We start from the raw sequence: 67,111 nt of genomic DNA, 5'->3' as shown, positions 1-67,111 counted from the left end.
TGAATATTAAATAGTTACTAATGTGGATGTCAAGATTAGATCAGATGTCACACAACTGTTTGTTTTAAATAAAACTTCAGCAATAATAGATGAACAGATGTGATGATTGACAAATTAAACTTGGATGGTTTTGTGATATTTCTATTTTAACTAATTTTGATTGAAAAACGTCAAATTGGGCCTAACATTCCACAAGATTTTTACTTTCTGTGTCCTTAACACAAAGGGCCTAAAGCAATATGTACAATAATATCCTTACAATAAGATGACAAAATTATATGGGCTTAATAGTATTGCCAGTCCATTAAGGAAACCATTATTAAGGCCCAATTAGCAATTTGCGTTGGCCATCACATTTATTTTTCATTTGAAAAACGAAGTTATTAATTTTGGCGCAGCAAAAATGTGTTCTCAAATGAGTTCTTTTTGGGAGAGTATTGTTTTAGACGAGTTAAGATTCAAATTTGAACTTATATATTCAATTGTCTATTCATAATTTCAAAATTACAAAGAGTAGTTTTGTGTGACACCAGTCAAAACATCGAATGATATATATAGCAAAGGTTCAATTGAGATTTCTAAATATTTGTAGAATTAAGATTAGATCTCATCCATCTATTTTATGTAATCTAATGGCTATCAATTTCGCTGAAATTTTTTAATGAACATATATATAATTTTGATGAACGCGATATATTTTATTTAATATATTCATTCTAGGATTCAAACTCGTGTTCATCCAAATTATTAACATGTTCATCACAATTATTGATTTGTTCAATGTTTCGCAATTTTACAAAATATTTAGAAATCTCAATTGAACTAATCCTCTCTCTCTCTCTCTCTCTCTCTATATATATATATATATATATATACATTGGTTAAGAAGATGAGAAGATTGATATTTGTATTCTAATCTTTCACCATTTTAAACGAGATGAATATCATTAAACTATAAGGCTCGAGGTGTTGAATAATATATTTTATAACTACAATTACAAATAAGTTAGAAATATATCTTTAAATATAAATTTAAATCTGGATCTTGACCTATTTCACAACAAGACAATCTTCACAATTTTTTTTGTGAATTATAAAATATAACATGAAATATGGATTTTGACGAAATCTTGACTAATCTCATAATGATAATGGTCTTGTACAAATAGTAATGTTTCTTCTTGTTTATGATAGGAAAAGGAAAATTGTTTTTTTTTTTTAAAGGAAGCATGAATTTATAAGACCATTTCCACTTTTCACTCGGTTCAATATTTGACTCAAAAACCAGTGTGATGCAAATACATTTAACCAAGTCAAATCCAAGAAGACAAAAACAGATTTATAAACTATTTCATTCATTTTCTGCAGTCTTTGTTTGGACAACCTAGTTTCCTAGTAATTCTTGCTCAAACACACACTTCAAGACTTATGTTTTGGTGTTGACTCCGGTTTGAATACTTTCTCTTTGAATCAGCCAAAGAGAGAGAGTTTTTCAGAAGGGCAACAAACAAGAAGAAGAAAAGTCAAGCCCAGAAAATAAAAACAGTTAAAACAAAACATAGAAAAATAAGCCAAAAAAGGAGAAACACAGCCCCCTAAAACAACACAATCAATAATAGCAAATCTTTGATGTATAATGTATGATGCTTTGTCCTAGATAAGGTAACATGGGAAAAGTAAGAGACAGCCACTGATGAAAAACTGAGAAAAAGAAAAGAAGCAAAAACCAAATGATCACTCACATGCCTGCATAAAAACAATGTATTTTTGTAGTTGGGTTTTTTTGCTTCATTATTGATACATGTCCTTGCAAGAAAGCAAGGAAATTGCCCCAAATTCATCATCATAAACTTTACCTTAAAATCAGCAAATTAGCAACAGTTTAAGATGTGGCATCAAAGCATATATAGCAAAAACAACATGGAATATATGATTTTTTCCGGCCGTGGATAATGTTGATTTAGTACTAAAAAAGATAAGGATTCCAAGTGAAGAAAAAAGAGTATATGCACCCAAATTTTTCTCCCTTTTGCCCTAGTATCTATCCATACAAAGACATGTAAATGTAAATTATTGAATGCAATAAACTCAATTAGCCATGAAAAGATTTGCCATAATGGAAAAATAGCTTCTTTTCGCAAATGCAAAAGCAAGAACATGGAAATGAGTATATGATAATAGCAATTCAATAAATCCCAGAACAAGAAATAAAGACAACATGCTTCTTCTTAAAATGCAAGGGAAAGAACATGGAAATGATTATGATAATAGCATTCAATTAAATCCCAAAATAAGAAAATAAAGAAAAATGGCTTCTTTTTCCAAAAGAAAAAATAGGAAAAACTTTGTTGCAAGTGATTTTTGATGATAGAATTCATTCACTTTTCTCCTTGTTGTACATGATATCATCATTCTCCCTCCTAAAACATCAAATTAATCCACAAAAACTACCATTTTTAGACTAAAATTTTTAAGCTTTTCGAGAAAGAAAAAAAAACAACAAACAAAAATAAACCTCCAATCAAGCCGAGGAGTAATGCTGGCGCGGGGGCGGCGGCAGCAGCTGGTGCGCCGCCGCCTGGTGATGTGCCACGCCGCCCCCGGGCGAGGAGGCGTGCTGAACGATGAAGGGGTGCTTGAGCAGCTGCGCCGCCGAGAGCCGCTTCGCCGGGTCCCTTTGCAGGCAGCAGGAGACGAAATCCCTAAATTCGCGGCTGGCGGAGGGCGGCGCCTCCGGCGGCTGCGCCAAACAGATCGCGCACATTAGGCTCGCCCAATCCCCCTGCCTGCCCACGGCGAAGGGGAATTTCCCCAAATAGAATTCCAAAATGCTGACGCCTAAGCTCCAGATGTCGCCGGCGTAGCCGTCGTACTGGCCGTGGTTCAAATCGGTGTTGATCCGCTCCGGGCTCATGTAGGCAATTGTGCCGACGGATGAATTGCAGGGGTCCATCGTCTGCGCGAGGACGCGAGAGACGCCGAAATCGGCGATTTTGACGAGGCGGCGCGAGTTAATTAGGAGATTCGAGGGTTTGATGTCGCGGTGGACGATTTTGCGGCGGTGGAGGTAGGCCAATCCGGAGAGGACTTGTTGAGCGAGATCGGAGAGGGCTTTTTCGTGGGGGATATGTGTGCCTTCGAGGGAGCCTTTATCCATGAATTCGAGGAGGACTTGAATCTCTCCGCTGTGGTCGAAGAGGTTGTGGCATTTCACGACGTTGGGGTGGTCCACGTCGCGGAGGATCTGGATTTCGCGGCACATCTGGTTGCGGACGGCGTCCTCGTGGTTACCGTAGATGACCTTGAGGGCGTACACGCCGCCGCTGGGGCGGTGGAGGACCTTGTAGACGGTGCCGCCGGCGCCGCTGCCGATGCGGCTGAGGCGGTCGAGGTCGGAGTATTGGAGCTGGGGGGCGGAGGAGGGGGCGGCGGGGGACGGAGGGAGGGGGGAGGGGGAGGGGGACGGCGAGGGAGGGGTCTCGGTGGGGGAGAGGGAGGGTAAGGTCGGAGCGGCGGCGGCGGGCGGATTTTCCGGCGGCGTCGGAGGAGGGCGGGGTTTGGAGGGGCTTCATGATTGGTGGGAAAATTGAAAAATGAAAAAAAAGGGAGTTTTTTAAAATAAAAAATAAAAAAATAAATAAAAATTGATGGTGGGAAATGGGAATGAGATGGATTGATTTTATTTCAGTGGGGAATGAAGGAGGAAATCATGGGTTTGAGGGATTAGAGGTTATGTTTGTTGATGGGGATGAGAGAGAAGGGAATGTTGAGGAGAGAGAGAGATGAATGAATCCATGGAAAAGTGGAGGGGAGGAGAGGAGAGGAGAAGGTTCTTGGAAGAGGGAAAGGAGAAGAAGAAATAGAAATATAGAGAAGTGGGGGGGGGGGGGGGGGTGGGGGTGGGGGGGGGTATAATAAAATAATATGGCTTGTAGATGGAGATGTGATTTGTGAAAGAGAAATGTGGGAGGAAATTTTGAGAGAATTGCAATGGTTTTTTGTTTTTTTTATGCAAGTACTACACTACTACTTGACATGAGAAATATACACGTGATGTGTGTTTTTGAGATTAATATTTTTCAAAGTTGTTTGAGATGAGATGAGGGATTAATGGAGATGCTATGCAATTATGTAAGAGGGCCAATTGTTTGGAGCAACCTAATATCAATTTATGATTTCATTTTTTTTTTTTTTAGAATTTATGATTTCATTTTTTATTTCATTTTATTTATTGATACGAGTATATACAAATTATTGTTGTTTTAGTATTATGTACGATAGGTTGTTTTTTTCATCTCGGAAGTGATATGATATGAAATATGAATAAACATCGAACTAATATAATTCTATATACGTTGAGTATGTCTTTTTTCCATCTATGTTGTTTAAATTGTTTGAGTGTCAAAATACAAAATAAGATGCTCGGTTAATGAAGTGAGTATTCTTATGATCAAACAATATCTAGTTCGAATTGTATGAAAATTTTATAACTTATGAATGGAGCATATCAAGCACAAACTATTCCTAAGTCGGTTTATAAGTTTTCATACTTCATTTAGGGATGTACGAACGAGTACATATGTGAATGTAAATAATTTTTTCTTTTGATTGATGCATGCAATTTGACATTTTGGGTAATCTAAATTCTATTAGTGCAATTTGACAACGATTTAATGTTGAAGTCTAATAGCAGTCGAACAATGCAATTTGACAACAATTTTTCCCATTTACATTTTATCATTTTGGCCAACACCAGCAGGCGCTTTGTTTTCAAAGTTCTTTTTCCTTTTTTAATGAATAAAATAAATCCCTTCTACTATTGTTCTGTTAGCTTTTGTCTTCTTAGTTTGAGCAGTGATAACTGATAGTGTTAAATTCATAATGTTTATAGTTTTACTAAATCTATACGTAGTTAGATAAGTCTTTAAGTTTATGTGTAATTAGAAATGAACTATAATAAAAAATCATTCAATTATGTTTTTTTTTTTAAATCTAACTACAGTGTGTTATCATTAATCTCTAATTTTTTGTATGGTAATACTATTACCATAACCATAAAACGGTGTCCATTAATTAACTAACTAATCATTAAGTTAATTGTATATAAATTACTAAATTTTTAATAAATTATACCAATTTAAAATTTATATTAAAATTACACAACTACCCAGTTTCAAAAAAAATTATTCAACTACTAATTTTTTCTCATTTTGTATATCCACTCATTTTCCGATCGAACTGTGTTTGAAACGACATCGTTTACATCCAACTATATAATACACTGTTGGTTATACTTTTTTCACACGGTTATATTTATACCTAACGAACATATATTATGTCATGTCATTATGTAAAATATATATATATATATATATATATATATAAGGAGAAAATTTTAATTATTAAATATATTTAACATAAAATTTTAGAATTAATATCTAAAATAAAATTTTATTAAAATTTTTATATGCCATTCACCTTACTCCATATCATTATAAGAGCATTGGCAACGCTCTACTCGATGGCTTACTCGAGTAGAGCGTTGCCGCGGGGGGGCGACTCGAGTATTGCTCGAGTGCTCGTGTAGCACTCGAGCGGCGCGTGCTGTGCACGCGCCTGAAATAAAAAAAAAATTATTTTGCAACGGTTGTTTTCAAAATTTTCGAATTTTTTTTTTCAACAGCTCTTTTAGCCGTTTGAGCCCAAAATTTTGTTTGTTTTTTTTTTCTTCTCTTCTTTTCTCTCTATAAATAATACTTCTCCCTCCCTCATTCATCACAACTCACTCCTCATTCATCACAACTCACTCCTTCTTCCTCCTACAATTTTTCTTGCAAAATATCATCTTCGTTCTTCCAAAAATGTCGTCACCTGAACATGATTCTTCGCCCGATTCCGACGAAGTCGCTGAAAAGTTCATGGAGTTGGTTGAGTTGCAGAAACAACTGCTTCAATCATACTGCCCCCAACCGGCGCCAGAGCCGACGCGTGTCAAACGTCCCCGATCATACGTCCACCGTGATCGTGAAGAGGCCCATGTACGTCTTATGCAAGACTACTTCATCGACAATCCAACGTACGGCCCTACTTTATTCTGGCGTCGTTTTCGCATGCAGAAGGAGCTGTTCTTGCGCATCGTCGATGCTGTTCAAGGTGAAGATATTTTCTTCCATATGAGCACTGATGCACTCGGTCGAGATTCTCTTTCTCCTTTGCAGAAATGCACGTCGGCTATCCGTCAATTAGCCACCGGGGTTAGTGCGGATGTTTTCGATGAGTATCTCAAAGTGGCGGACTCAACCGGGCGTGTATGTCTAAAGAAGTTCTGCAAGGCGGTCATACGGGCTTTTGGAGCCCATTACCTGCGCCGTCCAACGCCAACTGACGTGCAACGCCTACTTCATATGCACGAGGCGAGACATGGAGCTTAGACTGCATGCATTGGGCGTGGAAGAACTGCCCAAAGGCGTGGCACGGCGCCTACACACGCGGGGATCAGGGAGAGCCCACCTTGATATTGGAGGTCGTTGCATCTTTCGATTTGTGGATTTGGCACGCCTTCTTCGGCGTCGCTGGTTCAAACAACGACATCAATGTGCTGAATCTAGGGGTGAGCATTCGGTTATTCGGTCACCGAACCGAACCGAATAACAAAAACCAAATTAAAACCGAATTATATAATTAATATCCAAATCCGAACCGAACATGCTTAAAACCGAACAAAACCGAACCGAAATATTTCGGTTCGGTTTTCGGTTAAAACCAAATAACCGAAATAAATACACAATATATTTTTTAAAGTTTAAATAACTTATTAATATTCAATATAAAAGATTCGAAATCCTTAAAAAATAATAACCAAAATTTCAAAACATCTTAACCAAAGATTAAGAGTATAAATTAAGAGTAATTATTGAAAAGTTTATTTTTTTTAAATTGACCGAGATTAAGAGTAATTATTGACTATTTTATATAGTAGTAATAATAATCATTTTAATTTTTAAATAATATATATAAATTATTAAATTATTAAATTAATTATTATTTCGGTTCGGTTTTCGGTTAACCAAATATTTTTTCATAAAAACCATAACCGAACCGAAAAATCAAAAATTTCAAAATTCAAAACCAAACCCGAACCGAAAACCAAATTAACCGAACCGAATTAGTATTTCGGTTAGGTTCGGTTCGAATTTTCGGATTTAACCGGATTATGCTCACTCTTAGCTGAATCAGTCGCCTCTCTTCTCCGACGTGTTAGGAGGAACTGCGGCGCCGGTGGTCTTTCATGCCAACCAGCGTGAATACCGGATGGGCTACTATTTGTGTGACGGCATATATCCCGAGTGGTGTTGCTTCGTCAAGAGTCCATCAATGGCAACCAATCCGAAGGAGGCAAGGTTCAAGAAGATGCAAGAATCGGCACGGAAGGATGTCGAACGCGCCTTCGGAGTCCTTCAAGCTCGGTGGGGAATCATTCGAAGTCCGGCGCGCAATTGGTACGTAGAGCACCTGAAGGACATCATGTTGTGTTGCATCATTCTCCACAACATGATTGTGGAGCACGAAGGTGAAGCGGCTGTCAACTGGAGAGATGATGATGGGGCGTCTAGCAGTGCTTCGACGGAGAGTGCTGGACAAACACCGGTGTCCTTCGAGGAATATGTTCGAAGGGATACAATTCTCCGAGATAGACATCTACATGCTCAGCTCCGAAATGATTTGATGGAGCACCTTTGGGCACGTTTCGGACCTCTAGGGCCAGAGTAGTTAATTTTTAGGAATTGTTTTTATTTTATTTAAGTTTTATGTAAAATTTAGGATTTTATAATTAATGCAATTTAAATTTGAAATAAATTGTGTTATTTAAATTTGCGCAATTAAATTTAAATGAAAAACATAAAAATCAAAATTAATGTTATCAAGTAGGCTATCAAGTAACCCCAATACAGCACTACCTACTCAATAACACAACCACTATTAAGTAGGCTATCAAGTAAGCCCATTACGGATGCTCTAAGAATTTTATTTTCTCTTACGGAGCGGCGTGGCAGTAGCAAAACTGATAAACAACGGAACAAGGGGAATCGGATTATTTCAAAGCGCAGCACTCGCGAGAAAGGAGCGTGGAAAGCACGGACCAATAGGAAAGGCTTTGGCTACAGTGTCAGGTCTGACATGATAGTCCCCGAATAGTGCGTGACAACGATAAATGAGGCGCGTGAGCGTATTTATAGACATATCGGGTATCTCTCTCGCAGAATTTATTTGCAAAATCGCCTTTTGGGTCTACTGGGCCCCACATTCCCGGTTGTTTTGCTCTGCAACCTTCCACATCTTTGTTTACAACGTGTCCCATTTCTTTTTCTTTTTGATAAATACAAATATTTTCTCGCTGTCCTAAAGATAGTTATAAAAGAGAATGACATAAATTATAGTAATAAAAGTAATTATCTATATTATGAGTTGAATCTTAAAGGTAATAGTAAAATACTAATTAATCATATTATAGTGGAGAAAGAATTTAGTACGTGGTATAATAGATAAATAAATTAATATATGGAAGGTAATCTATTATTCTCTCTGTCTCATTCTAATAGACTCATTTTTTTTTTTGAAACATTCCACTAGAATAAGTTCATTTTCATTTTGAGTAAAAAAATATATACTCCCTATGTCCCATTTTAAATTTTAAGTGTCTTTTCTGTTTTGGGTTATCCTACTTTAAATGTCTTTTTTTTTTTATGAAACAAAAAGTTAGTCTCAAAAAGTAAGAATCTTTGAGCCCACATCACATTTTCAATTCTACCTTACACCACTTAATAATCTAATTACCATTTTTTAAAATTACCATGCCGAAAAGAAACAGGACGCTTGAAGTGAGACGAATGGAGTACTTAATTGGTTTAGACCACACCACTTTTTTCTTAAAAACTAAGTTTATTAATCTCCGTGTACAAAAGAAGTGAATCTATTAAAGTGAGATATAAAAAGTATAAGATAGTGTCTATAAATAAAATATAATTATTTTTTTATGAACATCCAAAAAATAAATTAAAACTATTTTTACAAGAGTATATATATTACAACAGTAATGCTATCTTATAACTTTGTAAGAGAAGCTATCTCAAATATTTAGTATCCGCATTTTTATGAGTATAATAATACATTGGTTATTATTAGCTAGGTAACGAAATTTATGTGTCTCATACATTATTTTTGTACGAGATGTGAATACGAGTTAAACGCTAGTATATAAATTATTAATAATCGATTCATTGTTGAGTTGGAGTTTGAATTTCGCAAAAAATAGTAGATGATTGGAGCTTAGGTTTAACGATACTCTCAATAAAATCATGAGCATAACCAATATTAGTTGCGGCGAATTTGAGCTTAAAATTATCTGAGTATTGAGTTTGAGCTCATTAGTCTCTGTTGACGTTTGTAAGTTTTAGTTTCTCAACAATACTGATCACATTAATAGAATATTGAAGAGGTTTCATTTCTATAATATGATCATAAATTATTGAAGAAAAATATGCTAGGTAGGCATTAGCAGCCAGATAATAGCTGTGTTAATATCAATTATTATTGATGATTAGTCCCAGTCACTTAATTTTGACATGAAAAAATTGACACCACAATTCAACGGTTATCTCCATAACTATATTTTCTTTTTTCAATGTAAAATAATGAAAATGACTTGTCATATTAACACTCAATTTAACCTAAGCAAAGTCAAATGTGACTTATCAGTGAGAAAATACACATATTCTGGAATATGACCTTTTTTGTCATTGAGATAATATTATAAAAATTAAATCAATGGTATGTGCAGTACAGTGTGAACAATGATTTGAGAAATTTACGACTTATGTGTTATGGGGGAAAAATATGCGTTTGTATTCAAAAGGGTAATTAGTGTATAAATACATAAATTTTACTATTTACTTTTTTATATTTAACATAAATTTTAAATTTTAATTATAAATACATGAATTTAATTTATTTTCGGTATTTAATACTCCTTTCGTCCCACGAATCTTGACACGTATTTCTTTTTGGTTCGTCCCACGAATCTTGACACATTTCCAAATAAGGTATAATAATTATTACATTTTTTCTCTTACTTTATCACTTTTATATTTTATTACCTAAACACTTAAAATACTAATCCACAATTTCTTAATTCCCGTGCCGAAACCAAATGTGTCAAGATTCGTGGGACGGAGGGAGTATGAATTTAAAATACTATTATTATAAATATATGAATTTTAATCTTATTCAATTTTTGACTCGTTTTTCATTTTTTCCAAAATTAAAGTTGCTTTGAAATGTCCGAATCTTGATGTGGAAAATTTCTCGCTATAAAAGTTAATTTTCATAGTTAAATTTTTGGTCCGTTTTTTACATTTTGAATTTTTGAAATTAGTTTTCTGAATGACGAAATTAGCTTTCTGAAATCCTTAAATCTTAAAGACGAAATTGGCGTTCTGAATTTGTGAAATTTGTAGACAAATTCTTATCGTTCACTTTCATATTTTAGTTTTGAGTTATTTTTCTCTAACCAAAAACGACGTCGTCGTATCTCAGCGTCGAATTGTCCACTTCAATTTAATAAAATACATGAATTTATATTTTCGTTTAAATTTGACTCTGTTAAATCCTAATATGTTCAAAACTGCCCCCTATTTTAAAACAAATTGTATAAGAGTCAACTTTCAAATTTATGTGTACAGAAAAGCCTACTTTCGAATTTGTATGTAAAATTTGAATAAATTACCTTGGTGAACATGTTTTCTTATAAGTATAAATTTCACACTCTCGTCAAAAATAATATCGGACCAAGTTTTTATTGAGTATTTATAAAATATTTAATACATTAAGTAATTAACTCTATATGGAAGGAGACTCCAAAGAAATTATAAATTCGGGCAACTGTCAAAGATGCAATGCATACATGATTATTCTCCAAGAGATGGATGGTAACAAAGATAGTCTACGAGATAATAAGGCGAATCCAAGCAAGTATCCATCTCGAAAAGTTATCTGGATCCATAATTTAAATATTTTATAAATTCTCAATTTCGATACCATTTTTTACGAGAGCGGGAGAGAGAGTGTGATTTATAATTATATGAAAACATATTACCAAGATAGTTTATTAAAATTTTACACATAAATTCGAAAGTAGACTTTTTTGTACACATAATTTTGAAAGTGAACTTCTGTGTAATTTATTTTTAAAGAGGAGGCAGTTTTGAACATTCTAGAATTCAATGGAGTCAAATTTGAACGAGAACTAAAATTCGTGTAATTTATTGAATTCTTCAAAATTCGTGTTAAAAATGAATTCTCTGCATTTACGTGCAATTATCCAAAAATATATATGTATTTACATACAGCCTTTGACAACAACAATGAAAAAAAAGAATTGCTATCTGAGTTATAAAAGTTTATGTATCTCTGAAAGAGATATTGACAAATAAGTCAAATCCCTAAATAGTAGTTTCTATAACTGTAGTTAATTAATTTTCATTAGAGAACTAACTAAAACCAAACTAAAGTGCAAAGCCATAACACCCGTTGACTTCTAAGTGGAAGATGCGGACCTCCAAACAAAGTCATACAAAAATTGCAATTTCAATTAATTATTACAAATTTCTGTATTATCGTACATATTTGTCCCAACCCATTTCAGTAGGTAAGAATTAGATCATTAATTTCAATCTTCATTGAAAGCTAAAGTTGGGCGAAAAGGAAAAAACCTAACGCAATTCCAATTTTTACAAAGAAAATAAAAATGAGAGACAGTTGACTTAGGGAAAATTGTCTTCTAAATTTCGTTAAGTCAACTCCTTCCACAAAATACTTCCTTCGTCCACAGATAGCATGTGATGGAGTGGAGAGCACAAATTTTAATAAAAAAGTTAGAAGATGTGATTTTAGTGTTAGTATTAGGCTCATCAAATTATAAAAATAAATGATGAGTATTTTGTAAATATTGAATGTGAATGAAATTTAAGGTATAAAAGAAATTTCTAAAAAAGGAAAACACATAATCTTTGTGGACGAAGGGAGTATAATGGAGTGGTGAAGAATGAGAGTTGGATTCCTACCAAGTTCTTCTAAATCGAGGTCGGGGTAACTCAAAAATAAAATACAATCTATAAATAATACTTCATGTCCTACATTTTTTTGGACATCCTCAAAATACTTCCTACTTATTTTTTGAATTATAATTACAACACATTTTCACTATTTTAATACACTCAATAACTTTTTTTTTTTGAAAAAACTTGTGTCACTCTTTTCTAGATGTTTTTTTGATTTTGACGGAGGGAGTATAAAGGGGGAGTTCTTTTACCTTCAAAATTTCTCTCTTCTCTCATTTCTTCCCCTCCAATTGTTCTCTTTGTTTTTTTTTTTGTATTTTAATTATTTTCTAAAAAATCGTTAAAATGTTCAATATGAATGCCAAATTTAATGATTACGAAAAAACCATTAATTTGATCTAAATATTATAAAAAATAAATTTAAAATTAGTTTAAGATTATCCAACATTAATTTTGTCATAACTCATAAAGGTAGCCTTATCAGCAACCATTCCAACCATTAAACCATCCAACAATTTCAATATTTAATTGATTTCTTTTTCTTCCACATCATCAATATTCATCCCAACCCACATTTTGAAAGATTTATCCATAACCACCTCGACCACTCAATTACAACATTTTATGTAATTTTTTTTAACATAAGAATTACATATAATAAAAATCCCTCCGTCCACTAAAATTATGGTACGTTTGGTGGGCACAGAATTTAATAAAAATTGTGGTGATTTTTATGTAATAGAGAAAGAGTTCCACCAAAATTTGAAATGAGTGATTGAAACTAAATTAATGATGTTTTTTTTCAAAATAAGGGGTATTTGTAAGGACAAAAGATTAGAAAAGGTGGTGAGATCATGTCTTAAAATAGAAAATGTCATAGTTTTAGTAGACACCCAAAATGTTAAAAATGTCATACTTTTCGACTTTTCGTGGATGGAGGAAGTACATGATTATATTATACTCTCTCAGTCCCATAAAAACATGTATAATCTAGGACGACATGAGTTTTAAGAAATCATGTAAAGTATAGTGTGAATGGAAAAAGTGTCTCACATTTATTGTGAAGTTTAGTGAGTGAATTATTATTATAAATGGAATATGCCTATTTTTATGGGACGAAAGAAGAAATTATGCATATTTTTATGGGACAGGGGAAGTAATAAAAAAATACTAAAATGTCAAAAAGCAAAATTGAGCAATAAATAGAAAATACTTTCACCGTCACATTAGTAATATCTCAGTTACTATATTGGAACATCCCACTAGCAATATCCCATACCTTTTTTTAGTAAAAAATTAATTAATTATATTATTAATGATAGGCACAACCCACTTTATATATCAACTCACTTAAAGTAATCATTAAATATCTCTCACCAACTCATTTTATACATTAACTGCATTTTTTTAATGTTTGTATCCAAAAGTAATGAGACATTACTAACGGGACAAAGTGATTATATCATTACAAGGAAATCACAAAACTAAATTAATAACATAATAATACAAAATTAGGATAACAATCTTGGAAGTTCGAGAATTTTTTATAATTTCGAGGAAATTTTTTGAGATCCATTGCATAATGGAAAAAGATGAGATTTTAGAAATTTTAATATGTACAAAAATATAACAAGTATAGTTTCTATTTATAGATAAATTAAAAATATGAATTTTGATAATTTTTTTAATAAAGTACATATTTCCTCCATTCCTAAATAACTTTCTAATTTTCTTTTTCGGTTCGTGCCTGGAAAAACTTTTCTTTCTATTTTTGAATTATAAGTGCATAACTTCATGTAACTTTACGTTTTACCGTTTCATTAGCTACTTCATTTACCTTTGCTTTTCACTTTTTGATCTTTTTATTTTAAAACCAGTACACCTTCTTTCATCTTAAGAAGTTATTTGGGACATAAGGAATAAAAGATATAAATATTTTATCTTAATATTTAAACTAAATATACACAACCAATTGTATAAGGACACGTGTCCTACAAGTGAAAAGACCACACGGTCTCATTTTCATTGCTTGGAGACCTTGTCAGCTGGTATGTACCCCCTCCGTCCCACTCTAATAGGTTCAATTCTTTTAGGCACAGAGATTAAGAAAACTTACTTTTTAGTAGGAAAGTGGTAGTAAAGTGGTGTGATCCACACCAATTAAGTACAATTTTTTTACCCAAAAAAGAAAATGAGCCTATTCGAGTGAGACATCCCAAGACGGAGGGAGTAATAGTTAGCAACATTTTCTCTTTTTCTTTTTTAAATTGCTAAAATCCTACATGGACGATCGATAATCGATTATTGTTATTTTCAGTCCAAATACCGAATCAAGTTTCGTCTAATCCACCAATCTAAACACCCCCTTAAAATTCGAGTCATTATTGGGACTCGACCTTTGGATAGTGTTGCCATGGGCTGACCGGTGGTTTCGGCCCGTAATTGGTCCAGGGTCAACGATTCCGACTTCGGTTCGGAACCGGTTACAGCCAAGGGCTGATTCCGGGCCTCCATCATTAAATTCTCCATTTCAATTCATTTTTCATTTTTTTTCAATTTAATTTTATATGTAATTATTGATTAAAATTTATTCCATCCAAATAAGGTACTTAATTATTTTTTATCATTTAATTTTACTTTTATTAATTTATCATTCGTTATTAGGATATATAATTGTTTGAATAAAAGTTAAATTATAATTCATAATATTACATTTCTAAATTTTATATTTTAAAAAAATATATTAAAATAATAAATAAAATAGTGGGCAGCTCAAAGAATTTTATACATTTTATAATACTCCCTCCGTCCACGAAATGAGTACCCATTTGTGGACGGCACGAGTTTTAAGAAACGTATGAAGTGTAGTGTGAATAGTTTAAGGGTCCCACTTTTTGAGTGTATTAATTAAAGAGATGTGTGGGGCACACTTGCCAAAAAGGAAAATGGGTACTCATTTCGTGGACGGACGAAAAAGGAAATATGGGTACTCATTTCGTGGACGAAGGGAGTATTTAGATTTTAAATAGTTATTTTTCATATCGGGAATTTTTAACACTTGTAAGTTATTATATTATTTAAAATTTTAAGTTGATTAATTTTAAAATTATTTAAGTTGAGTAATTTCAAAATTTCAAAAACACAACATATATTTATAAGTTATTATATTATTTAAGTTGAGTAATTTCAAAAAAATTCAACACTTATAAAGTAAAAAAATTTCAAAATTTCAACACAAATCATTTAATTTCATAAAAAAGAATACAAAAAAAAATTAAAAAAAGGAAGAAAATTGGAAACCGGCGGTTTCGGCCCGGCCTGGAACCGGCGGTTTCGGGCCCAAAAATCAGCCCTTCAGTAGAACAGTCGGGCCGGTTACGGTTCAAAAAATTTCCGACCCAGAACTGGCGGTTCCTGGCCCAGCGGCAAGACTACCTTTGTGTCGAACTTTACTCTTTGAGTATATGTACAAAGGTTAAATATAGATTAAAACAAGTTTAGGTAATTAGCCGACACGTTTAAACCGAAAGAACTGACGCATAAACAAGAGATGTGGATTAGGAGGCAGGGCAGATATAATCTGGCGTCAGTTAATCCAACAACATTAAACTAATGAATTAGATGATACCTAAGACCTACAACAAGCAAGATTTTTATCACTAATGACAACAAAATCCAGACAAGATCTTCTAGAATAGGACGCTTAGCACTTAAACTAATAGATAATATTAATAGTCAGCTTTCACACAGTGGCAAAACTAGCACAAGATTAGAGCCTTAACAAGCAAGCATTTGTAAGCATGGCATCATCATCAACTTCAGTTAGGTGGTTCCAACATATTATAAGATTTTTCAAGAGCTGAATTATAAGATGTAATGTCTCAAAAACTTTTGAGTTGTCAAAATCTTGTTGAAAAACCTTTTTTTTTGGAGAACTTATAAGTTGAAGAAGCTTATTTTAACAGCTTATGAGTTGTTTAGGAGCTTATTTTAAGAGCTTGTAAAGCTTATAAGCTCCTAAATATCATATAAGTTGTTTGCCTGAGCTTAAACACCCTTTTATCTTTGGTTAAATTTAAATCCACAACTATTGACAGAATACATGATGTACTACTACTAGGCTCTTTTCATGTATATATATTTTATACGGGTGGGAATTAACACGATTTGCATAATATTCAGCTAAGTTTGTATGCAAACAACTTGCATATCATTATATCAAGATTGTTTATATCTCACTGATTTATAATGATTCCTGGCTTCAGGTACCTTGATATGGTCCCAGAGTCGACGTAGGAGGACCATACGAGTATCTCCACTCTCCGCAAGCCATGCATCTTTCGATCTCAGTGCTGTTGTGTAGAGTGCAAAATTTGCAAGACCACACTTTAAGCTTTTTATCTCCATTGCCTTTGCTCTTTGGTGTTCCGCAGGCTTCGCATATAAGAGCTCGTTGCTGCATTAAATACATGCCCGTAAAAGACACTTGAAGAATTTGTATACAAAATTTATGTTCATAACTAATTGGAATTTTTATTGAAGCAAGTTATGTAGCAATTCTATATATGATAAGAAAGTGATGTTCATATTCACAACAAAGAAGGAACTAAGGGGGTGTTTGCCTGAGCTTATATACGCCTTAAAACAGTTTATAAGTTGCAAAAATAAGCTCCAACAACTTATAAGTTCCCCAATAAATAAGTTCATGTTCATCAATTTTCTCTCTCCAGCCTATAAGCTCAAGTATCCAAATGTTTTGACAACTCATATAAGCTCTCGAAATATCTCATAAGCTCCCTAAAATAAGCTTAGCCAAACAACATCTAAGGTTCACGTTGAGATAGTAAGCAAGGTTTACCTGATTTAACAAGGTGCACATGTCACACTGCCACGACGGGTCGTCTTTCTGGTCCTGGATTGATATTGGATCAACGACCGATGTTCCGGTAGTTCTTGCATCATCAGAAGTCCCCTCGTGCTCTGATGATTTGGATCCACACCATAAATCGTCATGTAGTCTCCTTTCTGCAGCCATTGCAGCTGCTTGAACTGGACTTAGCACGGCTTTAATGCTACTATCACCACCAAGGCGTATAGGACCGTGGGGTAACAGAGTTTCACGTCGAGACCTCTTTTCAGCAGCCACCAGAGCTTGCTGGCGTAGGGAAGATAGAGGAGGTTGACGAGAATATCCACCCAGTCTTTTTCCCGGGAGATCAAATCCTTGCCCAGTTCCAGTAATGCCTTTGGCCATGAGTTCTTCACATTCCTACAAAAACGGTGAACTTGAAACCGATGAGCATACTACATATATAATCGATAAGAATAAGTAAAAGGAATATGCTCGACTTGAGTCAGATCAGCTGAGATATTCTCGCACTGAGAAGCAATGCAAAAGAGATTTACTACTGACATTTTATAATGAGAATTATTGATCAAAGAAAACATATGAACCAAGAAGAAACAAAATTGATGCTTCAGAACATTCAGTGGTTATATCAAGATAACCAAAAAATGAGATAAACAGCACAACAACCTTTCTTAATTCATCCAAAAGATTGTAGAAATCTGCATTGTGAGGGCCATGTTCATTGTGACAGAGCTCGTGCAGCATTGTGTCAAGAATGTGATCATAAGGGAAAAAATCCCACTCATTGTTTGGCCTACGTAGTCTCAACTTGACCTCGGCTCCTCCTCCTATATTTAGCCCTAAAAGAGATGGATTAGGCGGGCTGCAAATCAAGAATACGTATTAGCATGACGCAGGTGAAAAAAGACATCCAAATCCATAAAGGAAACTTCATCCCCACCAAAATTCAGAGAGGACCTTCACTTTCCATTTTCTCTTCCGCATGATAGGTTGCACTTGCTTTGCTACTCTTTCAAGAATTTCCCTTGCTTCATCTTCACGAACCTTCTTTAGAGGTTTGATTTCCCATACTTTGTTAAGATCGTTCAAGTCCATGTGGATAGCATGAATTCGCAACTAAGGTGATCAAAGGTGAATACCAGAAAGTTAACGAAAATGGTTTGTTGCTAACTATACACTCCAAACTATTTGCAAATAAGCCCAAAATGGCCTTATAGCAAGCATGTATCAAGCATGAAATTCACCTTAAATACCAAATTCACTTAGCAGCATCACTATTCACAAAATGCCCTCATACAAAATTCCAGAAATTCATAGCAAATGTAAGTTTTGGGTCTACAATCAACATTTTGAAGCAGAAATAGTAATTCTTCATTTTTATGTTCAGAACTTCAGATAATAAATTTAGGGGGTGTTTGGCTGAGCCCATCCAGCTTATAAGCTGTGTGAAGGAGCTTATAAGCACTTAAAAAGTGTTTGGCAAAATAAGCTTCAACAACTTATAACCTCCCTGAAAATAAGTTCCTCAAAACTTACTTTTTTATAATCTTATAAGCCATCATTTTTCGAAAACAACCCTCCTATAATTTTCTTTCTCTAGCTAATAAACTCAATTATCCAAACATTTTGACAACTTATAAACTCTTCAAACATTACATATTATAAGCTCTCTAAAATAAGCTTAGTCAAACACCCCCTTGGATACTAAAATGAACATTCCCAAATCCACACAACTTTTCACTACATATTCAACACATCCAATTTTCCTAACAAAATTTGGTCTCTTTTTCTTCATCATCATACCATATTGAAACATGGTTTGCTTCAGATGCACAAAGGATCACCCATTAGATTACTGTGCTCAACAGTAAAAAGAATTATCACTAGCTCAGCTTAAGCTTCCACTCTTTGTTCATTCCCCCCCCCCCCCCCCAATAAACATATTCTGTGAACTTCTATCCGAATTAAAACATAACACAAACATGTCTTTGCGATCGTAGTTCATAATATAATCAGATGATACAAACAAAATCTCTACATGTCAGCAGATAATTGAAGAAAGAGAAGCTTCCCGACTGGAAATACCTGAAAATCACGACTGGAAAACACAGAAATATAATGCAAAAACAGCGCTGGATTCCGCCGCGAACTCTCAGATAAATTGTCTATAAACTATCGATTTTGCTCCATTTAAATATTGAAAACGTGTGGCCAATAGGATTTTCTTATTGAGCAAGCCACCAAGAAATATTTCAAAATTTTCAATTTTGCATACAATGCTTACTCAGACCAATATTCTTATGGGCTCATATCCAAAATGGCGAATATGGGCTTCTTGACTCTTCGATGTGGTTTGCAATAATTTTTTTCTTTCTTTTATTTAAAAATTAAAATATAAACATAATATCTCACATATGAATTCAATCCAATTACGTAGGATTTTAAAGAATTTCGAAAGTTTGGGTGTATTCAATCCAGATTCTTAAAAGTCCTTTAAAGTCCAGATGTATTCAATTCAGATTTTTTAAAGCCTTTTAAAATTCAGATGTATTCAGACTAGACTTTTTAAAGTCTTTTAAAATCAAGTGATATTCAACATTTTATGGATTTTAACAATCCATGTATTCTGATGGATTTGTCCAAAAAAAATACAAATGACGAAATCCAAACTTCAGACTTAAAATTTCTATGGATTCTTCTAAGCTCCACGCGAAATCTATGAATTTCTCAAGTTCTTTAAAATCCATGAACTTTAAAGTCCTTTAAATCATTCAATACACCCTCAATATCGCTGGCGACTTTAAGACTTCAACTGGTCATAGTATTTGGGCCCTATCTACTCCCTCCGTTCCAAGAAAGTTGGCCACATTTCTTTTTTGGGCGTCCCACTAAAGTTGGCTACTTTTCTTTTTGGGTAAAAATTACACCAAATTAAACCCTACTAATTAATCAACTAATCTAAATCACCTTTATTTAAAAACACACACAAAACACACACTAACACACGCACACAGCCACCCCACCTCCCCCAGCGCCCCACCCCCTTCTCTCTTCTTCTCCGGCGGGTGCCACCCCCATGGTCGCCGCCGCCTCCTCTCGCCCCTCCGGCCGCCGTCGTCGTGGTCTTCGCCGCGACCACCGCCGACCCTTTCCCTCTCCCTGGCCTCTGCTCTCTCCCTCTCGCCCCACCCCCTTCTCTCTTCTTCTCCGGCGGGTGCCACCCGCATGGTCGCCGCTGCCTCCTCTCGCCCCTCCGGCCGTCGTCGTCGTCTCAACTATCTCCCTCCCCCAGCGCTGCTCCGCCTCTCCAGTCGACGCTGCCTCTCCGATTTAGGGCTAGGGCTCCGCCTCTCCTGTCGGCGCTGCCTCTTCGATTTGGGGCTAGGGCTTTGCCGCTCCGCCTTTCCAGTCGCCTGCCTCTCCGATTTGGGGCTAGGGCTTTGCCGCCGCCGCCGATTTGCCTCTTTAGGCAGCGCCGCTTCCTTCAGATTTGGAGATTGAGGGGAAATTTTGAATGGCGATTTGGAGATTTGCTGGCGATGGTGGTGGTGGTGGTGGTTGTTGGTTTGCTGGTTTGGAGATTTGGTGGTGGTTGTTGGTTTGCTGGTTTGGAGATGGTGGTTGTTGGTTTGTTGGCGATTTGGCGATTTGCTGGTTTCTCTCCTTTTCATTTCTTGAAATTTTTGCAAGATTTGGGGTGGTGGTGGTGGTGGTGGTGCTCCGGTTAGAAGATTTTTGGTGGTGCAAGTGATGGTGGAGGATGGCGTGGTGGTGGTGGTGCTCCGGCGCCGGCGCCGGCGCCGGCGAGTTGCTGGCGATGGTGGTGGTGGTGGTTGTTGGCAGATTTACTAATTAAACCATTAAGATAAACAAAAGTCATTTAAAAATATGGACCACTTAATTAACTCATAACAATACATTTCTTAATCTCCGTGCCGAAAAGAATGTGGCCAACTTTCTTGGGACGGAGGGAGTATTAATTACTGCAATCGTTCCTTGAAAAATCTACAATGAAGTACAGTTGCTATAATGGCTGAAAGAAAATATTAACAAATTAAATAGAGATACTTTAATTTTCAAGAAAGTGGATCCCACAACAATTATTTCGAGGAAAGAGGTAGATAAACGATTTAAAGTACAAAGAAGTAGAAGAATATTCACAAATTTTATGCGGGGGCCGGTGCGTGTTTGGGTATATTTGCCTTTTAAAATTAAATTAATTATGGAATTTAACCCATTATTATTTTTATTATTACTCACTATTAATAACACCATACTTATTCTTGTTTTCTATTTTTTCATCGCTCTCAATATTTATTATAATATTTTTTTATTATTATTTTTAATATTAGTTACTCCCTCCGTTCCACGAATCTTGACACATTTTTAAATAAAGTAATAATTAGTTCAAAAATAAGGGGTTTTAATTACATTCTTTTCCTACTTTATCACTTTATTACCTTCTCTCTCATACTTTATCATTTTTATACTTTATTACATACACACTTAAAACACTAATTTACAATTTCTTAATTCTCGTGCCAAAATCAAACGTGTTAAGATTCGTGAGACGGAGGGAGTATAATATTTTTAATATATAATTTTATCTTAAAATTTGTGTTCCTCCTTCCTAGAATATTATTTAGCAGACTAATGAAGTATTATTGGCCCTTGAAGGAAAAAGGATGGACAAATTTAAAAATAAAAGTGGCCAAAAGAGCACCGATGGGTAGAGACTAGAGAGGTTCATAATCATTGTTCCAAATTCCACTAAAGAAGTTGTTTGTTTAACTTTTTTTATTATTCTTTTCAGATTGTGGAAATTTTGTAGTAACATTGGTAACTTTTTCCCCCATTTTTTTTGTGTTCTATAAATGTGTAACGCAGCTCGGATGAGCTCCAGACCGATGTCCAATAGGGCTCGGGATGCAGCGTGAAAAAGGAGAGAGAAACGTGTGTGGTCGACGGGTCAATTAAAAAAAAAATTGCATTCAATGGTCATTCTGATCAAGTCATTTAAAAAAAATCAAAAGAGTTGTTTGAAAAGTCGTTTTTTGTTTTTTAATCTATTTTGTCCTATAAATACCCTATTTTGCCTCATCCATTTTACACCACTCTCAAATTCATCTTATTCATTTTCATCTTTTATTTCATCTTCCATTCATATTATTTCTCTCGTTTTTGTTTTAAAAAAAATGAAGCGTTAATTTGGAAATTGATGGAACAACCTATAAAATCATGTTTGCTGTCGGGGCTCTCAAATTCTTCCGGCGGTATTTTTTTGCCATTCTCTCAAGAATCAAATACTTTCACTTTGGCGGGTCTTGAGGGGATCAACCTAAACAAAGATTGTGTTCAAGATGATGACGTCGACGAGATACCTGCCATGCCGAAGGCGGTCAAGCAATGCGGCAGCTACATTCCAGCGCAGAGAAGGAGCTCATATGCACCTTATGGGCCGAGCGACGCTACACGTCGTCAAGAGAGCCGATCAAAAGATTTCTCATCTATTAAGGGGAAATTACAAAGAAATACAATGAGCAACAACCTAACAACACAATTAAATGCGGCATCAAACATATTAAGTCACACTTCCAAGGAGTCTAAAAGGACATCGAGGTTTGGGAGTCCATTTACGAAAAATGTTGAGCCAATTGGGAGAGCGGCATGAGTGATGACCAAATCACGACGACAGCACAAAATATGTATCAATCCAAACACATGTCTTTTTTAAAATATCCCCACGCTTGGCGTATTCAACGTGAATCTCAAATATTAGCATTCACCGGCAACGACGCCCACATCTCCAAGCATTCGAAGGGCTCAATGAGGGCTACACAATGACTTCATCTGAGCCGAGCATCACAACAATGCCTATAGGCTAAAAGGCGGCGAAAAGAGACAATATGATAGAGGGAAAAAGACTGAGTCATCGACGAAAATAGATAAAGATGATAAATATATCGCGACCATGAAAAATATGGTTAAAGTCATGGATGTTTTTAGCCCGTCGCAATGGGACCTCGCCGACTTCATCATCATTAGCAATGATACATCGATAATGAATCCGCAAGATTTGGCATTTCACAACAATTGATTGCGAAAATTTACCGTCGGCGAGGATAGAATTTGTAAATTTTTATCATTATTGTAATTTTATTTGTAATTAATGTAAGGTCTAATTTTAATTTTAGTGGAGTTTTTGTTGTTCAATTCAATATTTAATTGAATTTAAAATTTTAGTTAAATAAATAAATAAAAAATTAGGGAGCCCAATTTGAGAAAGCTACAAAGTGAAAAAGAGATTCTTTAGGTGTGGAGAGTGGAGACTGCTTGCTCATCTAAGGGGCTCTCGAGAATGTGGATGCTTCTAAAGACAATCAATTTTTTTTTATGGGTTTTAGTAATAATTTATTAGGAAGAATCTAATAGCTGAGTTTAATATTCATAATTGTGATTGGTCACATGACTTTAATTCCTTACCAAATATTCAACCATCACAATTAAAGACATGAGTATAAAGCTAGCAGAATATGATTAATATCCCGATGTTGGGGAGATTTTAATGTGCCAACAAATAAATACCAAATAATATATTTAATAACAATAATTATAACGAAGGAAGTATAATTAAAGGACACTTGTTATAAAGAAGAAGAAAAAAAATGCAATTTTAGGACTCTATTAAATAATAACCCTATATTTTCTCAAAAAAAATAATAATAATAACCCTAGATACATCTATTGATTAGGGGTCCACCAGAAAAAAAATGGAAATAGTAGAAAACGGAAAAATAATAATAAAGCAATGTCAAAAAAGTTAGTATTAAGGTTGACGGACAGACTTTATGTATTCAAGTCATATAACAAGTCCAAGTTCATATGAAAGAATTATTTCAAAGCGAAGTTAATAATGGGTACAGTAAATTTTAATATTCTTTTATAAATTTAATTACTTAATTTGTTTGAATCACAATCATTATACATGCATGTTATCATTAAAGTATTCACACTTTAAAACAATAAAGTATACTGGAAAACAAAAAAGAAACTTTCGCGATAAACAACGAATTTGATGTAGTTGGGCAAATGGCATTTTGCTTCGAAGAGTATTGTGGGGACAAATATATAGGAGTATAATAAAATGAAAAGTTCAACTTTTATTAGTATTCTACTATCAAACTTACATTTGACCAACTGCAACTTGAGTTTTAATGCCGTGCATATTTGTCACATCACATTACAAATAAATCATTTTGTCACTAAATAAGCATCTACCCCATCATTTTTATTACTTTGTATGTGCCAAAATCATAATTATATGCTTTTATTAAATCTTTATTTTTCAAAATTAATATACCCTTAATATTTTGTTTAAGATGAATGAAAAATGCATAATATAAAATTTATGTTCGTGCAATTTTATAATGTAACCGATATTTTAATTTTTAGATTAATAGACTACTGCTTTAACTTTATATTCAATATAACTAGTACGCCCGTCCGTGCGGCGAGAATCGAAATTAAATTGTATTTTAAATAAATTAATATATATTAATTATAATTAAATTTGTGTAAATATGAATAAATTTTGAAAATACCAATTATTCAATCAAGAACCTGAATATGAAAACTTATTAATTTTCAGTTTTATATTTAGAATAATTAAAACATCAATTAATTGATAATGTGCATAATTATATAAATTCATCAAAAAATCAAAAGCAAATATAAATGATAGTGAGTATTATCAAGTATTCTAAAATGTACAAAATCATCTATTTAATTATTATCTAGTTGAATATTCTAAAATGTACAAAATAATCTATTTAATTATTATATGTTGAATATATTATTTTGAATGCATATTCAAACCATACTTATCCAATCATTTTGTTTAAATATAAATTTTAAAAATAAAATTTCTTCAAAACATTCAAGGATGAAAATAAAAATAAAAATAAATTTAAAATCCTTCACCGTAAAGTTTCTTAACCGGCCAAATTGAAAATATACAAAATCATTTTTTCTCATATTCCAAATGCCCAAACTATTGCCCATGCAATCAAGAAACCCTAGTTTCTTTTTATCATTTCTCTAACTGCCTTTATCGGTGCTAAATGGGGCGACATGGTCGACCTCCATGTAGGATAGACAATTAAAAATAAATAAAAAATGAAATGCTTGGAATTGCATGCGGTCGACCACCCAAAATAAGAGACCACCATGGTCTGTCTCTTTCCTCCACTCTACACCAATTGTACTTTGCCACTTGTCTATGTTGTATTGATTTAAAAATTTTACTTAGATAAATAGATAAAACTATTACTCCCTCCGTCCACGAATTAAAGCCCTACTTGCACTTAAATTTTTGTCCACCAATTAAAGCCCTATTGTGCTTTATGTACCTTTTTACTCTTCTTCTTTTCCTATATTTACTACCCTTTGCCACTAATGGACCCACCTTACAACAACTTTATCATTTTTATATTCTATATTTATTACACTTTATCACTAGTGGACCCACCACACAACACCTTTAACACTTTAGTCAACTACTTTATCACTTTAGTCAACTACCCTTATATTTCATTTACAACACCTTTTTTAGCTTTCTTAGTCTCCGTGCCCACCCTCAAACGGGGCTTTAATTCGTGGACGGAGGGAGTATATTTTTTATATAAAATATTTAAAAATAAAAATAAAAATACCAAAATTTATGTTTTTTCATTCTCTATAAATAGAGACCACTCTTGCCATATTTCAATACACCTTGAAATTCTTCAATTTTTCCTCTCTACATATAACACATAGATTTTTTTTCTCTATTTTTCAATGGATAGAGACAATAATTTTTTTCTATTTGGAGTTTGGGATTGTTGTAATTTATATTTTTAGTTTGTCGTAATTTAATTTTATTAGTTTATTATTTTTTTCATTTTAATTTTTTTTGTAATATTTTAATTTAGGTTTAATATTACTAAAATTATTACGATTAAAAATAATAATAAAATAATTATATATAATGTTGTGGTTGAGTGGTTGGGGTGGTCATTGATAAATCAACAAAAATATAGGTGGTTGGATTGAGATGAATATTAGTGATGTGGAAGAGAGAGAAATTAATTAAATATTGAAGATGATTGAATGGTTGGATGGTTGAATGGTTGCTGATAAACATAGAATGCCGCTTCATTCAGATCGATGCACTTTCTCTTTCCAGTTTTATGCTTTATTTTTCCTTTCCTTCAACATCTTCTTCTCCCTAATTTTTTGTTCTCATTCGCTTCTTTTTCTCGGAGGTGTTATGGAAGAGCAAGCCAGAAAGTCCAATTAATTCAAGAGGGTGTAGAGAATGAAATTCAGTGAACATGAATTTTGGTGGCCATGAGAAAGAAATTTCTCCTTGTATTCCGCGGAAAGGAACGCGTGACACCCAAAGAAAAGATATTTTTTATGGGAAGGTCTATCCCTAGGGGTGGTAAAAAACGGTTCCGGTTAATCGATTTTAACCGTAACCGAACCGAAAAAACTGATTTTCGGTTAACCGATAATCGGTTTTTACCGGTTCGGTTCGGTTATCGGTTAGTGTATTCATCATTAACCGGTTAATCGATTTAATCGGTCGGTTATCCGGTTAAACCGATTAACCGGTTTATTTTATATTAAATTAATTAATTTATATTTAAATATTTTAATTTAAATAATACATTAATATTTCAAGTATCTATAAAAAAATTGTGTTCTAAATTATCATAAGTTCTAAATTGGTGCAGTGGATAAGACTTTATTCTTTCTTTGAAAGGTCAATAGTTCAAATCCTATTGCACACATTATACAAATTTCAATTTTTTTAATAAAAAATCGGTTACCTGTTAGGAAAATAACCCTTAATCGGTTCAGGCTTTACTGAAAGTTTATCATTTTTTGCATGTTTTTTACTGTTATGTTTCGTCTTCCTTTCTCCTTCATTAGAAAAATCAAAAGTTAAATATGCTTATTTAAGCACATCTTATTCTTATTGTATATTAAGAAGCACATTCAAGAAAATATTTTTATTGTTGGAATTGTGTTAAAAATGAAAGTGGGGATTTTTGTCCCACATTGGTTTTGCTATCAAAGTAGGTGGAGACCCTTAGGCTATTTAAGGAGTTCCAAGGTCTTTGATACAAGTGCATCAATCACTACCTTTAGTCTTGTGATTACTTCTAGTTTGAAATTCCTTGCTCTTTGTTTTAGAGGGGTGAGAGGTTTTCAAAGGCTTGTAAGAGTGTAGTGGTTGTGAGTCGAGAGGGTGAGAAATACTGTGTGATTGTAGAAATTTATCATATAGTAATTTTTCAGAGTGTCGTGGTTTTTCTCCGGATTTGGAGTTTCCACGTTAAATTCTTGTGTTGTTAAATTGTGTCTATTTTTATTCTTATTTCTTGCTTCTACCAAGTTTGGATGGGGAACTGATTTCCCAACAATTGGTATCAGAGCCTGGCTGAGGTCTCTTGATATTCCAAGTATGCTCTGTGGTTGCAGCATTGTCTGATCTTCCACATCAGAAAGGATTTCTTGAGAAAGATCCGGGCGGGGGTGTCTCTTGCGAGACGGCTGTTCATTTTGGTGGAGAAGCGGTACGTCAAGTCAACTTCAAGTCCAAATGAAGTTCGACGTGGAGAAATTCGATGGAATAATGAATTTTGGCTTGTGGCAAGTGCAAGTCAAGGATGTGCTGATACAATCTGGGTTACACAAGGCCCTGAAAGGAAAGCCCGGTGCAGATGATGACGCAAACAACAAGTCCGGTATGAGTGATGAAGATTGGGAGGATCTAGATCTGAAGGCGGCAAGCACAATTCGTCTCTGCTTGGCCAAGAATGTACTTGCAAATGTACATGGGATTTCGAGTGCGAAGGAGCTTTGGGAAAAGCTGGAAGCTCTGTACCAAGCAAAAGGCATCTCGAATCGGTTGTATTTGAAGGAACAATTTCATACCTTACGGATGGATGAAGGTGTGAAGATTTCAGATCACTTGAGTATTCTCAATGGCATTATCTCTGAACTGGAGAGTATTGGAGCGAAAATTGAAGATGAGGATAAGGCGTTGAGACTCATCTTGTCTCTTCCACGTTCCTATGAACACATGAAGCCAATATTAGTTTATGGGAAGGAAACTCTGGTCTTTGCTGAAGTCACGGGCAAACTTCTTTTGGAAGAAAGAAGGCTGATGAGTGAAGGACGTCCTTCATCGGAAAATTCAGCAATGGTGGCCTTTAGCAGAGGGAGGAAGAAAGACTCCAAGGGCGTTGTTTGTTGGAGGTGCGGAAAACCCGGCCATACGAAGCGAAACTGTCCAGGTGGAGCTTGTCAAGGTGGAGCGGATTCGGCAGAAAGCTCCGAACAAGCAGCTAACATCGTGTTTGATGATGTCCTTTGAGGACATGAATATCCTTATGGCATGTCCAATGGCCATGATAGAGGATGTGACGATGTTAGTTGGACCACATGTGCATGGTTTTTTGGCATGGATGCAGGTGTGTGGTGAAAAGTATGTCGATGGCTGATGACTTCTAGGAGGGCCAAAAGCTAGAAGGTTGCACCAAAAATTTCAGCAAGGTTTTTTCGACATGTGCCGAAGTAAAATTCTTAGAATGGTTTATTCTAAGTGTTCTACTCATTTGGTGGAGTAGGTTTATTCTCTTTTGAGGATGATGGTTCTTTGTGATAAGAATCATAATTGTCGGTGAAGACAATGACGTTTTTTCTTTCATTTTTAACAAGGTGGAGATTGTTGGAATTGTGTTAAAAATGAAAGTGGGGATTTTTGTCCCACATTGGTTTTGCTATCAAAGTAGGTGGAGACCCTTAGGCTATTTAAGGAGTTCCAAGGTCTTTGATACAAGTGCACCAATCACTACTTTTAGTCTTGTGATTACTTCTAGTTTGAAATTCCTTGCTCTTTGTTTTAGAGGGGTGAGAGGTTTTCAAAGGCTTGTAAGAGTGTAGTGGTTGTGAGTCGAGAGGGTGAGAAATACTGTGTGATTGTAGAAATTTATCATATAGTAATTTTTCAGAGTGTCGTGGTTTTTCTCCGGATTTGGAGTTTCCACGTTAAATTCTTGTGTTGTTAAATTGTGTCTATTTTTATTCTTATTTCTTGCTTCTATCAAGTTTGGATGGGGAACTGATTTCCCAACATTTATGTTATACCGAATCTCATTTTTCTTTTTTATAAGATACACTTTGTTTGGTGTGCTGCTCATTTTGTGATGCAGAAATGAGAAATTTATGAAGATCGAAATTTATTGTTGTATCTTTATTAAAAAAATAGATTTATGAAGATGATAATTTTAATCCTTGAAAATTCTACACTTTGTTTGGTGTGCTGCTCATTTTGTGATGCAGAAATGAGAAATTTATGAAGATCGAAATTTATTGTTGTATCTTTATTAAAAAAATAGATTTATGAAGATGATAATTTTAATCCTTGAAAATTCTACCCACGTTCGTTCAAAAATTCGTAAAATTTTGGGAAGAAAACTGTCAAAAGAAATTGCCGGAAAAATATTACCGTTAAACTGCTCTTTTATATAATATATAGATTTTTAAAATGAATTCCACAGTCGAAACATTTGCAATATATGAAAAGTAATATATAAAACTCCTTTGTATAAATTAAACATGTAGATTTGTATACTAACCAACATATTTCATGAAGCAACAAAGCCAAAATTGTCAATAATCTATCAACCACATGCCAAGATTACACTCAAATTCCAACTTGCTTAATCATGTTAGTGTGCAATTATACAATTGTCACAATCCCTCACCTACCCCTTGGCTAAGGGTCAAAATAGTCACTTCCAATTTATTAGGAGGAAATGGGTGCAAGCTTGTTGGATTTGGAGTACAAATTGACATCATATACATATATAATGAATTTCGGATGGATAAAAATGTCATTTGGTCAACTATAAGTTAGGTGGAACTTGGAAGATTTTCACTTTGTTTTTATTCAAATACAATTAATGTGTCATTATTTTACATTCATACTTTATCAAATAGTTTTATCTACAATTTGGATTTTCCTGTCAAAAGTACACATTATGTTATACGAACTCTTTAGCGTTATACTCAATCAAATATTGATTAAGGTTATTTTTAATAATTAATCCACAAGTCACCATAGCTAAGTTATATGCATATTTTATCTAACAATATGATCTACATTAGGGCTATATGCATATTTTATCTAACAATATGATCTACATTAGGGCTTGGGAAATATACCGATCATATCGTACCGAAAAAGACCGTAAAATACCAAACTTAATGTATACCGAATTTTTTTGGTAAGGTATGATACCGTACCGAAGATTTACGATAAGGTAAATGTATGTATTTTCCAGATACCGAGGTATACAGGCATATACCGATACCGAGGTATATACCGAAAAAATCAATAAATACCATAATAAAGGCATATATCGGAATAAGGTATGATACCTTATTAACGGTATACCGATATTAAAGTATAATACCTTGTTCTGATATATCGCAGTTGTCCGTATATATCGGTATATCAAAAATCGCAGTATATACCGTATCAAAATCTATAGTTTTAAAATATATAATATATATGTTTATGTTTATATTTTTAAAAATATTGATAAACTTTATAAATGATGTATATAATCTATATTATTATGAATATATACAAGTATATGAATTTATAAATATCATCAAATGATAAAAAATGGACAAAATATCGTTTATATAGTTATATATTATAGTATATAACTAAGATTATTGTTCTACAATAAATTATATCTAATTTATAACATCTATATTTACATGAATATATATACAAGTATGAGAATATAAATATCATCGATACAAAAATGAACATATATAGTATAATATATAGGCTATAAAATTTAATATAATTGAATTATAATATTGTTTATATATATATTATAGGCTTATAGCATAGTTATAATATAAGATTCACCTTATTTAAGTTAGTATTGTTAATGTTGTTATATTGTAGACTTGTGAAATTGTTGAGACAAGAACAAATTTTGTACTTTATTTATTTTATTGCGTTTGATTTTTATTGTTGACATTATATTTGTTAGATGTTGTTTATCATGTAAGTAAGTTTAAAACAAAATTATCGATATTATTGTATTGAAATTTATCAATTTTAATATACCGTGTAAGTGCGGTATACCGAAACATGATACGGTATATCGAAATCGCAGTATACCGAAATACGATAGGGTATGCCAAAACAAATGTACGATAAATGTATGAGATTTTTTCATACCGTAATTTAAGGTATACCGTAAATAAATGTAAGGTAAATGTATGAAATTTCTTCATACCGAAGGTAAATATAAGATATAATGTATGAATAATTTATTAAGGTATACCGTACCGTCCCACCCTAATCTAGGTGTGATATAATCATTATAAACAATTAAACTCAAATTCAATTAAAATCACCCCCTAAAGAGGGTACAAAATAAGTAAGTTAATGGCCAAATACGATTTAAAAATGATATCAACTTTCACAAAATAAATTGAGAGAATTAACATTTGTAGCCTAAAGCACATAGTTTATGACTTTTTTGGCCACCTCTTTTAAAGAATGACTTTTCTAGCCAAAATCCCCTTAAAAGACAACTGCGCCCCTAGGTCAACTGTGCACGGTGTAATTCAACTGTGTACAATCAATGAAAAATGGCTTAATTATAGTGCTGATCCCCCGCTTCTCAAAATGGTATCAGAGCGGGTTTTTATAGAGGAATTATATAATTTTTAGTTTATTTTATTATTAACCCATGTGGGAGGAGACTCCAATTAAAGTTTATGGATCCGGACGAGTGTCCGAGATGTGTACACTACAGGAATTCTCTCCAGAATTTGGAGATTGAAACAGGTCATTTTTTAAGCGACCTCAGATGGAACAATCGAGTCCTCGTTTCCAACATACGACGAGGAGGAGATATCGAGCTAATTCGCAATATTATTGCGAGTATTCAATTCTATCATGAGCACCTCATGAGAATGGTGGCAGCCAGGACAAGGATTGAACAACGCATGGACGAGGCCCATCAGTCACACGATTGATGGAACAAAAAGACAAGGCGGGAGTAGCTTATCCAAGCTACCAAAAGATCGAGCCAAGTTCTTCCGACAACGTCAACCTACGGGAGATCCAGAAGACGGTGGAATATTATGGCGTCAAGCTGTACGATCTACCGATGGAGCTAAGCAGAATATCACTCAAACAAGAGGAAATATTAACCCTCTTGAGTGATATCCAGAAAAGAATGGAGGAAATCGAAAGGCGAAAACCATGTTCCGGAAAAATTTGGAATCAATGGTCCAAAGACCCGACGTCTACATCTCTATTCGATGCAAAACCTAAGGAGTTGCAGCCGGAGGACATAATCCGAATCATGAAAGGCAAATATCATGGAAAGCCTTGACAGAATCGGATTAGAAGATCTACAAGAGTTAGCAGAATCTTTTGCTAACCTCAATATGGTTGATCTAAAGATGAACCAAGGAGATGAGGGCCCCAAAATTGAGCCCCAAGGAGAAGAATCGTCAGGAAAAGGGTCAGCCCAAGACGAGGCAAGCCAGTTCCAGCGAACCCGACGACGGAGGCCTCAGATGCAGAATACTCCGGTTGGAAAGGCCACACTGGAACCAGTCCATCCATATGGATTGATTCTCAACCTTGACGAAGCCAGCTTCAAAGAATGGGAGGGTCTCATCGACGAATGGGCTTCATCATTGAAAGTCGTAATTGCCACAATTGATTACGACAAAAAGGAATTTGCCAGAGTCTTCGAAGCCAGTTTGGCAGGCATGGCAAAGGAACTTGAGGTTCCAGTAAGGGAAGAATTGTTTAGTAGCACATCCATGTATGACATCATCAAGGAGATTACTAAACAGATTAAAATCCGTTTCTTGGGAATGGGTTTTTTCGAAGGAGCCGCAGAGGAGAAGCGCAAGAAATATCAACAGGCACTTCACAATCTAAGATTGATGGTGCTGGAGCCAAAAGCTCTCGATGAATTTCTGCGCCTATATACCCTATATGTTCATATGGGGGAAGTTGAAGATCAGACAGCCATGGACCTATTTTTTCCAAAATTTCCAAGTCCATGGAGGGAGATGCTAATCAAGGAGTATGTTTCACCCGGAACATATCCCCTTGATAGTGCTTCAAGGAGGATGTCTTATGTCCACAAGAAGCTGTCCGAATGGTGCCAGAAGGCGGCGGATCAGAGGAATCTCAAGAGACTGAGGAGACTCAACAAGAAATCCCCATTGATGTGCGACAACATTGATCTTCCAACAGAGATTGGTGCTGAGTTGCTATATCAAAAGAGGAGCCGAAAGAAACATAGGTATCAACCCTATGAAAGAAAGTCCAGAAGAAGTTCTTGGAAGCCAAGAACTATGTGGACCAGACAGAAGGCACGCTCCTACAAGTCAGGCCAGCGGAGCGGACCATCAAGAAACCGATTCTCAAATCAAAAGAGAATCCCGGCAAGGAAAACTTTCAGGCGTACTCAGGCCAAAGCAAATGAAAGTTTCAAGGATTGCAACTGCTGGACGTGCGGTGCAAAGGGGCATATCTCTACAAATTGCCCAGACAACAAGATGAGGAAATTCGAATCCACACCGGATATCGAGGACGCCATCTACCACCAGGAGTTGATACCCGTGTATCAATTCGAAAATATATCCTCTGATGAGAGTATATATGAGCAAGAGGAAATCTTTAGTTCTGAAGATTCGGAGATGTCCGATGGATCAACCGGAGCCGAGTCAGACTAAAGAAGAGCACGAGGTTCACCACACCCAGCAGGAGGATCAGAATGGATTTACTAGCCATTTCCTGATTCCACAAAAAGAAGTGGTGAAGCAGCTCGTGAAAAAACTCAAGAAGGAAACCGATGAGGTTCAAACCTACCAAGGGTTTTCTAATGGAAGATTGAATCGAGTTTTAAATAGCTTGATTCCAACCAAGAGGAAGCATCATGTCTATTTTAGCGTCACAAGCCAAGAAACGGCGCTTCCAATTGAGATCACAAGCAACCAGGTGGAAATCCAGCTGGTTCCGGCCGAAGATATTAGGAAGGACCTCAGGAAAATGAAGCCAGAAGTCGCAAGTACGATGAAATGGATTCATATTGGAGCAATTCAATTGGTGCTCAAATCTTCCCTTCTCCCAGGGACAGATCAGCCAATTGACGTCGCACTTTGCGACAAAAGGGTCAGAGATGCCAAAGAATCAGTTATTGGAGCTTTTTCAGGCAATCTCTATGCCAAGAAGATTATAACCGAGTTTTATCCACAGATCGCTTATAATCTACAGGATTCATCCTTCAGCCGAGCCCTGACTCTCTATCAGGACTACAAAAAGAAGGAGTACATGATAGATGGAAACAGGCCATACTCATTGACTTATCAAGTCTCGTATGCCCTATCAAATTCCCATCATACGGAGTTATTTCTGGGAAAAGAATTTGTTGAAATTCCAGAAATATTCAAAGAAGTTGCCAAGGCAGCCTCTCCAAACCGAGTGGAAATTCCCCGGAACAGGGAAATCGACATCGATGTTGGAGATAAACCGGTGCTTAGCCATACCCAGAGTCTCAGACTGGGAGCACCAAGGCTATCATTCCAAGGTAATAGGCTAACTTCAGGGCCTATTACAAGAAGCTTCTCTCAGTCATACGAGAGAAGGACAATTCAGGAAACGCCAGTCCCAGACATGAGGGTCAAGTTCAAATGTCCTAAAGGATGGAGACAGGTTTCCACAAGGTTCGATACAACAAGCATGGAAAACAAGTTTCCTTGCAGTATGTTGTATTATCTGGAAAATCCAGGCGACAACCGATACATCGGAACTCTGGAGGTTGGAGGTTTTGAAATTCAGACCGAAGGCCAAGCCGGACAAGAAGCAGACGTCCTGATCTTAGGACGCAATTTCCTTGACAAATATAAACCATGGTCATGGAAATCAGGAGGAATGGAGATCACCATTGGACGCCAAAGAGTGACGATCCAATGACCAGCCCATTTTCGATATACATCTCGGTAGGGATGTTATACGAGAAATACAAAGCAGAATATTTTGCTGCTTATGTGGATTCAGGAGCAGGAATCTGTACAGCAAAGCGAGGAGTCTTTCCAACAGAAGTGGAAGAAGATCTACCTCAAATTGCAGGAAGGGATTTCTCCAAAAAGATTTTGCTCCTATCAAAGGGAGTAAAACAAGCGGAAATATTGATCGGCGGAGTAGGTCAGACACCTTGGTACAAGGTCAAGACTCCACCAATTTATTTCCATGATACCGGCGCAGATATATTATTTGGAAATAATTTTCTGCAAAGCTTCAAGCGGTATATTCAAGACAATGAAGCCAGGAGGCTGGTGTTCACAACCAACTGTGACCACAAGATCATTGTGCAAAGGCTCAAAGGAGCTTTTCATCGTTCAATGCCAATCAACTTTCGCAGCAAGCGTGGTGATGATGGCAGACTCCGGAGACCCCAAATGAAGGATCAAAGGAGATTCGGAGAAGTTTTGCTCAAATGCAGAACTGAGGGATTTCCAAATCTCTCTGAGGAAGAAACTCAAATCCTCAAAGCATCCTTGATATCACACAAAGATATCAAGGAAGAAGAACAGGTGTCCATTGCCGACGTCAAAAGGAGAATCCAGGAGTGTTACCACGAGGATCCTTTGGCATGGTGGGACAAGAACCAACTCAGAGCAACCTTGAAAGTTAAAACTGGAAAGGAGTATGAGTTCGTAAGGTTCAAACCTATCCTGATGAATCCTCAAGATCAACAGGATATGATGAGTATTATCAAGGAACACCTTGATTTAAAGCTTATCGAAGGAGGAAGATCACCCTACAGCAGTCCGGGATTTCTGGTGAGAAATCATGGGGAGATCAAGCGAGGAAAGCCAAGATTGGTCATTAATTATAAAGGGATTAATGACATTCTTGAGTTTGACGGATACTTTATCCCAAGCAGAGAACACCTCATCAACTGCATCAGAAGTGCAAAGGTATTCTCGAAGTTTGATTGCAAATCAGGTTTCTACCAGATTCGCATGGAGGAAGGGAGTAAGAAGTTCACAGCCTTCTCTACTCCACAAGGACATTATGTCTGGAATGTCATGCCAATGGGGCTGGCCAACGCGCCTCAGATATTCCAAAGAAAGATGGATAATCTCTTCAAAGATTATTCTTCGTTTATGTTTGTTTACATTGATGACATTCAGCATCAAAAAACATTCATGAACATGTCAGACATCTGGAGATCTTTGCGGATGTCTGCCAACAAGAAGGACTAGTGCTGTCAGAAAAGAAGGCAGTCATAGCCACCCAGAAGATGGAGTTTCTGGGGATCGAGATCGATGAATCTGGAATTATTCTACAAGATCATATTGTAGAAAAAGTCCAGGGATTCCCGGAAGATCTCAAGGAGAAAAAACAGCTCCAAAGCTTTCTCGGAGTTGTCAACTTTGCAGGGATGTTTATCAAAAACCTTGCAGAACACAGAAAGATCTTCAGTCCACTACTGAAGAAAGATGTTCCATTTATATGGAAGAAGGAACATCGGGAAGGAATGAAGAAGTTGAAAGAGATTTGCAAAAATCTCCCGAAACTTTCAATACCACAAGACGAGGATGACTTGGTCCTCTACACTGACGCGAGTGATTTCTGGTGGGCAGCAGTGCTTACAAAGATCACCCCTTATGGAGAAGAACCTTGCAGATATTGTAGCGGTCTTTTCTCCGACGACGAAGCTGTGCGATGGCACATCAACGAGAATGAATTCTTTGCAGTGCGAAAAGCGTTTAAAAAATGGCCGCTTTTCTTACTTGCTAAGAAATTTGTTTTGAAAGTAGATAACACTAACGTTAAAGCTTTCTTAACAAAAAAGATTGAATCTAAGCCTGAAAAATCTAGATTGCTTAGATGGCAAGCCGAATGTCAATATTATGATTATGATATTGTTGTTTTGAAATCTGATCAGAATGTTCTTGCAGATTTCCTTACAAGGGATGGAGCTTCCTATAGTGGAGGCCATCGAGGCAATACAGGGGCAGCTCTTTGCTAGTCTAGAGCTGCTACAACAAGAATGGCAGAAGTGTGTACTACACACTAAACAAGCTGAAAAGATACAAGCGGCTGACGAAGCCCAAGTATCCAACCGAATTGATGATTGCTTCATGAGGATGTTCAATCTTCAGGAAGTACTCAGCAAGCCGCTCTTGCGCGTTGTCCGTGAAAATCGGGCTAAAGCAATACTTTCCGTACAGGGCGGATTACCTGTAGCAGGGGATTCAAGTACCCCTAGCACAAGTCCTGAGAGAATGGCCTTACAGCCGGACGCTCGAGGAAAAGATGTTGTTAAGGGGTCACACCCTGAATCAACATGTCAACCCTCCACCTCTGGGGAAAAAGAGGGAGAGATCAATCTTAGGCCGATGACTGGCCAACTTAAGGTTGATACTAATTTTATTGATATTTCTCCTTCCTGGCAGATGTATCAAGACCGGTGGGAGAACTCATCACGAGAAAGGGCATTAATCCGGGAAATTGCCGGGTTGATGTTGCAGGGAGATACCCTAGTATTTGGACAACTCCGGGAGCCAATCCAAATCACATCAAGGAATGGTATGAGTTTGGGGCTTTGGCCTCAGTTTATACCACTGCTCCAGCCTTCAACGAAATCAAGGGTCTACCCAAGTGGATCCAGAGAACGGTGTTTGAAGCCTGGGAGAACAACGAGTCCCTTAAACGGGGAGACGTTCTGGAACTGTACTTCTTCAGCGCAGCACCAGAACCTGTCGGAAAAGGAGTCTATGAAGCTTTCCATTTCATCAAGCTTCGGAGACCAGATACAGGAGCCTTGAACCGGATCAAAGTTCCTGATTTTCAAGTCCCAATCGCCTCAACATTCACGGAGGATCAAATCTCCACGAGACGAGCATGGGGGCTATGGGTCTGTCTTACAGAGATGGACAAAATGAAGTCCAGATTCAAGTTCTTTCAAAGTTCTGATCTGGGAATGTTCTTGGTAAACACAATGACAGGGACAACAACCGAGTTTGCCGAAAAATCTTTCGAGAAAAAGAGGCAAACGATATGGGACAACAAGATTGCGGGGAGCAAAGAGACTCGTCGCAAATTCTGCAACATGGCTCATTTGGGCCAGTGGATCGAGAAAATCTGCGACCAATGTTCGTCGCAGAAGGAACCAGAATTCGGCAAAGGTTTCTTCCCGAAACCAGACAGAAGGAGGTTCCGGTCTGATGAACACGACAAACATCAGACTCCAAAGGGGAGGACCCCGCGGGCACCAAAAAAGTAAGGTGGCCAACAGAATTAAGTGAATCATGTGATTCACAGCAAGGATCGCACCCACAAAAGAAACGACAAAAAGTGGGTGAAAGAACAGGAGGACCACTCACCAAACGCACCAGGACAAAAGTGAGTGGGAAGAAAAGCAGCCGGCCCCTACCAGCATTATCACAAAACGATAAAGCAAAGGGCCCAGCACATGTGACAACACCAACAAGTGTCGGCAATAATGGCCAACAAAAGAAGGTGGCTGTCAACTTCAAGCAAGCTGGCCACGAAGATAGCATCTGAGGCCAACCACCAAGCAATAATAGAGGGTATCAGACCTCTATAAAATCACAAGTGCTGGAGAGAAGAAGATCATCCGAAAATTCACAACATTTTCACAACACCACTTCCTCTCTCTAGAATTATCTTTGTAATTTTTAAATTCTTGTTTTCAAAGTTTTTCAATTTTAGTTTTAGTTTCTTTTTATTTTTATGTACACAAGGATTAGCTACTATGAGTAGCTAAACAAGTTAGTCTCCTCCCTTGGGGAGTATTTTATGAAATAAATTAATTATTATATAATTCCTCTATAAACACTTTGTTTTTGTCCAACTATTCCGGGTTGAGTAAAAATATTTTCTTTTCATTTTTCAACAAAAATATTTGACGTCGAGACACAGTGAAGGAGGGAAACTGATTCCTGAAGGTGACCATTCGGCGAAAGCCGGAACACAGTGAAGGGAGAAGGTTGCAACCATCACTTGCGAGTGTGTGGTTGGACGAAGGCCGAGGAGGCAAGAAGTCCGTAAAACGCGATAAAAGCTCCTGAAGGTGACCAGTCGACGAAAGGTATACTGTTGATTTATGATTTGAATTATTTTGAAGTGTTACGGAAGCATGTTGGGCCTGATTAAATGTTAAACTGTTAAAATAATTTGCTAATTGAGCTTGAATGGTATATCGGCTGGAAACTTTCCTCGTGCCCGATAGATTACTTTGTGATCTGGGTCTGGACTGTGAGACAACGCCACGTACCTTTAAGCAAAAAACAGTTTAATAAAATTTGGTTTAATCGTGGTTTGCATGTATTAATTAAGCATGATTGTAGACGAAGGGACTGTTTGGTCATTTGATTGGCTTTTGGTTACTAAAGTCTCACTTTAAACCTTGTGGCCATATAAGTCTCTAACTATGTGAGTTTGGCTAAATGTGTCTTTTCCACAAATAAATTTATCATGTAGATTTTTCTATATAATTTACATACTATTGCGCATTATCTAAAAAATTATGACTTTCAACTATTAAGATTTACTGAATCAAAATCACATCACATCCCATGTAGATGTTTTTTGGGCAAAACTTTATTAAAAATAGTGAAATATTTAAATAACACCCCTACTTTCCTAGACATAGATCTAAAAATGTTTGACCACTAAATAAAATTTTCCTATATATTCACAGTTTCCCTTCCTATTTTCCGCAAAATTCTGTGCCCCTTTGCCTCTTCTCTCGTTCGTTCTCTTCTACCAAAGTCTCCCTCTCTCCAACAAATTTTGACGCACCAAATCTCACACACTACACAGTACACACACTCCCCTAGAGAGAGAAAAACACACACACGAAAAAAATGGCTGCCACCTCCATTTCCTCGGCGACAAACAAGCTGACAGACCAATCGCTGCCTATTCCGCTTCACGCCACAGCCGCAGGCCCTCCCGCCACCCGCCTATCATTCTCCAATTCATCCATCTCGCTCCAAAAGCTCGCTATCTCCGCCAATTCCAGAAATCTGAGATCGGGCGTCTCCGCCGCGGCGGCGGTTAGCGTTCTGAAGACGGCGCGGGAGTCGGAGCAGGCGTCGAAGCCGCGGAATTCAGATCCGGCGGTTAAATCGCCGAAGCCGACGATTCTTGTCTCCGAGAAACTCGGAGAGGCCGGGCTCGACTTGCTGAGGAGCTACGGGGAGGTTGAGTGTCTGTACAATCTGTCGCCGGAGGATCTGTGCGCGAGGATTGGGGAGTTTGATGCGCTGATCGTGCGGAGCGGCACGAAGGTGACGCGCCAGGTGTTCGAGGCGGCGAAGGGGAAGCTGAAGGTGGTCGGACGCGCCGGCGTCGGGATTGATAATGTGGATCTGCAGGCGGCGACGGAGCTTGGCTGCTTGGTGGTGAATGCGCCGACGGCGAACACCATCGCGGCGGCGGAGCATGGGATCGCGCTGCTCGCCGCCATGGCGAGAAATGTTGCTCAGGCTGACGCTTCTATGAAGGCTGGTATGATGCGATTTTTTCTTGTTTTTGACGGTGGATCTATAATTCAGTGTTGAGTTTCATGTTCTGTCCTTTTCCTTTCACGACAAAATTAACTAATTAAGCGTGCGTATAAATTGTTTTTTCCACGCAGTAAAATACTAATTGTTAAATAGTTAAACGAATTGATGCTTTATACAGATCTGAATGCTAACGTGTAGCAATTAACAAATACTATCAAATCTATAAAGTTTTTTACTCATATGCACGTCGAAAGAATAAAATATAATTTCCACGAATTAGATTCTGGACATCGATCGATTATCACAATAGGATCTGCTTTAATATTTATTGCCATTTGCCACCTAATAATTTGTGTTACTGGACATTTGAAATATCTATGTGGTAGATGAATAAAATATTTCACTCGTATTGCACGACTTTATTCCATAGTAAATGAGCGAGACCGGGAAAACCGCCACTTTGTTGGTGGCTAGAAACGTTTATGATGTGCAGTGGTGTAGATTTTGAGGAGAAGAGATTCTTGAGTTTCTCCCCCTTCATATAGTTCTCCTAACTTTAATAGTACCGAGGTCGGAGATACTTTTATAGTGCATATTATTAAACAAATAAATGCATAATGTGAACATAAAAGTGTACGTATAATTCAAAAGTACTTTAATATAATACTCCCTCAAAAACACATTATATATATACATATATATATGTATATATATTATATACACATAACATATGAGAAAAGTTCCATGGAGAATCTATATATTTAAAGAATGAAGAATGCGTGCAAGTCGAATAAGTTAATAATTTCTCCGAATAAATCAACTTTCCGTATGAATAAGAATTTTTGCATTGGTTCAAATTTTGGAGGGATGAGATTTTCACCATATTAAATAGATACATTTGTTCACGAGTTATATTGCTTTATTCGTAAAATTTATCGATTTATTCGTTATTCTAGTAAACTTTTGCTGGTGTATTTTCTCTGCATATTAGAGGGCTTATTTAGGATCATAAATCCTGTTGACTTGCTCTATGATCATAAATTCTTCAATTACTTCAATTTGATTTTGCTTGCTTCATACTTTGAAAATATTGAATAAATGAATACCTATTTCTTGGCTTCAAAACCTTACTTGTGTAATGTGATGCTGCTGACAGGAAAATGGCAACGTAACAAGTATGTTGGTGTCTCGCTGGTTGGGAAGACATTGGCTATCATGGGATTTGGCAAAGTTGGTTCTGAGGTTGCAAGGCGTGCAAAGGGCCTCGGGATGCATGTTATTGCGCACGACCCATATGCCCCTGCTGATAGAGCACGTGCTCTTGGTGTGGAGTTGGTGTCATTCGACCAAGCCATCTCCACGGCGGATTTTGTCTCTCTCCACATGCCTCTCACTCCCACTACTAACAAGATATTCAATGATGCAACTTTTGCAAAGATGAAGAAGGGAGTGCGCATAATAAATGTTGCCCGTGGTGGTGTCATAGATGAAGACGCTCTAGTGAGAGCCCTTGATGAAGGAATAGTTGCACAGGTTGAATGTTTCTTCATTATGTTGAGAATATTGCTGGATTTCATGTGTTGTACAAATGAAGCCCATAGCATGATTACTACTGGTATCTCATTGTGGAACCTAATTAGTTTTTTCCATTCTTGTTTTTGTAGGCCGCCCTCGATGTTTTTACAGAGGAGCCCCCATCGAAAGATAGCAAACTAGTGCAACATGAGAATGTCACAGTTACACCACATCTTGGTGCTAGCACAAAGGAAGCACAGGTATGTATTTTGCCAATAATTTAGCATCTTTGCCTTAATGTATCTCGTTAACATGTGTTCTTTACCTGCGTTACAGGAAGGAGTTGCAGTCGAAATAGCAGAGGCTGTTGTTGGTGCACTGAGAGGGGAACTTTCTGCAACTGCAGTAAATGCTCCAATGGTTCCTCCAGAGGTAAAAATTCTTCATTTACTCATGCTTGCCTCACCTCGAGCATTTCCTTGCATATTCTCATCAATGATGGATAAAATTTGATTTCTACCGTCAGGTCTTGTCTGAGTTGGCTCCCTATGTTACTCTGGCTGAGAAGCTCGGTAAACTAGGCGTGCAGTTAGTTGCTGGAGGAAGTGGAATACAATCCGTGAAGGTGGTTTATGGCTCATCCCGCGACTCTGACAACTTGGACACGAGACTCCTCCGAGCAATGATCATAAAGGGCATCATCGAGCCTATCTCGGATGCCCATATCAACCTTGTCAATGCAGACTTCATAGCCAAACAGAAAGGCATAAGGATCAGCGAGGAAAAGCTAGCAGTCGACTCTTCCCCTGAGAACCCTATTGACTCGATTCAGGTCCAGATAAGCAACGTTGGGTCAAAGTTTGAGAGTGCATTGCTGGACAATGGAAACATAAGCATCGAGGGGAGGGTGAAGGACGGCATGCCTCACCTCACACGTGTGGGGGCATTCAGCGTGGATGTCAGCCTCGAAGGGAACCTGATACTATGCCGTCAGGTTGACCAGCCTGGCATGATCGGGACAGTTGGGAGCATCCTCGGGGAGAGCAATGTGAACGTGAGCTTCATGAGCGTGAGCCGGACTGTGAAGAGGGTGAAGGCCATCATGGCCATCGGGGTAGATGAAGCGCCCAACAAGGAGACCCTCAAGAAGATAGGCGAGGTGCCTGCTGTCGAAGAGTTTGTCTTCCTTGATCTCTGACCTACTTGTTTCTATGGCTTATGGAATTTTTCTGGGAGAAAAACTTGTGTTTTTCACTTTTATAAAATAAAAAAAAAGTGTAGGCAGTTGATGCTGAAATCTGCAGCTAGGCAGCCTCTTTCTCTACACTTGTGTTGCTATGGTGGTGTTGTTGTTTGTTGTGATTTTAGATTAGTTTTGGTATATGATTGAAAATCCTACCTGTTGTACTAGAAAAAGGGATTGCCATGAATTTTTACTACAGTAGTTGTGTTGGAAGCATTTTGTTAAGGGTCGGTCTCTGGTGCGACGGTCGCACTCAAGTGCGACGGGTCTGCCCCAACTCGGCCCGTGTTTCAGACCCGAAACCTTGAATCCTAAATTATTATATTTATTTATAATACTCCCTCCGTCCCGTTAATAATGGCACGTTTTCCTTTTTGGGTTGTCCCATTATTGATGGCACGTTTCCTATTTTAGTATAATTAGGGATCAATTAACTATCACTAATAATCACTAATTATAACATAAAAAGTTAAAAATACTCCTAACTCTAAAAACTAAGAGCACTCCCAGCAGAAATCCCAAAATTATGCTCCTATAATCCTCCCTAAAGCTTCCCTATTTAATTTTAGGATCTCGATTTTATAAATGCATACACCAAATCTCCTATTTTCTACATAAAAATAATAATTATGTGTGGGCCCTACTAATTATAAGCTTAAAATAAATTTAGGGTGGGTGTAAATTTAAGATTGAATTTAGGTAGGTGTAAATTTTTTTGTGGGCCCCATCCAATTTAGGGGATCTGCTGAATGCATTTTTTATCTCATTTTCAATTGTTTTAGCCTAAATTTAGAGTTAGTGATGTATTTAGGTGATCTGCTGGGAGTGCTCTAAAAGACGTCTCCAACAAGAAGCTCTCGGCTTTCTCTGTCTCAGCCTTCCCCACCCTCGCCACCACTTCTCCGCTCGCCAGACTCCTTGCAACGGCGGCGGAGAGCACCCTCTGCCTCTCGTCTCTCTTCCTTCCCTGTCCCCCACCGCCTTCCATCTGCAATGTCGTCGAAGTTCTGTTGTGTCGCCGGAGATCTGGTGTGTCGCTTGAGTTGGGGATCTGAAATCTTCGGCGGTGGAGGCCTTATGTTGCAGAATGCGACCGCGATTTGAAGCCTAGGGTGCTGAAGAAGAAGAGACGAAGGTGAGGGCAGATCTGTTGTGTCGTCGGTGCTGAGGAAGACGAGGCGAAGGCGAGGGCGCGGCGACACGGCTCTTTCCTCTCCAGATCTTGAAAGAATAGACTAGGTGGGGGGCGACGACCTCTCGCCGATGCAGCGGCCGCCTCCCGCCGCAGAGGAATGCAACCACGATTTTAGGCCTAGGGTTTTAATTGCAGATGGAGATTTCTTAAATTTCTTGAATTTCATTACACTATTGGATTTGGGGGAAATACATTTGTTGGTTGTTTCAATGATGGTATATGGAGAGTAGAGGGAGACGAGGCGAAGGGAACGCGGCGCCAGCGCCGGCGTCGGCTGGTCGGTAGTGAACAGTGTCGGCAGCAGAAGTGTGTTGGTTTATTAACTTAAATCAATTAACTCATGTGTGGGCCTTGCAATTTTTCTCCTAATACAACTCTCCTTCTCCTAATACAACTCTCCTTAATACCCGTGCCGAAAAGAAACGAGCCATTAATAACGGGACGGAGGGAGTAATTGTTACTTTTAATAATAATGAGATATACATTTGTTTGCATAAATGTATACTTATATAAATATAAGTATTTACCTTCATTTAATATAAAGTATTATATTTTCTAAACTTTAAATTCTGTAAACTAAACCCTAAACCCTGTAAGTTAAACCCTAAATATGAACGCTAAACCCTAATAGAATTATTTACTTTTAATAAGCATAAGATATACATTTGGTCGCACAAATGTATACTTATGTTAATATAAATATTTACTTTCATTCAATATAAAACATTATACATATCAATAATTACTTTTTCTTACGATAATAATGATTTGATCAAATAATAATGTAATTATTTATGCTTATTAAAAGTAATCATTGTTATAATAAAAAGTAATATTTGATATGGAGAAATGTAATGTTTCAGAAATATTATATTAATTGTACTTATTACTGTAATAAAAATTAATTATTATTATAATAAAAATTATTATTATTATTATTATTATTATTATAAAGAAAGGTAATGTTTTTAAATATTATATTTCTTCACAATATTGATGTTAACTACTTATATTAACATAAATATACATTTATATGAACAAATGTATATATTATGTTCATTAAAAGTAATAATTATTATAAACAAATGTAATAATTAAGAGAATGGGTCAAACCCACGCGGGTCGGGGTTCCAGATCAGGAGGGTGGGTTTGGGGTGCGGGTCGACTCGTCGCATCCAATAATCAGTATTTTCTTACAATTTTCATTAGTAGTGTCAGGTTAGAATTTGTATCTGGTGTGTGTGATAGCACACTCTTGAATCTATTTTTGTTTCTTCTTTTTTTGTTTTAATTTTTGGTATGCTAATGTTTTTTGAATATGCTTCAGTGTTATTGCATTTTTATTGGCATAAACTGCTAATTTCGAAGTGTATTCGTTATTTTTCGGAAAGAAATAAAAGAAAGAGAAATTCATTAGATACTTAGGTATCCCGATCCTCTCCTATCTGAACAGTCAAAAAGTGAAGTAGTAAACAAAATTTCATCTTTGTCTAATACTCCTAACAAAATGTTTTCAATATGAATTTTAATAAAAAAATTATAATACTGATAGTGAAAGAAGGATCCTACATTAATGTATTACTTCCTCCTCAGTTCCATTACAAATATTTTATTATTACTTTTGAGCATAGAAAATAAGGAATATGTAATGTAATTAGTAGATAAAGTGAGTTGGTAGAGAGAAAAAAATATATTGAAATTTGTAAAAGTAAGTAGAGAGAGTAAAATTATTTGCCAAATAGAAAATGATATATTTGCAATGTGACATTCCATTATGAAAAGTAGAATATTTGTAATGGGACGGAAAATATTAGGTAAATTGTGAGTAAATAAGTTACCAGAGTAAAATTATGAAAATTGTATGTAGGATAGTTCTAAAAATAAGATATACATAAATTTGAGGAACCAAATGTATAAATATTGAGGGATGAAAAGGAGTATATGATAATTGCGTTATTTAATGTTGACTGAATTTACAAATTACTCAAATTTGCACCTAATTGTTAAAATCATGACAAAAGTAAAAAAAAAATGATCTAAATATTTGCTCGTTAACTAGAGAAAAAAGGACTTGCAAACTTTTATCAAACACGATTGCATATTTGCATTCCAGGTAATTATAGTTGGTTTGAAATTGAATATAATCAAATACTAGATTCAAACTAATAAAATTAAATTCCATGAAGTTGGGACGAATTTGTTCTTTTCATAATTTCACTAGCTACTTTTTTACTAGGCCCAATCTTTTCTGGCAACATTTATTTTATATAAATACGTCATAAATATGAAGAATTTTATTTATTTATTCATAACATTTAATTACATACCGAATTTGAGTAGCTCGACCTAAATTTTGTTCAATCTATGTTTTTTCGCTTCCTATTTAAATAAACGAAGAGATAATAATCGCGTGGATTGAATTTTTATTTATTTAAATATATTAATTTAGAAAATTTTGACTATATGAATTATAGGAGTATATTCTATATTAAAAAGAAATTGAGAAATAATTTTGCTCCTTTTCAATCGAGAAACAGAAACCCTTCTACAGTTCTTACCCATTTAATTCCTTTCCTCCCTAAAAATTTCAATCTTGCAAATATTTGCAACTCCAAATCTTCAAATTTGTGCAAATCCTAGCAAGAATCTGAGAACAACAAAAGAATTCCACAATCAAATCGATCTGCCGAAATGGCGGGTACCGGAATTCACCCCTACCACCAGCAATGGCCGCCCGTTCCCGCCCCTCCTCCGGCCTCCGCCACCGCGCCGCCGCCCCCTCCTCCCCATCCCCACCCCCATCCGCACCCGCACCCTCACCAGCCGCCGGTTCCTATAGACAATTCCGCCTCCCGCCCTTCTAACGACGAGGTAAACGCTCACAATTTTATATTTCCACAGATTTAGTCCTTTTCTTTTAATTAGTAATTTGCATTTGGGGGAATCTCTCCCTCTCTTAATTTTTGAGCTTCTCGTAGGTGCGTACGATATTTATTTCGGGTTTGCCAGAGGATGTGAAGGAGAGGGAGCTGCAGAATTTGCTGCGGTGGCTGCCGGGGTACGAGGCGTCGCAGGTGAACTTCAAAGGCGAGCATCCGATGGGCTTCGCGCTGTTCGCCACCGCGCAGCACGCCATTGCTGCCAAGGATGCACTTCAGGTCATTTGCAATGCTTTTCAACAATCTCGGTTCATGTGCTTTTTATGATTGTCATATAATTTGAATGTTTTTGGGGATTTAGGATATGGTGTTTGATGCGGAGTCGAAGTCTCTCTTGCACACTGAGATGGCAAAGAAGAATCTCTTTGTGAAAAGGGGTGAGCTTTTTTTACATATACTCGTCAAAAAGCTCAGTGTTATATTGACTATCTGGATAATGATGCAATATCTTTATGGATACAAATTTGTAAGGATAAACAAATTGTTAACTTTAGGAATTGATTTATTTCTTCTTTTTCCCTCAAATCTTTTCTTCGGGTTCTGATTCACAAGGCAAGATCACTTCATTTGACCACAATTACTGTGGTATGTTAAACACCGTGATGCGTACAAGTACACAACACTATTTATACGGTTGGTGAGACAACTCCTTTTACGAATATGATCCTTGGGGTGTGCTAGAAATTTTCTACCATTTCGTAGGCTGGTTGGTCATGGCGTTCATGGTATCCTGTATATATGGTTGTCTAAAAGGTTTATTCTTTCACGTGCATATACATGTAATAAACACTTTTCAGATCTATAGTCAGTAGTGGTGGAAATGAAGATCATATTAGCAGCTTAGACTCCTTTTACTTAAACAAATCGCAATACTGAATTTGGAAGTTAGTTTTGAGTGGGGCTAGTTTAATGTCTATAGATTGGTTGTGTGCTATCCTCTTCTAATCGTCTCTATCCCTTCTGTGAATTTTGTTGGTGTACAGGGATAGTGGCGGATTCCAATGTTTATGACCAGAGTAAACGCATGCGAATAGGTGGTGATTATACACACACTGCTTATTCAACGTCTCCTTTTCATCCTCCCCCGGCAGCTGTTTGGGGACCACATGGGTATGTTTGACATCAATTCTTATTGAAACTACTGTTGCTTTAGTAAAATTTACTAATGTCAGATCAAGATTGGTCTCAGGTATATGTCCCCAGCTCCGCCCCATTATGATCCATATGCAGGTTATGCTGTTCCTCCCGTGCCAATGCCTGCTCCAGCTCCGGTACCTGCACCTAGCAGTTATGTACCTGTCCAGGTGAAACAATATTCCATTTTATGCTTCCTGCTGTTCTATTTATTTGTATGAAATTTTCGTTGCTTTTAGGAAGTCTAGGTATTTTTACTGCTTTCCTTGGTCTTGTGCCTTTGTATTTTTACTGCTTTCGTTGACCGCTATCTTGTTAGCCAGGAATGTAGATAATGAATTCTTTAAGTAATTCAATGTTCACTTCTGTGGTCTGTCGATGATATGCTCTCTGATGATGCTGATTACAATTTTGTTCTGTGACACCTACTATTTCTTTGCCAAATACATAGTTGTTTCTTTGACAGCGTACAATAACTTTCTTGTAGAATAACAAAGACAACCCTCCTTGCAATACCCTTTTCATTGGCAATCTTGGTGAGAGTATTAATGAAGAGGAGCTCCGTGGCCTCTTTAGCGTGTACGTCGTGAATATGTTACTGTTTTGGACTATTACAGATACGATTGGTCTTTATATATAGTTACTCTGATTTAGTGTATTACTGTATTCCTTTTCCTTGCAGCCAACCTGGTTACAAGCAGATGAAAGTATTACGACAAGAAAGGCATACTGTGTGCTTCATTGAATTTGAAGTAAGAGTTTATCTCCTTAACTGGTTTGGTAGTTCTTATGCTCATTCGTTTGTCGAATCAACCTCTATTTTCTGCTTTATGGTATTTATATAATCACGCTGCATCATGCAGGATGTAAACAGTGCCACCAATGTGCACCACACCTTGCAGGGTGCTGTTATACCCAGTTCTGGTGCTGTTGGCATGCGTATTCAATATCCTTCAATTTTCAAATTTTTTCAGAAGTTGGTAGCATATATCAATGCAATTGAATTTTCCTTTCAATCCTATGCACTCCCACTCACTTGAGCAAACATTACTAGTAATATTTTGGTGTTTTTCTCTTGACCTTGAGATACATATTCGAAAAACCCATTTGGGAGAAGGAAGGACTCGGTCTACCAAGGTCCGCCCCAAAATGTGAACGGAGTTCCTCCTGCAATTACCTACCAGTAGCTTGAAGGGGATGTATCTCGTTTCTTAAGCCCTGACAAATGAAAGCACTGCACGAATAGGATGCATCATGAAGCTGTTGCACGCATCCCATTCATCATCTCATCAACATCAGCATCCCTTCATATATATATATATACATATATATGTGAATGCACTCCGTGGAAAACATTTTGTCGGTCCATTTATAATCTAGATACGCAGGACATGCATTCGAGGCTGTGCTATCTCTGAAGTTATATGTTGACCTGTTGTGATCTATTACATGTTATCCAGGATTGCATGGTTTTGCGAACATGTGAAATCTACGTGCGTTTTGTCTGAAATCTGATGCATTTTTAATCCATTGAAGCAAAGTGGTGTATGTCATGATCATCTTTATTCATCATTCGAGATCCCAGGAACCCTCACAAGTAGTAGATAGCTCCACTCCATTCAACTTAGTAAAACCATCACATTCCTCATCAGGCATCCATCATTTGGAATTTGAACCCATGAACCTCGACATCCATGATCTACCAACATAGCATTGCCGTCTGTTGGAAAATCTAATGGTATTATGCAGGTTGACAAAGATGGCTGAGTTCTTCCTAATCTGCAGAACAGAACTTGATGAGCTGCACCAAGGTAGAATCCCTTTAGATAGTTTCTTGGCCTTTATTTACGCTGAATGTGTGCCGTTTGTCTCTACCTATTTTGCGCTATCCTTTTGATTGTTATGGAGCCATCTGCTTCAGTGTGCAAATCAAGAATCCTTCATTTTTCTGCCAAATTGTTTCTAATTTATGTTCGACGATTGAGCAATGATTTGATTTTTGTCTTGTTTTTTCCTTCTATTTTTGTGGGTGTTTTTTGTTACTCTTATGTAATTAGAGTTCTCAATTTGTCTTCTAATACTCATCTCCTATTTTCGATGTAATTTTCCTATGTAACAGAAATAAAACCATACTTCTTTATTAATTATATCCACCACTTGTATAATACTTAGTTTCTTGATGGTTGGGCTCTACATATAATGTAAATGCAACTAAGATCAAAAGCATATGAATGTTGTTTGCACATACAGAGACAAGCCGACTACCATAATAAAATGAAATAAACGGAATAACCTCCTTGGAAAATTTGTTATGATTTATGGAAAGTAAAAAGTAGACAAACCGACTGCCACTCATTTTTTTTAAAGTTGGAATAGTTGGTGAAGATGTCATAAATATGATTTACAACTTAAATGATGCTTTAAAATACTAAACAACATGAATACAATTGGAATAGTGTTCCAAATTTAGTTCATATTTTGAGCTTCAAATTTTGATCACGAGAAAATTTTCAATAGTTTTACTTAAACTCTATTTATGTATAATATTTGTGAGGCGAAAATTATAGCCTTTCCCTTTTTAAATATTACTTTTATATTTTAAATTTTATTTATATTTTATACTCCATATTTATAAAAAATTTAATCTTTCAATAGATTAATTTTAATGGATTTTTTTTAACACATTTATTAAAATTCATATTTCAGATTTCACTAGTATAATTTTTGTGACGGTGGGAGGGAGTATAATTTAGGGTGAGATTTTTATGTAGCCCTTTGAATAAAATAAATAAGTTAACTATCACACCCCATAAATAAATAAGTTTTGTAGCACATTCTTAATGGTCCCCACCAAATCTTTGACTTATTTAAAAAAAATTGTTTTCTTTAAACAATAAAAAACGTGTCCACAGAATCTTCTCAACATATTATTTTTTGTCTTATTATGTCTCTCTCTCTCTCTTCAAAATCGTGATTTGATATATCTTTTAGGGTTTAGGGTTTATTTTCTTGCATGAATCGTGAGGATCGGCTGATTCAGCCCAAAAGTGGTCAAAAGTTGGGAATCTTGTTTCAAATCATTCCCAAAAAAAAAAGAATCTCATGCACGCCTTGAGAAGACCGTGCACTATACACGCCTCTCTCTCTCTTGTATTATTATTTGATTTTGCATCTTCCAAATTCAAAAAACAAAGAGACAAAAACCCTAAAAAACTCACCATACACGCCTCTCTCTTTCTCTAACCATACACGCCCATCGTGCACGCCTCTCTCTTTCTCTAACAAACTCACGCCCACCGTGCACTCCATACACGCCTATCTCTCTAAGAAACTCCAGCCACTATGAGTTCAACGGAATCAGATTACGATGGGAAAGAGGCACAACGAGGAAGTCGCCCGAGTACATCAAGGAGGAGCGAAAAATACCCGACGCCGAATCCGGTAAGTAACCGTGGCCTATATTTGTCAAAATTTGAGTTTCTGTGTTTTGTATTGTTAAATTTGTTTATTAGGTACACGGTTTTAGCATTTTTTAGACAATTATGTTGGTAATTTGCGAAATTTGGAATCTGAAAATTATTTTGAACAACCGTGTACAACCGTGTACGGTTCTTCAGTACACGGTTGTACACGGTTAGACAATTATGTTACACGGTTAGGATTAATTGATGTAATATGCCTTAATTGTGTATTTTTAACGTATAAAGGTATTTGTCGTACACGATTTAACCGTGTACAGCCGTACACGATTTGCTCATCCATACACGGTTGTACACGGTTTCTCTAAAATCGTACACGGTTGATTTTAAATCATGTAATATGCCCTAATTGTGTATTTTAGACGTATAGAGGTATTTTTTGTACACGATTTAATCGTGTACAACCGTGTACAACCATACACGGTTAGGGTATCCGTACACGGTTATACACGGTTGTACACGGTTGGTCTAGAATCTGTACACGGTTGATATTTTTTGATACTGATCATCATTTTGAATTAATTGCAGCCTCCGAGGCATGTTTGGTTACGTCCGTGCATGCAAGGTTATGCCGCACGTATCAATCACTACATCAAGGACAAGACACTGAAGGAAGTGGAGACATGTCTGACGCATTACGGGTGTCTTGAACAATTTAAGAAAGGTCCGTTTGGGCATTTACTTCAGTTGAAGAGGCAGGATAGTGCGAATGCCGCACTGCACCATCTTCTTGCACGGGTGTTGTATGACCAAGCATTCGGACCGTGGGAGAAGTGGTTCCACATTGGTGGACACGACATTCGATTTGGTGCTATGGAGTATTGTCTGGTGACGGGGTTGTGCTTCGGGACATCCCCGAAGCATTTTGATCCTAATGTGGATCACCGTGTTGGGAAGCAGAGTCTATGGCACCGAGTTTTTAAAGGCAAGAAGATGGAAGTGAAGGATCTGCGAAAGCGGTTCGTTAACCGCAGTATGGGCAATATTGCCGAGGATTATTTGAGGGTGGGCAATATTCTCGTGGCGTATGATCTCGTCTTCTGTCGGGATTATAAACACGTGCACGAGTGGGTGTGGGCACTGGTAGAGGACTATCAGAAATGGATCGACTTCCCGTGGGGCTCTTACTCATTCCAGATTTTGTGTCATGGGATGAGTGTGTTGAAGAAGCATCCCGACGAGATTAGCGGTAATAGGAGGACGTACCACTTCTATGGGCCCATATGGGCATTACAGATTTGGTCGTACGAGGCCATTCCGAGGTTGGGCATCGCGTGTGGGGCTCGTGACACGAGCTTGCAGATGCCACGATTGGTGAACTGGACGACTTGGAAGTCGGCTTCTGACTTCACCCACTTTTTTGATGCTGATGAGGTAATTATTGTTGTTTTTTTACAGTTTCAATCCTTTTATTATGTTATGATTAACGAATAATGAGAAATGATCGATTCATCTTTGTGCAGGACGACTGTCACCGGACACTCGAACCGGTCGAGGAGGAGAATGATTCATGGTATTTGCAGACCCTGAGGCACCCAGAGCCTTTTTCTGTACGATACTATCCTGGAGGGAAATATGCTGGCTTGACAGAGCCACTTGTACCGGAGCCGCCTCCTCCTGTTAGGCCTCCCTCTGTGCCGAGGAGTAGCTCACGAGCAGAGAGGGCTCGTGAGAAGCAGCCTGTCCCTGTCCCGAGAAGTAGCTCACGAGCAGAGAGGGCTCGTGAGAAGCAGCCTATCCCTGTCCATGTCGAGCGTATTAGACAGACGTATGAGGACCCGGTTGGCAGCCCGTCGAAGCGGCGCAGGTCAGAGGAGTTTGATGATCGCGAGCCTCAGGCAGACCGAGATGAGGATTATTAGAGGCGACGCGATGATGACCTGATTGCCCGTATCACACAGGAGCAGATCCGGACCGTGGTCCCTGAGATGCGGCGCGAGATACGGCGCGAGCTTGTAGATGACGACTCTGAGCATGGACTGGTCGCCAAGATTACGAAGAAGGTCATAGCCGCTGTGAAGGACATCTTTGGGAGACGCTCTTCTTCGAGGAGGTATAGATCATCATCCAGCCATGCCAGTCGTCATAGACATGGGAGTGAGGAGTTCAACCAGCCGAGACCCAGTCAGAGACGGTCTACATCTCACATTCCTAGTCTTAGGCGATCAGAGCGTGAGGATCCGCCTCATATGAGCCATAGGCACTCAGTTGGAGACATGGATCCTCCTCGTGGCAGTCAGAGACGCTCAGAGCGTGGAGAGGATCCACCCCCTGCGAGTCAGCGGCGATCTGCCTCACGTCACAGTGAGAGGGAGACATCTATGAGGCGATCAGCCTCACATCATGGTGAGAGGCAGACATCTTTGAGGCGATCCGCCTCACGTCACAGTGATCGCCCAGGGCCATCGGCTGGACACCATAGTCCAGAGACCCCTGCGCCTAAGGCGGGGGATGTAGATGATGATCTGAATTTTTCCTGGACTTCGTCAGAGGAGGAGGCGGGTGCTAGAGAGAGGCCTCAATTGGTTGTTGACCCGGCCTTGCCGTATGGTAAGGGGCTGCTGAAGGCGAAAAAGCGGGGCTTCAAGGAGTTTATGAGATCGCCGCCGGGTACTTATGTCACAGTGATGGAGACGGGTTGGGTGATGTCCCAGGAGCTATTCCACAAGATTATGAATCCTCGCGAGGAGTTGGACGGGGAGGTATAATAATTTGATTTTACTGTGTTTCTTAAGATTTGCATTGTACATAATTAATCATGAATTTTTTAAGCAGATATTAGACCTCTGGATACTGAAGGCTCTCCGACGGCTCCGTCATAATCAGCAGTGGATAGATCGGGGGCATACGAGGCTCGTTGCAGGCGTGACACGGGCTAGAACGCCGATAGCTTTTTTGGATTTTTATGTAAGTTTTTGATAGAATAATTTCTGTTTATGTATATACAACTACCTATAAATTAATCATGAATCTGTGATTGTAGGAGACCCTTTGGAGAGAGTTCAAGTCGTTGCATCCGAATGAGCCAGATTGGGACAACATTCGGGGTCGACACGGATACGAGGAGTGGGTGGTGCCCGACAAGCTGATCGCCATGTTTCATGGAACTGATTCAGGGCATACATGGCCTTGGTTTGAAGCGAAAGAGGTAAGTATAATATAAACATATTTTGGAATTTTCTAACTGAAATACGTAACGTTTCATATTGTGTTGCAGATTTTTGCTATTTGCAATGTCGATAAGAGTCATTGGTGTACTGTGGTTATATCTATCTCCGCATGGGAGGTGAGAGTGTATGACTCACTGTCACATGTGGAAGGTGCACGAAAGCGTCGACCAAGTGCATTGAAGCCAATCACTCGCCTGATGCCTAAATTGCTGCACACTGTGGGTTATTATGCACACAATGACGTGAGGTTTGTGCACGCTCCAGATGTGGCTATGAAGATCGTCATGATGCCAATCAAAGAGCAATTCCTCCAAGAAGATAGTGTAAGTTGTGGTGTGTTTGCATGTGCTTATCTGGATCGTTTGATTTGTGGCGCACCAACACGTGAGCAGCTGAGGACACCCGCACAGATACAAAAGTATCGACAGATTATAGCTGTTAGGATATGGGAGTTGTGTATGGATCCTCCCCCTATTCAGTTCAGCTGATGAACAATTTTTTTGTGTTTAAAACGAATGTCTGTTAAAATACACTTGATTTGCTGTTGTTTTGTGGTTTGATTTGTGCTTATGTTTGGTGGTTTGCTGTTTTTGTGTTTGGCATGGTTGTTGGTTGTTAAAATACGGTTGATTTTATGACTTGTTGGTGTTTTTGGGGTGAATGAGGGCTGAATGGCCTTTGTACACGGTTAGACCCTAACCGTGTACAGTTTCTCGAAACCGTGTACGCAACCGTGCACGGAAGAACTCAAAACCGTGTACAGCACACGGCCAAACACTGAATCGTGTCACCGTGCATGGCTGCGTGTTCATCGGTACACGGTTGCGTACACGATTGGTCCCAAGGTGTACACGGTTAGGGTCTAACCGTGTACAGAGGGTAGGCCACCGATTTTCAGCCCAAAAACACCTGTTTTTTGAATTTTAAAGCCAAATCAACATGTAGCAACAACAAATTCAATGTTCAAACAACAATCAAACAACCAAATTCATTTTCAAGATCAAATCGAGGACATGCATTCCTAGTGTGAGTTCCACTTAATCAAAACCAAATCTCTCACTGTATCCAGAATCACTCACAACCCAACATTTTGAGGACATGCATTCCTAGTGTGTGTTCCACTCCTACAAATTCCGCATTTCTTCTTTCGTCGCCTTCGTGCATCGGGTGGTTGCTCGACACCCTCCACCGGCACGTTCAAGTCCAATGGTCCCACTTGCGCTTTGCATCTCCGGGCATTGTGACCTCCACCCTTGCAACGTGAGCATACTTGAGGTCGAGAATTAGGAGTACCCGAATTAGGAGGACCCGAATTAGGAGGACCCTCAACTGCTGAACGAGCCCTACTCAACTTCGGTCGTCCCGCATGGACTGTGATATCCGGGGGTTTCACAACATAGGCTGATATCTCATCGGGCACATTCCAATACGTAGGATGTGGAACGGGAACAATACGCTCCATATATGTGGCCAACAACACGGATTGTTTGAAATATCCTCCAACAAAATCCGTGACTTGCAGTCCTGCACGCCTAATAAAATGCAAAGATAAAAAGATAAATTTACAAAAAATTACTTCAATATGCAAAATTTGTAATAAATGAGATACCTAATAGCGGCACAAGCATGACGACACGGAATGTCATCCAGGTCGAACTGAGCACAACTACAAGTCCGATTCTCGAGATCGACAATGTAGAATGCATGATCATCCTCAACACTAAACATGTGCGTCGTTGTCCCTCGAACAGCCAATTGCCGACCCGCTTCGACAGCCACATGCAACTTTCCCTCTACTACCTCAGTCAACTCATGTGACCTCGATGCAACTGAGATGCGTCGCCTATCGAACCATTTCTCCATAATGGCTCGATAGGTCTCGATCAATGAAGCAACCGGGAGTCGTCGTGCCCACAAAAGTCTACTGTTCATCGTCTCAGCAGCATTCGACGTCATGAAGCTCGTGCGTCGTACAGGGCACTTGGACCTGGCCCATCTCTCCACACCAATAGTGTCGAGGCGTGTGTGCGCGTTGACTTTCAGTAATTGAAGCGCAGAAAAATTCCTTTGAAAATCGTCTGATCGATAGGAATATGCCGCTGCTTTGAAGACTGTAGCTACATGCTGCCCATAATGCGCGAGATTCTTCTGGATATGGTAATAGCACAACCCGTGAGGGACGTTCGGGTAGACACACTCCACAGCATTTCTGATGCTCTTGTGCTGATCAGACACAATCAAGAGATCATCCGGCTGACCAAAGCAAGTCCGCAGTCGGTGGAAGAACCAAGTCCAAGACTCGTCGTTCTCGATAGGACCAAGCCCAACTGCGAGAGAAAATATTGCTTCGTTCCCATCCTTTGTAACAGCGACGAACAAAATGTCGCCGTTCCTTCCCTTCAGATAGGTCCCGTCTACGACGATGACCGGCCTCAAGTAACCCTTCTCAAAGGCAGCCACGCTCTGTCCAAGTGCAACAAACATATGATGGAACTTGCCATCATCCTTCATCTCAAGGTCGTATAATGTGCCGGGATTACTCATTCTCAGCATATACAAATACGATGGGAGCATCTGATACGAGTTCCCAAAATCACCATACGTCATCTCAATCGCGATGTTTCTTGCACGGAGAGCGAAGCTGTAATTGATCTCAATACCGAATAAGCGCTGCATCTCTGACATCATCTCCTTCGGCTTCAAAACGACCCCCTTGCCTACCAATTTCCGTGCAAAATATCTTCCAACAACCCTCGCTGGAATCTGTCTCGGGGCAGTGCGATTCAAATCCGTGTGGCAGGTATGATCCATCACCACCTTGATCACTCTCCAGATCGATGCACTCTGAACGGCTCGCAGCATGAACGGACAACCGTTGCCATGCTTGCAAACAAACCACAAACGGGTCGTACTGGAACGATGCACGGCGTACTCCACGTGATTCTCCATATGGTACAGGCCAACAGCGATTGCCAAATCATCCTTCGACCGGAATAGAGCCCCCACTGATAATATCCCGCTCTCCAATACGTTAGAATCCTCCCAACCTAATGCCGGCGCATCGTCAAAATCGAGGACTGGAATCCCCCAGTCACGTGCCTCAAGCTGCTGAACTCCAACACGAGGCTCGACATCGGGCTGATCATCCGATGTGAAATTCTGAGGCCCTGTCTGTCTCCACGCTTCCTGTTCAGTCGACACTGAATCCAATATCTCTCTGCGTCGTATCGCCTCTTCTTCCTCATCTGAAGACTCGGACTCGTCTTCCTCCTCCTGCGACGATGAATCGTCCCTACTATCATCGTGTGTAGGGATACTTCTTCCAATGTCCGTCTCAATAGGAAACATAGTAGACCGATGTCCCTCATAATATACCCGCTCTTGAGGAACCGGAGCCGCAGATTGTTTGCCCTTCTCGATCACTGTTCGCTATTATTTTCACCACGCCGCAAGTATACGGGTAGTTGCAATATATGGAAGCAAGGTCGTATCCCACAAGGATTAGTAGTTCAATCTAGTGATTATCCTAATTCATTTTACTCGACTATTTAGACTAAACGATGGAGTGATTGGTTTGATTATCTAACTAAATACTTAACAAGTGCAAAGACAAATAAAAATCAAATAAGCAAAGTGGATAAATAAGATGATTAAGGCGATTTAGGGACTAGGCATCGATGATTAAGCAAAGGACTTCAATTATAACTCAATACTAATCTTGACGAACCTAATTATCTAGAGTGATCTCCCAACTAGTTCTAGCCCCCTCCCGGACGACTAAAACGGTAGATTACGGGTCATAGTTACCGTCCCCGGTCAACTTCTAACCTATAACTCCCAAAAGCACACAAAGATCGACATACTCTCACCCAACTCTCAACCTCCCGGTTATCGAATTGATATGTTTCAAACACCTTATCTATTGCAATTATCCTCTCCCGATTCAAAGTGCAAATTAGAAATGCATAGAATGTGGCCAACAATCCATACAAGAATAAAACAAGGGTTTGGAAAGATAATGTGCAAATGAACAAACAAGATTTATATTGAGCATAAATAATCAATCCATTACAATAATCATCTAGCCTAATCCCCAAATCAAAGAGAAATTTAGCCTAACATGTTCAAACACAATAAATCAAAGTTAAAGGTGTACATAATGAAAGAGAGAGTAAGAAATGACAAATCCTATTTATGAGCTTCTTCTTCCTTCTCTTCTCTTCAATGGTCTTCAATGGTAGATGGGTGTATTGTTGGAGGCTAGGGTTTAGTGTGTGGAGTGTTGGGGAAGATGAGTGATGGAGAAGAAGAAGAAGAATGAGAGAAAAAGGGGAAAAATGGGGTTTAAGGGCTGAAAAACGCGACTCCGCTCTTTTCCCGCGGTCACGGCCCGCGCCCGTGGTGCTCAAACGTGGGCGAAACTCAGGAAACCCGCGGTCCCGCCCCGCGGCCGCGGGTGGTGACCGTGGGGGGACCCGCGGTCCCAGACCGCGGCCGCGGGTGGTGACCGCGGGACATCCCTGGACTTGAGCACTTAGCCCGCGGTCCCACCCCGCGGCCGCGGGTGGTGACCGCGGGCGATACATTCCCCACGACGCGTGACCGCGGCCGCGGCCTCTGTGCGCGGCTGACTTTGTCGGCCCCGTTCTCCCTCGTCCGAGCTCCGATTCGGGCGCCGTTCACGCTCATGGATTCCTCTCGAGACGTACTTCAATCCTATGCTCTCACAATTCTCCAATCAACTCTTGATTTGCCCTGAAAATACTCAAAAACTATACCAAGCAATCAAAACTTCATAAATACTAAATATTCGGGCACAAACAAGCATTCACAAGCAAAACATGAAGGGAAATGACAACAAAACATGTGGAATTGAGGTACGAAAACCATGTTTGTCAACCCCCCAAACTTAAAGTGTTGTTTGTCCCCAAACGACGAAGAGAAGAGAAATAAAAGTAAACAAACATGTAAGCATGAATTGGTGTCATTTCAAAGGCTTCAACAATTTTTTTTTTTTTTCAAATGAGTATCACAAGTAGATGTGCATTTCAAGAAATCACAAGTGTCAAAGAGTTCAACATTAGAGCCTCCAAGCTTGAATCCTCACAAAGGTGGATGTTTCAATGGTGCACTCAACTCTCAAGTGTTTAGAATGGACGTGTTTGCACTCAACTTGAAACAATGCATGCAATCTACCATAAGCTTGCCATTTATCCTAACTCTTTATACTTCAATGTGTTATAAATAAAGATCAAAAAGGGCTTTCCTTGGGTTGTAATGAGGGTTCTTTGGTAAGGTGAGTAATTTTTAGGCAAAGTGACTCATCCCACGATCAAATAATCATAATGAACAAATCGACTTCACTATTTCTCTTATCAAACATAAACCACAATCCCTGCATTTCATCCTTAGTGATATCTATCATGGCCATGATTCAAAAGGCAAATCACTCCCCTTTATGCTCTTTTATTCACATTCATTTTCATTTCTTTTTCTTTTTGAGCTCATAGGAGACTAGTGATTTTCACTTAATCAAAGCTTGATAAGCACTTTCAATCATTTCCCAAACTTTTCTTCATCAAAGCAACCACCAACACTCTAGGTTCTACCCCTTTATTATTGGTTATTTAAAGAAAGGCTACAAGGCACAAAAGGGGTAAACTAGGATCATATGAGAATTTGGACACAATTTGAGTTAAGTGGCTAACAAAGATGGCCTTAAATCACTTCAATATTAACAACACATCTACTTTTATTTTCAAGAGAGGACTCATGGCAAGTTCTAGAGATCAACACACATGCTCAAATGATTTACACTCAAGAACAAAATGAGATTGTAAATGTATGACAATCAAAGGCTCAATTCTCACAAGCTCATTTCTTTTTCAAGTTCTTGGAGGTGCAACATTTAGCTCATCATCACAAGTTCAAACTCTTCATGCAAAATCTACAAGTGATACATAACAATTTCTTTTCAAAAACACAATCATATCATAAGCCCAATAACAAACAAATCATCCTCACAAAATTTGTTACAATTATCCCAACAAAAATCAAAACATCAAAAAGTCTTTCAATTATTCAAAACATAACAAAAACAAAACATGCAAAAACACAAGATAAGCGAGACAACTAATCCATCTTCCCCCTCCCCCCCAAACTTATTTCACACAAAGTGGAAATAAGGTTGGAGGAAAAGAGAAGGATAAGTTGGCTCGGACTCACAATGGTACGGGCACGACTACGGTGGCGGGAAGGGGCCATGGAAGGCATGGAAGTGGCGCATGTGCTCTTCGTAGCGGCGCCGCTCATCCTCTTGGTATTGCATAAAGGCTTCATATTGCCTTCTTTGCTCTTCTTGGATTGCATCAAAGCGGGCCATGTTTGCGGCTTGGAAGGAGTCAAAGCGGCCCATCATCCTATCCTCAAATCCGACACCCCCTCCTGGATACGCCGGGGGTGGTTGAGGCATCTCACCACCTGGTTCATATGCTTGCTCTTCCTCCTCGCCCTCGGGGGCGTGTTGTTGTGCATGTGCGTCTTGGAGGTGAGCAATGGTGGCGGCAAAGTGGGCGGGCTGACGCATGCCTAGGTTAGCGGCCTCCCCGGGGCCCATGATGGTGGTAAGGGCCGGATTGGGCAATGGGAAGTACACATTGCCGTTGTCGCCCTTGAGGATCCACAAAAGCTGTCTCCCGGAGGCGAGAAAGTGTTGTTGCACTAGGCAACGTCGGTCGAGGAGGATGTCACGGGAGATGGGGTCTTCTTGAATAGCCACCCCAAGATGTGTCGCTATAGGGGTGATCATGCCTCCAATGCATATTTTGCCCCCTCTTGTGTGAGCTTGAGATTCGAATTGGTCGGCCAAAAGACACCCAAGAGATAAGGAGATGTTGGTGAGGGCGCCTTGAATGAGTAAGAGCTCATTCGACCGACAAAAGCCCACATTCTCCCGACCAAGGAAAGTGAACCCGAAGGCCCGTTGGGTAAGGCGGATAACCGGGTTGCGCAATGACGCTGCCTTTGATCGCCGGGAGTCATAGCCTGCAATCTCCTCCATGCCTCGAAAATGACATCGTTCCCACATACGGGTGGGATTGAACTCTAACCCACCGGCGTATGCTCCTCCTTGGGGGCAACCCAAAATCTCGTCCAACTCATCAATAGTTAGCTCTCGGGGCTCATTCCCGAGTTGGAAAGAGATTCTTGATGGAGCTCCGTTGGACTTGATGAGCTGGAATGTGGAGAGGAACTCAAGAGTGAGCCCTCGGTATGCTAACCAGCCCCCAGTGATTACTCGCCGCCATCCGCCTCTATCCGCCAAAGACCAAATGTCTTCGGCTATTCCCATGGCTTCGATAGTTTCCGAGCAAATATACCGGCATTGCCGGTGAGGAATGGCACAAAGTTGCTCCCAACGTTCGCGGGAGTCCGGAGTAGGAAGTCGAATCCCATAGAATTGAGGAGTGTGCCGAGTGATAGTCACCTCATCGGCACGGGAGGTACTGGCCTTCCCCTTTCCTTTGCCCTTTGTTACACGTGGTGCCATAGCAAAATGTGCCTACAAAACCAAGTGTGAGTCTTTATTTGACACAACAAACGACAACAACAAGATACTAGAAAACAACTTAACTAAGCAAATTAGCCCGGGAAACGGGCGAATTCTTATTCTAAAAGCACATAAATTAATCACACTATCACAATGCATCTCACAACAACACATATCATCAATATTAAGCCCACAATCACCAAAATCTCCCTCCCAAACTTAGACATTTATCTACACCCAACACAAGCAAATTCTTAAGCAATAATGTCAATTAAGCATAAATTCACCGATTAAATTGCAATTAAATGAAAGACCCATCATCCTAGACATGTATAGAAGCAATTAAATGCATCAATTCAACAATGTAGCACAATGTAGGAAAAATCCTAATTTTGAGCCCTAATTGCATATAAACATGTAGAATGCAAAATATCACAAAATAATCGGTAAAAATCTTCTAAATCATGCTTAGAATGTAAAAATGAAGGAATGAAAGCAAGTAAAACATACCTTGTAGTTGGATTTGGAAGTGAAAGTAGAGAGGAAGAGTGTGTAATTTCGTGGGTGGTGTGAAATGAGAGTGAAAAGTGAGGAAGAAGGGTGAAAAATGGGTTAAAAACCCGAGTCAACGCAAGTCAACGCGGGGCCAGGAGGCCCGCGGTCCCGCCCGCGGCCGCGGGTGGTGACCGCGGGACATCCCTGGAATGCGCGTTTCGCCCGCGGTCCCACCCCGCGGCCGCGGGCACCCTGGGAGTCTTCACCTTTGAAAAATTCAATTTTTGGCGTTTTTTTTTTTTTTTTTTTTTAAGATAAAGGGAATTAAACTCACAAACAAAAGAAATCACACACATATAAAAAATATATACATAGATGAATATATAATACCTATGTATATGTGTGTTTATTGAACTTGCAAAAATTAAAGATACCTTGTTGGGGTGCCTCCCAACTAGCGCTTAGTTTAACGTCGTGAGCTCGACGTCTTCATGATGGTGTCATGTCTTTGGTTCGGCGAGAATGATGACGGACACTTTCTCTCGTGGCTCGGCTCGAAAGTATGCCTTAATGCGTTGGCCATTCACCACAAAAGTGCGTCCATCGTTGCCCTTCAATTCAATAGCTCCATTGGGGGAGACCTTGTTGATGAGGAATGGGCCCGACCATTTGGACTTGAGCTTTCCCGGAAAGAGTGAAAGGCGGGAATTGAAGAGAAGGACCTCATCCCCGGGTGCAAATTCCCGTTTGTGGATCATCCTATCATGAAACTTCTTGGTCCTCTCTTTGTAGAGGCTTGAGCTTGCAAATGCCTCACTTCGAAATTCATCCAACTCATTGAGTTGAAAGACTCTAGCTTGGCCAGCCTTCTTGAAATCAAAATTGAGCTTCTTGACCGCCCAATATGCCCTGTGCTCTAACTCTACGGGGAGATGACATGACTTCCCGTATACAAGTTGGTATGGTGACATGCCAAGCGGTGTCTTGTACGCCGTTCGATATGCCCAAAGTGCGTCATCAAGCAAGAGAGACCAATCCTTCCGGCTCCCATTCACCGTCTTCTCAAGCACTTGTTTAATCTCCCGGTTTGCCAACTCGGTTTGACCATTGGCTTGGGGATGATAAGCCGTTGTCACTCTATGCTTCACCCCGTACTTTTTGAGAAGTCCTTCCATCCACTTGTTGCAAAAGTGGGATCCTCAATCGCTTATCAAGGCCCTTGGAATTCCATGCCTTGTCAAAATATTCTTTTGAAGGAACTTGATCACCACTTTGGAGTCATTGGTTTGAGTAGGAATTGCTTCCACCCATCTTGAAACATACTCCACGGCCAACAAAATGTATTGGAAGCCGAAAGACATTGGGAATGGGCCCATAAAGTCTATGCCCCATACGTCAAAGAGCTCAACTTCAATCACATTGTTAAGGGGCATCTCGTGCTTCTTTGATATTCCTCCCATTCTTTGGCATTGATCACAACTCAAAATAAATGAGTGGCAATCCTTGAAAATAGTTGGCCAATAGAAGCCACTTTGAAGCACCTTAAAAGCGGTTCGGTTGGTGCCAAAGTGCCCTCCACTAGGAGAAGAATGACACTCCCTCATAATAGCTCCCCATTCCTCTTCGGGTACACACTGCCGGATGATGGTGTCGGCACATCGTCGATACAAGAACGGCTCATCCCATAAGAAGAATTTCACATCATGAAAGAATTTTTTTCTTTGGTAACGATTCAACTCGGGTGGTGGATGAATGCCGGATGCAAGATAGTTGACGTAGTCCGCATACCATGGGGTGTGGGTCTTGACTTGCAAGATTTGCTCATCGGGAAAATTCTCATTGATGGGCACATCGGCATTTTCCCCTTCCACGGGATTCTCAAGTCTTGAAAGGTGATCCGCCACAACATTTTCACATCCTCTCCTATCTCGGATTTCAATATTAAACTCTTGAAGGAGGAGGATCCACCTTATCAACCTCGGCTTGGCATCTTTCTTCTCAAATAAATAACGGATGGCCGCATGGTCGGTGTGAACAATAGATTTTGTGCCAATGAGGTAGGAGCGGAATTTGTCGAAGGCATACACAACCGCCAAAAGTTCCTTTTCAGTGACGGTGTAGTTTGATTGAGCCTTATCTAGAGTCCTACTAGCGTAGTAGATGACTCTAAATAGCTTGTCTTTCTTTTGCCCCAACACGGCCCCGACGGCGATGTCGCTTGCGTCACACATGAGCTCAAACGGTTGTGACCAATCCGGTGTGATCAAGATGGGAGCACTCACTAAAGCCTTTTTGAGTTTCTCAAAGGCCACCAAACAATCTTCATCAAAGTTGAACTTTGCATCTTTTTCAAGAAGGTGACATAAGGGTTTGGTGATCTTTGAGAAATTTTGGATGAATCTTCGATAAAACCCGGCATGTCCAAGGAAGCTTCTCACGGCTTTCTCATTGGATGGTGGTGGAAGCTTCTCAATGGCCACTATCTTTGCTCGATCCACCTCCAATCCGGCTTTGGAGACCTTGTGTCCAAGCACAATTCCATCCCTAACCATAAAATGACATTTTTCCCAATTCAATACAAGGTTAGTTTCCTCACACCTTTGCAACACAATAGATAGATTATGGAGACAATGATCAAAAGAATTGCCAAAGATAGAAAAGTCATCCATAAAAACTTCCATTACATTTTCAATTAAATCATGGAAAATGGCCATCATGCATCGTTGAAAAGTAGCGGGGGCATTGCAAAGACCAAATGGAATGCGTCTATAAGCAAAAATGCCATAAGGACAAGTGAAAGCGGTCTTTTCTTGGTCCTCCGGGGCAATCATGATTTGATTATACCCGGAGTACCCATCAAGAAAACAATAAAATTCATACCCCGCCAACCTATCAAGCATTTGGTCAATAAAAGGAAGAGGAAAGTGATCTTTTCGAGTAGCTGTGTTCAACATCCTATAGTCAATACACATCCTCCATCCATTTACTAACCTAGTTGCAATTAGCTCATTATGCTCATCTTTTATAACGGTTATCCCCCCCTTTTTAGCAACAACTTGAGTGGGACTAACCCACTCACTATCCGAAATAGCAAAAATAATTCCCGCATCAAGCAATTTGAGAACTTCTTTTCTTACTACTTCTTGCATAATAGGGTTTAACCGTCTTTGGCCTTGCCTCCTAGGTTTAAAATCATCTTCCATCAAAATTCTATGCATGCAAATGGATGGGCTAATCCCTTTTAAATCGGAAATTGACCATCCTATAGCGGACCTATACTTCCTCAAAACATTTAGCAATTGATCAAGCTCATGAGGAGAAAGGTAGGATGATACAATTACCGGATACGCCTCATCCTCACCAAGGAAGGCGTATTTCAAGTGTTCGGGGAGAGGTTTTAACTCCAAGCTGGGAGTCTTCTTCTCCACTCCTTCATCTTTCGACTCTCCATTTCTCAAGTCCAAGAAACATGCCTCTCCTTGTGAAATTTTCTGCACAAAGTTCATTTCATTAGCCTCAATAAATAAGTTAGAAGCATTAAACTCATCATTATCAACAAAAGAGAATAGAGGGTTTAGGAGGCAAGTGTCCATTGGATTGTTGTAGATGTGGTACTCCTCCATGTTGATGCAAGACTCTATCACTTGCATCATCTTGCATTCACCGACCCTCTCTTCTTCTTCCTCCTTGTACTTGAGAGCCTTGTGGATTGAAAATGTGAAGCTCTCTTCATTCACTCTAAGGG

At 38.4% G+C, this 67,111-nt stretch overlaps 7 protein-coding genes across 7 annotated transcripts in view; 2 read left to right on the top strand and 5 right to left on the bottom strand.

Moving 5' to 3' along the window:
• Positions 1-2,358: 2,358 nt before the first annotated feature.
• LOC130990046 (mitogen-activated protein kinase kinase 5-like) lies at positions 2,359-3,844 on the bottom strand. Its single transcript, XM_057914246.1, is given in 2 exon segments — positions 2,359-3,437; positions 3,439-3,844. Coding segments are annotated over 2 exon segments (1,050 nt in total). The 5' UTR covers positions 3,573-3,844; the 3' UTR covers positions 2,359-2,521.
• Positions 3,845-16,206: 12,362 nt separating this feature from the next.
• LOC130990038 (DNA-dependent metalloprotease WSS1-like) lies at positions 16,207-19,277 on the bottom strand. The gene is made up of 5 exons (XM_057914241.1): positions 19,072-19,277; positions 17,927-18,102; positions 17,653-17,848; positions 16,975-17,385; positions 16,207-16,572 (listed from the first exon to the last, which is right to left on the bottom strand). Exons 2-5 carry the CDS (start codon positions 18,079-18,081, stop codon positions 16,378-16,380), a joined length of 957 nt encoding a protein of 318 aa, XP_057770224.1. The 5' UTR covers positions 18,082-18,102; positions 19,072-19,277; the 3' UTR covers positions 16,207-16,377.
• Positions 19,278-20,261: 984 nt separating this feature from the next.
• Positions 20,262-20,657, bottom strand: LOC131009415 (serine/arginine-rich splicing factor SC35-like). Its single transcript, XM_057936733.1, has one exon. The coding sequence runs from the start codon at positions 20,655-20,657 to the stop codon at positions 20,262-20,264; it is 396 nt and encodes a 131-aa protein (XP_057792716.1).
• Positions 20,658-39,773: 19,116 nt separating this feature from the next.
• LOC130990027 (D-3-phosphoglycerate dehydrogenase 1, chloroplastic-like) lies at positions 39,774-43,618 on the top strand. Its single transcript, XM_057914233.1, has 5 exons — positions 39,774-40,648; positions 41,804-42,180; positions 42,312-42,422; positions 42,499-42,594; positions 42,689-43,618. Exons 1-5 carry the CDS (start codon positions 40,003-40,005, stop codon positions 43,358-43,360), a joined length of 1,902 nt encoding a protein of 633 aa, XP_057770216.1. The 5' UTR covers positions 39,774-40,002; the 3' UTR covers positions 43,361-43,618.
• A 3,483-nt stretch (positions 43,619-47,101) lies between these two features.
• On the top strand, positions 47,102-50,838 carry LOC130990020 (cell wall integrity protein scw1). Its single transcript, XM_057914225.1, has 9 exons — positions 47,102-47,471; positions 47,579-47,758; positions 47,841-47,916; positions 48,523-48,649; positions 48,729-48,843; positions 49,161-49,252; positions 49,356-49,425; positions 49,537-49,623; positions 49,768-50,838. The coding sequence occupies exons 1-9, from the start codon at positions 47,292-47,294 to the stop codon at positions 49,858-49,860; spliced, it is 1,020 nt and encodes a 339-aa protein (XP_057770208.1). The 5' UTR covers positions 47,102-47,291; the 3' UTR covers positions 49,861-50,838.
• Positions 50,839-57,127: 6,289 nt separating this feature from the next.
• Positions 57,128-58,670, bottom strand: LOC131009406 (uncharacterized). Its single transcript, XM_057936722.1, has 2 exons — positions 57,248-58,670; positions 57,128-57,165 (listed from the first exon to the last, which is right to left on the bottom strand). The coding sequence occupies exons 1-2, from the start codon at positions 58,668-58,670 to the stop codon at positions 57,128-57,130; spliced, it is 1,461 nt and encodes a 486-aa protein (XP_057792705.1).
• Positions 58,671-63,721: 5,051 nt separating this feature from the next.
• The window catches only part of LOC131009399 (uncharacterized), a 4,297-nt gene continuing 907 nt past the window's right edge, over positions 63,722-67,111 (bottom strand). Inside the window, exons 2-4 of the mRNA XM_057936709.1 lie at positions 66,358-67,111; positions 64,754-65,964; positions 63,722-64,564 (exon numbers count right to left, since the gene is read on the bottom strand). The exon at positions 66,358-67,111 is cut by the window's right edge and continues 511 nt beyond it. Coding sequence (XP_057792692.1) covers positions 63,867-64,564; positions 64,754-65,964; positions 66,358-67,111 — 2,663 coding nt within the window. The 3' untranslated portion in view covers positions 63,722-63,866. The remainder of the gene's footprint in view (positions 64,565-64,753; positions 65,965-66,357) is intronic.

The sequence above is a fragment of the Salvia miltiorrhiza genome, chromosome 1, assembly GCF_028751815.1.
Source record: "Salvia miltiorrhiza cultivar Shanhuang (shh) chromosome 1, IMPLAD_Smil_shh, whole genome shotgun sequence".
NCBI lineage: Eukaryota > Viridiplantae > Streptophyta > Magnoliopsida > Lamiales > Lamiaceae > Salvia > Salvia miltiorrhiza.
This window is presented reverse-complemented; position numbering and strand designations above follow the sequence as displayed.

What these genes read in the sequence shown, in the direction of transcription:
- LOC130990038 (XM_057914241.1), bottom strand. Translation starts at nt 18,081, where the DNA reads ATGGACTTGAACGATCTTAACAAAGTATGGGAAATCAAACCTCTAAAG. An exon ending in AAGGTCCTCTCTGAATTTTG is followed by an intron (nt 17,849 to 17,926) that starts GTGGGGATGAAG and finishes CTTGATTTGCAG; the next exon opens with CCCGCCTAATCCATCTCTTT. An exon ending in TTTTGGATGAATTAAGAAAG is followed by an intron (nt 17,386 to 17,652) that starts GTTGTTGTGCTG and finishes CCGTTTTTGTAG; the next exon opens with GAATGTGAAGAACTCATGGC.
- LOC131009415 (XM_057936733.1), bottom strand. Translation starts at nt 20,657, where the DNA reads ATGAAAAGGAGAGAAACCAGCAAATCGCCAAATCGCCAACAAACCAAC.
- LOC130990027 (XM_057914233.1), top strand. Translation starts at nt 40,003, where the DNA reads ATGGCTGCCACCTCCATTTCCTCGGCGACAAACAAGCTGACAGACCAA. An exon ending in CTAGCACAAAGGAAGCACAG is followed by an intron (nt 42,423 to 42,498) that starts GTATGTATTTTG and finishes CCTGCGTTACAG; the next exon opens with GAAGGAGTTGCAGTCGAAAT. An exon ending in CTCCAATGGTTCCTCCAGAG is followed by an intron (nt 42,595 to 42,688) that starts GTAAAAATTCTT and finishes TTCTACCGTCAG; the next exon opens with GTCTTGTCTGAGTTGGCTCC.
- LOC130990020 (XM_057914225.1), top strand. Translation starts at nt 47,292, where the DNA reads ATGGCGGGTACCGGAATTCACCCCTACCACCAGCAATGGCCGCCCGTT. An exon ending in CTGCCAAGGATGCACTTCAG is followed by an intron (nt 47,759 to 47,840) that starts GTCATTTGCAAT and finishes TTGGGGATTTAG; the next exon opens with GATATGGTGTTTGATGCGGA. An exon ending in GCAGTTATGTACCTGTCCAG is followed by an intron (nt 48,844 to 49,160) that starts GTGAAACAATAT and finishes ACTTTCTTGTAG; the next exon opens with AATAACAAAGACAACCCTCC.
- LOC131009406 (XM_057936722.1), bottom strand. Translation starts at nt 58,670, where the DNA reads ATGTTTCCTATTGAGACGGACATTGGAAGAAGTATCCCTACACACGAT. An exon ending in TGCTGCTGAGACGATGAACA is followed by an intron (nt 57,166 to 57,247) that starts GTAGACTTTTGT and finishes ATGGTTCGATAG; the next exon opens with GCGACGCATCTCAGTTGCAT.